This window comes from Aegilops tauschii, chromosome 2 (assembly GCF_002575655.3).
Source record: "Aegilops tauschii subsp. strangulata cultivar AL8/78 chromosome 2, Aet v6.0, whole genome shotgun sequence".
NCBI classification, from domain to species: Eukaryota; Viridiplantae; Streptophyta; class Magnoliopsida; order Poales; family Poaceae; genus Aegilops; species Aegilops tauschii.
The window spans coordinates 652,417,312-652,474,463 of record NC_053036.3 but is presented as its reverse complement, the minus strand read 5'-3'; the positions used below and the strand labels follow the sequence as shown (position 1 = coordinate 652,474,463).

At 49.0% G+C, this 57,152-nt stretch overlaps 5 protein-coding genes across 14 annotated transcripts; 3 read left to right on the top strand and 2 right to left on the bottom strand.

The window, feature by feature from the left end:
- Window positions 1-19,954: 19,954 nt before the first annotated feature.
- On the top strand, window positions 19,955-23,004 carry LOC109750552 (uncharacterized). 4 transcript variants are annotated; one of them, XM_020309513.4, is made up of 5 exons: window positions 19,955-20,195; window positions 20,305-20,354; window positions 20,831-21,776; window positions 22,406-22,480; window positions 22,585-23,004. In XM_020309513.4, the coding sequence occupies exons 3-5, from the start codon at window positions 20,892-20,894 to the stop codon at window positions 22,699-22,701; spliced, it is 1,077 nt and encodes a 358-aa protein (XP_020165102.1). In that variant the 5' UTR covers window positions 19,955-20,195; window positions 20,305-20,354; window positions 20,831-20,891; the 3' UTR covers window positions 22,702-23,004. The 4 variants fall into 4 exon arrangements, with proteins under 4 accessions (XP_020165102.1, XP_040256188.1, XP_073365516.1 ...); XM_040400254.3 differs by having other exon boundaries at window positions 22,406-22,484; XM_073509415.1 differs by lacking the exon at window positions 20,305-20,354 and having other exon boundaries at window positions 19,962-20,195.
- An 805-nt stretch (window positions 23,005-23,809) lies between these two features.
- On the top strand, window positions 23,810-27,054 carry LOC109750553 (uncharacterized). 7 transcript variants are annotated; one of them, XM_045233515.2, is made up of 5 exons: window positions 23,831-24,036; window positions 24,116-24,192; window positions 24,537-25,489; window positions 26,439-26,543; window positions 26,656-27,054. In XM_045233515.2, exons 3-5 carry the CDS (start codon window positions 24,566-24,568, stop codon window positions 26,770-26,772), a joined length of 1,146 nt encoding a protein of 381 aa, XP_045089450.1. In that variant the 5' UTR covers window positions 23,831-24,036; window positions 24,116-24,192; window positions 24,537-24,565; the 3' UTR covers window positions 26,773-27,054. The 7 variants fall into 7 exon arrangements, with proteins under 7 accessions (XP_020165103.1, XP_073365517.1, XP_045089450.1 ...); XM_040400257.3 differs by having other exon boundaries at window positions 24,116-24,196; XM_040400255.3 differs by having other exon boundaries at window positions 24,116-24,196; window positions 24,298-25,489.
- On the bottom strand, window positions 26,954-28,028 carry LOC109750563 (uncharacterized). Its single transcript, XM_040400259.3, has 3 exons — window positions 27,931-28,028; window positions 27,727-27,827; window positions 26,954-27,627 (listed from the first exon to the last, which is right to left on the bottom strand). The coding sequence occupies exons 1-3, from the start codon at window positions 28,026-28,028 to the stop codon at window positions 27,113-27,115; spliced, it is 714 nt and encodes a 237-aa protein (XP_040256193.1). The 3' UTR covers window positions 26,954-27,112.
- A 347-nt stretch (window positions 28,029-28,375) lies between these two features.
- Window positions 28,376-29,363, top strand: LOC120973938 (uncharacterized). The gene has a single exon (XM_040400260.3). It carries the CDS (start codon window positions 28,376-28,378, stop codon window positions 29,048-29,050), a length of 675 nt encoding a protein of 224 aa, XP_040256194.1. The 3' UTR covers window positions 29,051-29,363.
- A 2,227-nt stretch (window positions 29,364-31,590) lies between these two features.
- On the bottom strand, window positions 31,591-33,742 carry LOC109750561 (uncharacterized). Its single transcript, XM_020309522.2, has 3 exons — window positions 33,118-33,742; window positions 32,386-32,615; window positions 31,591-32,250 (listed from the first exon to the last, which is right to left on the bottom strand). The coding sequence occupies exons 1-3, from the start codon at window positions 33,740-33,742 to the stop codon at window positions 31,636-31,638; spliced, it is 1,470 nt and encodes a 489-aa protein (XP_020165111.1). The 3' UTR covers window positions 31,591-31,635.
- Window positions 33,743-57,152: the final 23,410 nt, after the last annotated feature.

The window sequence follows — 57,152 nt, the reverse complement described above, 5'->3', positions numbered from 1 at the left end:
AAACTGTGGAGTTGGGATGACCGAGGCGGGCATGCCAAAGATCGACACTAGCGGCGAGGGAGGCTGGACGGGTGGTGGTGGTGCCGGAAGGATGCACCGGGTAAAGTTCGTCCGGGCTGTCACATCGGTGGAGTACCATCCGTGTACCGGCGTCCTTCACAAAAAAGCCAATATCGTCAGATTCAACAATAATAGGATTCTCACGAGCAAGGCGACGAACAGAGACAAGGTTGGTAACTAAGTCGGGAGAGACGAGTACATTAGACATATTAATGGGAGTAGAAGTGGAAGGGAACGACATATGACCGACATGTGTAATGGGTAGAGAGGAACCGTTACCAACGGTGATTCGAGTGGGAGTATGGACGGGAGTGGAGGAAGTGAGGTTACCGGGATGAGCAGTCATGTGAGTGGTGGCGCCGAGTCCATGTACCAGTCACCTCCGCCACCGTAGTTACTCGGTGACGGAGCCGAGTGCAGAGCGGCGAGGGGGGTCGGGTCCCACGGCGGCGGCATCTGGGGAGGGTAAAACCCTCCGTAGGCCATAGGCGGGCGCGGCGCCGTAGCCGCTGTAGGGGGCGGCGTTCTGTGCTGTGAAGAGCGCCTGGTGGATCACCGGACGAGGCCCAAGGATGCACGGAGCGGGAGCCCGAGGGACCAACATCGAGTACGCGTGGACGACGCCCGTCCACGGGTTGGTGCCGTAAGTCCACGGTGGGGTGGCCTGCTGCTGCTGCTGACGAGGCCCCCCCCCCATGCGCCTGTTGCTGCTGCTTGCGACCGCCCCCGCGGCGGTTTCCGCGGTGCCCACCACCCGGCGACTGCTGCTGGGGGGCAGCGGGAGGTGCGGGTGGTAGGGAAAAAAATCCCGGGGGCGCGGGGCCGGCGGCTGATGGCGCGGCGCGGGCGGGGCGGCCGATGGTGGGGCGCCACGGGAGGTGCCGGCGGCGAGGGCATGATGTTGCACGCGCTTCTTGACCCCCTTCATCTGGCGCTCCTCCAACCGCAAGTACGCCACAAACTTGGGGAAGGAGGGCTCCGGCATCAAGGTGAGGTTGGAGGCAGCGTTGTCAAAGTCCTCGTTGAGGCCGGCGGTGAGCGTGCTGAGGACGAGGTCGTCATCAACCTTGGCGCCGATGTCACGGAGTTCATCCGCCAACGTCTTCAGGCGGCGACAGTAGTCATCGATGGACTGTTCATCCTGGTGACAGTCAAAAAATTCCTGCTGCAAAAAAACGCGGCGTTGAAGCTTGTTGTCGATGAAGAGGCCGTTGAGCTTGACCCACATGGCGCGGGCGTCATCGCCATCGCTCACGACCGTGTGAAACAGGTCCTTGGAGATGGTGGTAAAGAACCACCGGATGAGCGTGGCGTCGATCGCGGTCCACTCGGAGTCGTCTACCATGGCACGGGAGTCGACGGTGCCGTCAACGTGATCCACGAGGTTGTTCTCGCGGAAGAGCAGCGAAAAGTATGTCTTCCACGCGAAGTACATGGAGTCGGTGGCATCAAGGACGACGGGACGCGTTCGTGGATGTTGATGTCGCGGATTTCAGCAGGGTCCGGCCGGGCGAAGGGGTTGAAGATGGATGAGGTGTTGGACGACATGGTGGCTAGGGTTGGGGAAGGGTGCGGCGCGGCAGGGAGAGCCGCGCGGCGGGAGGGCGGTGCGGCGGGGGAGGAAGGGCGCGGCAGGGAGGGGAGGCATGCATGGGGAAGAGGGGAGCAGCGGCGGTGTGGGGCGGCGGCGGCTGCAGATGGCGGCGGCGGCTAGGTTAGGCAAAAGCGGGAGAGGGTCGATTTGCAATATATACCATGTAAAGAATGATGTGGTGTATGGATATCTCATTGATCGTGCATATATATATATATATATATATATATATATATATATATATATATATATATATATATATATATATATATATATATATATATATATATATATATATATATACAAGGGATGCGACCGGTGTCTTGTCTCCTAAGATACATGTACATACAGAGAGAGACAGACACTACAGGTGCGACATACAAAACTCAGACCTACGTACATGTACACATGTTCAACACCAACATCTAAAAGGACGTGTAAGATTTGATGGAAGCGTTCCTACTCCTCGTAAGGAGCCGCGTGGTGTATATTTATGTGCGACAGAAAAAGCCCCTGTTCGTGGCGTACAAGGCAAGGCTGATCGCTAGGATACAGCTCGTACAGAAAAGAGAGAACGAGATAGTTACGAGAGGGAATAGAGATAGGAGACAGTTGAGATTACAATAGGTTTAAACCGTATCATCTAACACCCTCCCTTAATCTCAACTATCCTACATTCAAATTTCTCTTGAATTCTTCAAATGGCTTGACTGGCAAAGCTTTAGTGAAACCGTCTGCCACTTGATCCTTGAAAGGAATAAACCGTATGTCGAGCTTCTTCTCTACAACTCTTTCTCTCACAAAGTGAAAATCAATTTTAATATATTTGGTTCTTCCATGAAAGACTGGATTAGTAGAAAGATAGGTTGCTCCCAAATAAGCAAGATGCACGATGTTGTTTAATTCCTAACTCATGAAGTAATGACTCCAACCAAATAATTTCAGCAGTAGCATTTGCTAAAGATTTGTACTCAGCTTCTGTACTTGACCTTGATACTGTAGCCTGTTTTCTGGCACTCCAGGAAATGAGATTAGATCCAAATAATACTGCAAAACCTCCAGTTGATTTTCTGTCATCACTACATCCTGCCCAGTCAGCATCAGAAAAAGCACTAACAAGAGTAGAACTGGAGTGTCTAAACTGAAGACCCAAACTTACAGTATACTTTATGTATCTCACAATCCTTTTAACAGATGTCCAGTGTGCAGTAGTAGGTGCATGTAAATACTGACAAACCTTGTTAACAGCAAAGGATATATCTGGTCTTGTCAATGCCAAATATTGCAAAGCTCCCACAGTACTCCTGTATCTTGTGCTTTCTTCTTCCTTAAGGGGTTCACCTTCAAATGCTGAAAGTTTCTCTGAAGAAGATAATGGTGTGGGTGATGGCTTACAATCCTTCATCCCCATCCGAGTTAGAAGTTCAGTAGCATATTTTTCCTGATTAAGTACTATGCCATCTTGAATCTTCTTAACTTCAATACATAGGAAGAAGTGTAGATCACCAAGATCCTTGAGAGCAAATTCTGAACTCAGATCACATAGAAGAGCATTAATGGCACTTTGTGAAGAACTTGCAACAATAATATCATCAACATATATCAACACAAATATAACTATGGTTGCCTTGTTATAAATAAAAAGTGAGGTATCAGCCTTGGATGCAACAAAACCAAGGTGCCTCAACTGAGAGCTCAATCTTGAGTACCACGCCCTTGGTGCTTGTTTCAGACCATAAAGAGCTTTGTCAAGCTTGCAAACATAGTGGGGTGTTTTCTTATTCTCATACCCAGGTGGTTGTCTCATGTAAACCTCCTCTTCCAGAATACCATGCAAAAACGCATTCTGAACATCTAGCTGCCTCAAACTCCATCCTCTGGACACAGCAATAGCTAGCACAAGTCTGATAGTTGCAGCTTTAACAATAGAACTAGAAGTATCTTCATAATCTAGACCATAACGTTGTTTAAAACCTTTTGCAACTAAACGTGCTTTATATCTATCAATTGAGCCGTCTGCCTTCTTCTTGATCCTGTAAACCCACTTACAGTCAATGATATTTTTACCTCTCTGTTCTGGTACAAGATGCCAAGTCTTGTTCCTCATGAGTGCAGAGTATTCTTCATCCATTGCATTTTTCCACTTTGGATCTCCAAGTGCAATCTCTAAATTTGTTGGTTCTCCTGCAATACACAACATGCCATACTGTATAGTACCATCAGTTCGAATTTTTGGGTTTCTTATACCTCTCTGTAGCCGGGTTGTAACACGTGAAACGACAGCTGGTTGTGGTTGAACAGGACGTATATTCTGCTGCACAGGAGTTGGTGTGGAAGATCTGACCATAGAAGATCCTGAGGAAGAATCTGACCCGCTTTGCACATCGAATCCAGATCCGAAGCTGGTAGCCTGTGGTGTGGCCAAACTTGCCGCCGCTTCAGCGCTGGTTGCCGCAGAAGATCCAGCGCCCTCCTCTGTATGCGCCTGCATGTGGCGTGTGGAGCGTAGAAAACCGGGTTTTGTCGCTTGCGCATGCCCGCGCATGGGACCCGGAGCCAGCCCCGCAGCTGATGATGTGGCGCTCGTTCGCTGGATGAACCGGCGCCTGACCAGTGCGCCTCCCTGAGCGGATCCCCTCGCACGATCCGAGGAATCCTGACGCACAGGAGTTCCAGGTGACATCGGATCCTCCTCGTGTCCAGCGCCCACATCTTCTTCCTCCTCATGAAATATAGCACCGTTTTCAGCTAAATTTTCATCATTTTGTGCACCGTTTTCCTCTGCGTTTTCTCCATGATCCTGCATAGGTAAAGAAACAGTACCGGCACTGGTAGAATTATCATTTTGGTCAGTACAATTGTCGCCCCCATGATCAAAATCTCGTAGAATGGATGGAAGAAGAAGGATTTCTTTCCTAAGAAGAGCTCCGGCATTAGGATGAAGAGATGCAAAGGGAAAAACAGACTCATCAAATACGACATCACGAGAGATGTAGACCCTACCAGTAGAGATGTCTAGACATTTGACTCCCTTGTGAATTGGGCTATACCCAAGAAAAGCACATTGCTTTGAACGGAAAGCAAGTTTGCGTGTATTGTAGGGTCTAAGGTTGGGCCAGCATGCACAACCAAACACACGGAGAGATTTGTAATCTGGAGTAATGCCATAAAGTCGTGTGATGGGTGTTTCAAACTTGATGACTTTACTTGGGAGCAAGTTTATGAGATATGTAGCGGTCAAGAATGCTTCATCCCAAAATTTGAGCGGCATGGATGCATTAGCTAGTAGGGCTAGCCCTACCTCAACAACATGGCGATGTTTTCTTTCTGCAGAACCATTCTGTTGGTGAGTATGAGGACATGAAACATGATGCGAGATGCCAAGTTGCTGAAAGAAAGAATTGAGTTTCTTGTATTCACCACCCCAGTCAGTTTGCATGGCAATGATCTTAGTGTTTAATTGTCTTTCAACAAGATTTTGAAAATTCTTGAAAACTTGAAACACTTCAGATTGTTTCTTAAGAAGATAGATCCAAGTAAATTTGCTATAGTCATCAATAAAACTTACATAATATAAGTGTCTACCAACTGAAACAGGAGCTGGCCCCCAAACATCTGAGAATACAAGTTGTAAGGGTGCAGTAGAGATACTGGTAGAAATAGGATATGGTAGCTGATGACTTTTAGCTTGCTGACATGGATCACAAACTGACTCAATGCTAGACTCATGGGGAAGCTTATTTTTGCTAAGAACTAGTTTAACAATAACTGATGAAGGATGACCTAATCGAGTATGCCACTTTGCAGAAGACGGCTTGATGGCGACAAAAGCTTGCTTATTTGACGATGACGACGACGATGATGATATAAGTGGGTGGAGACCTCCCACACACTTGCCCCTAAGAAGGATTCTCCTCGTGTCCAAGTCCTTAACCAAAAAGAAGTAAGGATAAATTTCAATGAGAACACGATTATCAAGAGTAAACCTATGAACAGAGACAAGATTTTTTGAAGTTTCAGGAACATAAAGAACCCTATTTAGATGCAAATTTTTCATGGGAGTTTTGACAACTGAACGACCAACATGAGTAATTTTCATACCAGAACCGCTTGCGGTGTGAATTTGATCCGGTCCATGGTACTTGTCCCTGATGGTTAGCTTGTCCAACTCTCCCATGATATGATTTGTTGCTCCGGTATCCGCATACCAATTGGTGTCGATGCCATAGCTGTTGGTGACAGCATTTGCTTCTTTTTCCTCATAATCATCGTCCTCATAGCGATCCCAACATGCACGAGCACCTCCTGCATGAAACTTGTAACAGATTTGGCACTCGGGGTAATCCCGAGTTGGTTGTTGACGTTGCTGCTGTTGTGGACGTCCTCGATAGCTTCTGCCACTGTTGGTGCCGGAACCAGAAGGAGTGGGAGGACGCCTTCCTCTGCCACACCCCCTGTTGCCTCGGCCACGGCCTCTGTTGCTGCGCCCACGACCCCTGTATGCCAAATTCGCTGAAGAGTTGAAGCCGGCGCCTTCTGTTCCATCACCCAACATCTCCACCCTTTGGTCAAAGGCGGAAATTTGGGCAAAGAGCTCGTCAACTGTGATGGTCGTCTTGACAGCGCCGATGGCAGCCACCACGGGATCGTAGTCGCGATCGAGACCTGCGAGTACATAGTCCACCATCTCGGGGTCTGAAACAGGACGCCCTGCTGCTGCAAGTTCATCCCCGAGATTCTTCATCTTGGCGATGAAGGCGGAGCTCGACATCGTGCCCTTCTTTGTGGTGGTGATGGCGATCCGCAGATTTGTGATGCGAGACTGTGACTGCGATGCAAAGATTGTGGTAATTGCAGTCCATAGATCATAAGTATTTTCCTTACTAATAACCTGAGCAAGGATCTCTTTTGAAAGAGAATTCAGCAGATGGCTGAGAACTTGTTGATCCTTCTGCAGCCATGGCGCATACAGTGGGTTTGGCACCGTAGCCATGGTCTTGTCCGACTGCTGCTGCTCCACCGTGGCTGGGGGCGCGGCGTCGGTTCCATCTAGGAGCCCTGTGACCTACGCTCCTCGCAGGCCGGGCATCGCTTGGGCTTTCCATAGGAGATAGTTCTCCTTTGTCAACTTCTCGGCTGGTGGAGGACCAAGGTTGAGGACGACCGTAGTCGAGGAAGCCATGGCGATGGAGAGGTTTTCGGTGGCTAGATTGGGAAAGATTTGATGAAAGCGTTCCTACTCCTCGTAAGGAGCCGCGTGGTGTATATTTATGTGCGATAGGAAAAGCCCCTGCTCGTGGCGTACAAGGCAAGGCTGATCGCTAGGATACAGCTAGTACAGAGAAGAGAGAACGAGATAGTTACGAGAGGAAATAGAGATAGGAGACAGTTGAGATTACAATAAGTTTAAACCGTATCATCTAACAGGACGGTGCTGAAATTTCGAGTAAGTGCAATACGGCTATCAGTATATGAACTTACCTCTGATTGCTTTACACGGAATGTAAATCTTGTAGCACCTGCTTTCTCAAATGTTGACAGATAATCCAAAGACTAGAACCATGGAGGAAATAGAGATGAACTGAATCTTTCCTTTGAAGACTCCCATCAAAACATTTGTAAGAATAGTAGAATATGAAAACTGAGATGTATCCTTTTCGCTATTCCCTCACATTCAGCAAAATGAAAATCTGCTGGCAGCAGTAAACAACAACAGCGTAGCCAGCTGGAGTGACATAAAGAGGGGCACCCAAAATCGAATGGTGAGGATGAGGATCTTATGGTTTGGTGGTGGAATAAAAGAGTAGTAAAACTAAAATGCATCTGCTGGTCGAGTAGGTTGGAAATAGAGGAGGTCAGATTTTTACATTGTGGTTCTAGATGCTGTAGCCATCCCGTGCATCAGCTGGTCGAGGGCTTCCCATGGGCGGTGGGCCCTTAAGCATTATCTACATAAAAAAGTGCCGAGCAGTGCTATACGAACGATAGCTTTTCACCTGATTTTTGAACGACGGATCAAAACATTCATTAGATTGAATCATTTCACAAATCAGCACCGTTCAAAGTAGGCATCGTCCAGAATTCATACCTGCACTGTCATGTGCGGAGCATTTTCGAAAATCAGGTACACCTCCTTCACCACCATTTGCACCAATGGCTCGCGCCCGCATTCCCATTTGTTGTTGCCGAAAGTGCAACTACTCACAGGATCACACACACACACATGCAAACACGGACAGAGATTGCCGAAAGCCGCCTCCGATAGCTTCCACGCGGATCGGGGCACCACTCTCTGCGGACGATCAACGGCGTCATCTATGCCTCTGTATTTTGTCTGAGACTTTTTTTTTAGCCGGCTCGTCCGATAGATGTCGAGAGGGTGGAGTCCCAGCTTGTCGGCGAAGCCATCTTCCCTTTCCAGGAACTTGAGCGCCATGGAGTTTATCCAAGCCGCCCTCTGCATGCATGTATCATCATTGATATTGATAAACGTACGACGTGTCTCTATGAAATCTACAGTGTCACAATGATACTATACGTATACCGGAAATGTGCCGGTCTCCGCGGCGACGATCTTCTCGAGCAGCCTGAGGGGTAGCTGGTTCTCGACCAGGAGCATGTCGCGCTGGACGAACGGCTTGATGTGCTGAATGCCATGTCTGCTGAAGATGGGGTCGCCGTGCGCGTAGTCCCCGATGGGAATGGAGTCCTTCTTCCCTATGGTGGCGGCGCCCCTCATCACCTCAAGTAGGAAGCAGCCGTCCGTGATCATCATCTTGAGGAACTTGCCCATATTATTCTCCTCACCCCGCCACTCGTCGCCCAGGTCCATGTAGGCGTCCTGCAGCTCGTCGGCCACCTCCTCAGCGGCAGCGACTGTTGGCCAATAAGCCAAGGGTGGTCTTGCAGCTGTCACGGCCAAGGAGATGGCGGACGGCCCTCAGCTTGTGCTCCTCAGCTCCTCGTCGGTCGTGGTGGTGGAATGGGCCGAGAGACACTGTTTGCGGCTTGTACAGGCTGTTGGCCCTGCCATTAATATGCCGGTAAAAAAGAGAGCAGCGACGACGTACGTACGGTGCATGCGGGTGATGTGGCGTCCATACCTGCCATCGATCTTGAAGCGCAATGGGACGCGGAAGATGCTGTGCTTGGGCCATTTCTCCGCCTTCACCGGCAGCTCAATGTCCTCGAGCTTCTTCTCCATGTCCACCACCCACGACATGATGCAATGCAACCAAGTGGAGTAACTTGTTTGATTTGCGCTTCTGAATTCTTGTACAAATGCATGTTTAAAGGACGGTGTTACTTGCCTTATCCGCTAGGTTAAGCACGAGATGCGAATGTACTTAATTAAACTACCATGTGCTTAACTTGAGGCCGGGCTGGCAGAGGTATTTAGGTCAGTGTGCTTTGCAGAAAGCATTGGCCGGAAGAATATTTTCTATTACCGTCAATTCAGGCTTTACCAAAAGGAAATAGTAGGACGATGCTGGCTTTAGCTACTGTATAGTAAGTACATATATAGTCACATATCCCCTTGTAAACACCAGACCGTGAGTTGCTCAATAAAGCAAACAAGGCTCGACACGAGCCTTTCAGAAGATCGATCCCCATGTGTTACCTCGGGCAGGCTGGCCCTCGTGTGCGTACCTCAAGTACCAGTCGATCAACGTTTCGATCAAACTAGTTGGGGATCCGAGCACCTATGTGACAGGTGCTGAATTTTTCTTCTGGTTTCAGTCACTTTTTCCCCTGGCCGTTGGATTTGCATCCAAAGACTGAAACTAGCATTGTTGGTTTGATTCAGAGTTTCTTTTGATTCTACTGATACACTATGCATGGCTCCAGTGCAGCAGCATATACTACTAATGAACACTAGTACCACTAGTAGAAAAGGGGGCTTTTGTCCCGGTTGGTAATGGCCTTTAGTCCCGGTTTTTGAACCGGGACTAAAGGGTCGTTACTAATGCCTCCCCCCTTTAGACTAAAGGAAATTCTATGATTTTTTTTTCGAAATTTTTTTTTTGCGAATTTTTTTTTGATTTTCAAATTTCTGAATTATTTTAACCTCTAATCTCTAATCACCACCCCTCATCACTGCTCAATTTATCCTCTAATCTCTAATCACCCCTCATCATTCCAAATCATCTAACTTCCCGGACGGTCACCCATCCTCTCACTACTCCAGCCTAAGCACGCTTAACTTCCGGGTTCTATTCTCCCTCGTTTCCAAGTCTGCACTTGTTGTTTTCCTGACAATAGTAAGATGTCAATTCTATTAACCCTCAGGAATTTAGCTTGACCATGAAGTGACACATTTCACTGTTTGAGTTTGAAACTATTGTTTTAAAAAACAATAATTATTTAGTAACACTAATATTTCTGGAATAATTAGTTTGACCACTGTTTGACCACTGTTTGACCACAGTTTGACCAGATTTGACCAAAATTCAAAAAAACTGAAATAATTATTTAGTAACACTAATATTCTAGAATAATTAGTTTGACCAATGTTTGACCACAATTTGAATTTTTTTGAATTTTTTTGCCTCTCCAGATCTTAAAAGCCTCGTATCTTTTTTTCTGTTAGGTTTTTGAGGATTTTGAAAATGTTTAACGGGGTTCCCCCAGTTAAATTCGGATGTAACTTTTCGAGTAGATGATTTTTCATATAAAAAACTTTTTCATCCGAGTTCGTATGCAAAAGTTATGCCCATTTTAAGAAATTCCAGAGAGATTTTGCAAATAAAGTCGAAATTCATATTTGTTAATTTTCCCAACAACTAGACCACATATCACATGGGAAACTTATTTTATTTTATTTTTTTGACATTTACATCATTTTCTTTTGTTTTTTCTAAAACTGAAAAGGCGGTCGGGGGGGGGGGGGGGGGTAGAGTTTGATGGGCCCTTTAGTACCGGTTCGTGCCATGAACCGGTACTAATGCCTCAAAGCCCATTAGTACCGGTTGGTGGCACCAACCGGGACTAAAGGACTAACCTTTAGTCCCGGTTGGTGCCACCAACCGGTACTAATGGGCATCGCACCCTTTAGTCCCGGTTCGTGGCACCAACCGGGACTAAAGGGCCCAGGTGAACCGGGACTAATGCCTTAGCCGCACGAACCGGGACCAATGCTCACATTAGTCCCGGTTCGTGACTGAACCGGGACTAATGTGAATATTGCCCTGTGACGAAAGCCCTGTTTTGTACTAGTGTACTATGCATTATCCAGTTCAGTGTCTAGAACTCGTTCTGCATGCACATACACACACTATAGATGTAAATCACACTATAACCATCACCATGTATATAATTCTTCTTTGACAAGTATATTTCGCTTGCACACATATACACTGAACTTTTGTAACAAATCTATTCTTCGCAAAAAAAGGGAGAAGAAAAGAGGGAAATGAAACGACGGTTCTAGGCTTTATTATTTTTAGCAACTGTTATGTTGTTTTAATAGAATCCCACAATAAATTTGGTCATATCAGATTTCGAAAATATTCTTATACCATGGGCTTTAAGGTGTGGAATTGAGATCAATAGAACAACCTAGTTAAACAAAACTCGTTGCACATCAAAGTATTCCATGAAAATTAAAACATCATAGACATCTCAACAAAAATGTGCATTCAAATTAGTGAACTGAACAAGCTGGAAATGAACAAAGACTAAAAAAAGGAAGACAAATTTCAGTCCAGAAATGAAGAAAGGACAATCGCAAAACCTAGATCTAGAAGAGAAAAATGTGACTGAATATATTGTTGTCCTAACAAATTTTCAATAACCCGGCCGATCAAAGTCTCAAACAGAAAGAAGGCTAGGTTGTTGCATCGGCAACCAAAATGATGGGCTCTAGATCCAATATGCCAGTAGAAAAGGCAATAACGTAAGATCCCCTGATTTTATTTATTTATTTATCATGTCATGAAGGATTAAGCTAAAAACTTATCTTGTGGTTCATCATATTTGTTTCCATAATAATTTTGATTTAAGTAGATTAATTGCAAAAATTAACTTTATTTGAAGTTACATATAATTAAGCAGTACCACACGATAGCAGCATCAAACCATTGCCACATGCATGTATATATGAAAATGTTCAACGGCCAAAAAATCTACTAAGCAACAAAAAAACAAGAGTTATTTCTCGCTTGTTTCGATAAGACAGTTACGCCCTTTCAAAGGTGACTCAGAGCCTATGAAAGAAAGTCTAATGGTGAAAAACATCAACTAAGCAACAATAAACATAAATAAAAAATTGTTATTCTATTATATAATAAATTAAGGTCATTGGTATTACCCTAAAAGAAGAAACAGAATAAAAAATTAAAATAAATTAGGTCAAAAACATGGATTTCATAGAACTTGCATTCTTCCACATTATGCAAGGACAGGCATAAAGTAGTGTAACTTTATCATTTCGTCAAGGATCAAACAAACGAATATCTTGTGCTTCAATTTTTTTTTAAAATACTAATCATGATTTAGTTAGACTAATTACAAAAAAGTTATTCCAATTTGAGTTCTTAATACAAATTAAGTAGTGTCAGATGACTGCAAGATCAGGCCATTGTCACATTTACAAATAGATGAGAAAATCCAATGACCACGAATCAACAAAGCATCAATAAAAAAGACATATATTAAAACAGAAAAACAGAAACAGAAACTTAAACAAACAAATATTATTCTAAGGTGGAATGAAAATTGTTTTCGATGCACATGAAAATGTATAAATGTGAAACAAAAGTAGAACATCTTAATCAAGTGTATGAAAATTTTTAATCATGTGTACGGAAAATGCTTTTCATGGACACGAAAATGTACAAAAGTGAAATAAAGAAAAGTGGAACATGTTAATCAATTGTACGGAAAATGTTAATCATGCGTACAAAAATGTTTATACATTATAAAAAAATTGTGCAAATAAAAATAAATGTTAATCATGTTCAAAAACAACTGTATGGAGAATGATTCATGTGTGCAAAAAATGGTAATCATGTGTACCAAAATTGTTTTTCATCCACAGAAAAAATGTACATGTTAATAAGTTTTAATGAAAAATGTCAATCATGTGCAAGAAAAATGTTTATACATTGTAACACAATGTTTTTGAAATAAAAAAATGTAATCATGTTCAAAAACATTTGTACATAAAATGATTCATTTATGTGAAAAAAGTTAATCATGTGATGAAAAATGTGTTTCATGCACACACAAAATACAGAAAAGTGAAACAAAGAAAAGTAGAGCATGTTAATCATTTGTATGGGAAAATGTTAATTATTTGGATGAAAATATTTTTTGGTAGCAAATGTTTGTGTAAATCTAAAAAACTGTTAATCATATTTGAAAGTATACAAATATTTTTGAAAAATGTTACCGTGTATTAGAATAGAACATACAAAGTATGTATTCTTTTAAATGTAGTTTATGTTTTTGAAACATTCCTAACATGTATCAGAAAAATGGTTTATGTGTGCTCTAAAGATGTACATTATATACCGACAAAAAGGAGACATGAGTTCAAAAAGAAACCGATAAAACAACAAAGCAAAGCAAAAAAACTAAGAAACCAAGGAAACCGGGAAAAAAAAGCAAAACACAAAAACCAGAAAAGAAATAGAAAGGCGAAGAAACAGATTCCTTCTGTTGAAAAAAAACAGCAGAGAAACAAAAGAGAAAACCAAGTCTCTCAACAAAAAAACAAAAAAGAAGCAGAAGGAAAGCTGAATAAAAGCAAGAAGAAACAAAGAAACTAAAAGAAAAGCGAAAAAGGAAAGAAGACCAAAAAAAGCAAAAGGAAAACCAATGAAAAACCAAAGGAAAACAAACTGAAGAAAATGGTAGGGCGAACCAATCGAGCCAGCGTGGGAGCGAACGCGTAAAAACGGGCCGGCCTGGGACTGTAACCCCGATGTCTCGCTTAGAGCATCTCCAGCCGTTGCGCCTTCTCAGGAGACATTTTTTCAGCCTCCTAGGGTTGCGCCGGCGATAATTTTGCAGTGGGATCGAAATATTCTCCATCCGTTGCACCCCCCGTCCCGCCCGCACCGCGCCTCCGCCGCGCCGTCCAGGCCACGGCCGCGCCCTTCTTGACCGCCCGCGCCAATGGAAAGATCACCATGGCGTCCTACACCGTCTACCGCTCCTTCCCGACGACGGCGTCGCTGAGGCACCGCGCGAGGACGATGGCGTCCTCCAGCGCGATGCACGCGCCCTGCGCCCTGCGTCGGGGTACTTGGCGTGCCCCCGCGTGGCCCTGCACCGCGAGTCGGACAGCTTCGCGAGCCGTCGTCGTCCCACCCACGGTCGTGTCGCACCCGCCCGCCTGCTCGCCGCGCACGCGCGCGCCCTGCAGCTCGTCTCGCTGCACGTCCGCCTCGGCGCCGACGGCCACGCCCGCAGCCGACCGGGAAGTCGCGGGCACCGGCGTTGGAGGAGGGCGGCGGAGGTTCTCGTCCTGCTCCGTCCCGGTGCCGACGACGGGAACGCAACGTGCGTTCGGCCACGGGGTGTCGTCCTCGACACGTGCGCTCGGGCAGGTAGAGGCGGCTTTGTCGACAACACCACCACCACGCCAGCCAGGGCGAGGGGCAGCGCGGGTGGTCCTTGCGAGCGTCTCCTCGTCGTCAGCCTCCGGCAGCTCCTCGCCCAGTTCGCGGCCCGTTCGTCCAGCTGTGCGGGCGGCGAGGAGGCGTGGCGACGATGCGCGAGGGAGCCCGGCGAGTCGTCGATGCCGTGGCAAGGCAGGACCTCGCCTGCGCGACCGCTTCCTCCCTCGACGCCGGTGGCCGGGGATGCCGTCCGTGGAGGTCGGGAACGGCGGCGTCGACGAGGACTGGACGCGCCACGGCGGCCGACAGGGCGAGCTGGAGAGGAGGCACGCGCCGCGGCGGCCGACAGGGCGAGCTGGAGAGGTGGCACGCGCGGCGACGGCCGACAGGGCGAGCTGGAGAGGAGGCACGCGCGACGATGGGAGGAGGAAAAGGTGGGGAGAGAGAGAGACGAAAAGGTGGGAAGAGAGAGAGACGTAAAGGTGGGGGAGAGAGGAGATATGTCACTGCAGGTGGGGCAGCGCCTGCAAAATGGCGAAATTAGCCCCCCCCCCCCCCCCAGGTTCTTGGGTTTGGGTTGGGGCTGCCGGCGCCGATTTTTGCTTCATCTGGTGAAAACGTGCTTGGAGGGTTTTCTGGGGGGCCGGCTGGAGATGCTCTTAACCCCTTGCTGAAGGGAGCCTCTGGTTCGGCCGGCCCACCCGCACGGGAAACACCAGCCTATTTTCTGTTTTGTTTTATTTTCATGTTTTTTGTTTTTGTTTATTGCTTTTATTTTAATTTTGTTTATGCTTTAATATACTATATATATAGGAAAAAACACTCTTTAAAAAATATTTGAAAAATGTTGAACATATGTATAAGAATGTAGAATGAAAAAAATGAAAAAGAAACACAATAAATCAAAGCAAAAGCTAAATGAAAAAAAAAACAAATGAAAACCCCTGAAGAAGAAAAAAAAATGAATACAAAGAAAATGGAGAAAACCCGGCTTGACTCGCTTCAAGTGCGTCTCGCCGCGCCTAGATATCACGTCCTGGACCTCACCATAGTGGCTAGCAACGCGAGGGACATTTCTGAAGACATCTCTTTCGTCTGGTTGAATGCAAGAAATAGTGGTCGCAGACCTAATATATCTTAGTACGAATAATACATACAGTTAGCGGGCCAACGCAGCAGGGCACGTGCGTAGTGACGGTGGACCTCGTGTCGGGGCCAGCGATTTCGTGTGTGGCTTCAACGTGTATATATAAACTCACATGAGACGTACGGAAGGAACGGTCTTTGCATAACACTAACAAGCCAGGAAGTGACAAGTCTAGCTTTAGATCCCACGCGTGCTGGCCATGTTATTAGTAGCATCAAGGTTGTTGCACGTGGAGGTCATGTTAGTAGCATCTACAACCACCGCAAGTACCAAATTTTGGTCAATGACACAAAATTGCTTCTACACAATCGGGATGCATCTAAACCGAATACTTAGATCCATAGTAGCTCGTGCAACGTCGTACGCACCTAAACGCATGTTATCGGACTACAAAATTTGACATGCTCTACAAATTGCAAACCAAACGATGACCTGATGTGCCCTTACCTTTCCCTTTCCCGTCGTCCTTGCGGCACTAGCGGTCCAAGACGCAGGAGGGATCGAGGCGGATCTGCTCACTGTTGGAGTTGTCCGATCCGTCACCGTCCTCCTCTTTGTCCTACATGGGAGGCAGTCCAGCCATGGCGCGGACCGCCCGGCTTTGGTACCTTGACCGCCCTCCTCCACCGCTTCTCGGCTATGTGCGCACATAGGGGTTCCTTCAACGCCGCCTCACGGGCTGTTGAAGCCTCCTCCGCGTCGCGAGCTGCCGTGGCCGCCTGCACCGCGAGGATGGTAGCCGCCTCCGCTTGAAGCCACGCCCAAAGCCTCGCGCGGCGGCCACACCGCACCTCCTTTTCAGGTCCGCAGTTGGTCATGGAGGCGCAAAATGGCCTCTGTTTAGGCGCCCCACGCCGCGGGGACTAGGTGCCACCTAAAAGGTTCCAGTGACATGGCAGGGTTGCGCCAAGCGTTCGTCGTGATAGCTGTCGGTGACGCACTGCGAGATTCGCGGGCCCTTGATCCGACCGCCAGTTGGGCAACAATTCCCCTCGGCTCGCGGAAAACAGTGGGAGGGCGCACTCCTCCTGGGAGCGTCGGAGAGTAGCGCGGGCGGCCATATGCTCCAGAGGGCTGCAAGGGATGAGCTCCTAGTCCTTTGATCCAGATATGTTGGAGTCGGATCCAGCGCCGCCATGGAGAACACCGGAGCTGGCCGGAGAGGAGCTTGTAGTATGGGAGGCGAGGGGAGTGGAGTGGAATGCGGCCAGGGTTTCGGCCGAAGTGCGGATAGGGTTCATTTTATGTGGGTCGGGTGGGCCAGAGTCGATCGGTTCCGACATGGCGGACGTGTCTGGGCATGTCGGGGAGTCGCCTTACCCGCCGCAGATTTGGGCTGGATACGGGGAGCGCCAGTCAGTCCAAGCGTTTGGGCCGGCTATGGGTAGACTGATTGGGTGGCATTTTTCAGTCCGGGCATTTGGGGCGGCTTTGGGACTCCGATTGTAGATGCTCCGAGCTAGCAGATTTGTACATAGAAGTGCAATCTTATTTTGTGTTGCCTTTGACAATAAGAGGGGAAAGGGTATCATCATCTACATCCATACTACTATAACCGGTGTTACACCCATATCCGAAGAAAACTCTTTGTACGATTGACCCGATAAAGGTGAAAAGGAATAGGCGACGGTGTCTAGCAAATACCGAGAGACCAGAGGAATTCGAGGACGCAAATACGAAGGAGTGTTGACGTCAGGCTATGAAAGAAGAGTTGAGGTCGATCCATGGCAAGAAAGTATGAGAGCTCGTGGATCTTCCCAACAATCAAAAAGCCATGGAGCTCAAGTGGGTATTCAAGATCAAGAAAGATGCCAAAGAATGTGTGAAGCACAAAGCGAGGCTAGTAGCCCAAGGATACGTGCAAGAGAAAGGTATTGACTTCAAACAAGTGTTCGTTCCCATTGGAAGGATGGAATTGGTGAGATTACTCATAGCTCTCGCGGCTCACGAATCATCGAAGATACATCATATGGCACACCTATGACTTGATAATTTACGTACAAATACTATGATAATTTTAAGCTAGGAAAAAAAGTTGATGAAAATATACCATTGATAACTACTGTGTAAATAGCATGGTAAATTACATACCACAGAGTTGATAACTCGAGCACAAACACCATGGTACTTTTGACCTGGGAAAAAAAGTTGCAGGCCCGGGCAGAGGGGTGTGCAACTGGTGCAGCTGCACAGCCCCCCCCCCCCCCCCCCCACACAGCTCGGAGGGCCCCCGAATTTCGTCCTTAGGTATAGGCCCATCAATCCAACTGTTGAGTTGGACCTGGACAAGGTGTTTATTCCTCAGACGGGCCTGCTCTGTTGGGTGTAACCATGTAAGTGGCTGCATTCAAGCCCATGTTGGTGTTGTGTCCTGCGAGTGGACGGCGAATGAATCCAGCGCCCCAACGCCTCTTCGTATGTTCCCCAATCAACACACGATCTTCTTCATCCGCACAAAAATAGGCTATGGCGGCCGTCGATAGTGGTGGAGACAGGGGGACGAGCAGGGGCCCTGGCCCCCCTAACATAATTCACTTAAGCCTAATATGCATGTTAAGAGGTGATAAATTGCTGCTAAAATGATGAACTTTGATGCATTGGCCCTCCCCAACCAGGCTTAACTACACTTGCCCTCCTCATTGAGTTTTCCTGGCTCCGCCACTGGCCGTCGATCGACGTTGCCCTGCCGAAGCCATCGTTTCGTAGTCACCCGTTCCGTCCAATTCGTCGAAGCTCGGTTCGGGCCGACCTTCCAACCCGCATGGACCACCGGTGAGAGTATGTCATGGGGGCACCACCGACGCTACCAAGCCACCTTCTTGTTTGCTGTAGACTCGGAACTGTTTTTCTTTTATAAAATCAAACTGAACTCTTTTTCTATAAAATCAAATTGTGTTCGGTTCATCTCTCACAAAGAAGATGCTATGTTTTGTTAAGCGACATCTTATATAAAGATTTATATACATTAAGCGACAAAGAAGACTATATTTTTGCAATGAGATAGGCCCTATTTTAGAGTTTGGCACAGGGCCCCTGATTTTGCCGGCCCGTCCCTGAAAAGTTGTTGTAAACATACCCATATAACTTCCATGTAAATAGCATGGTAATATACTAACATTACACGTGATAACTTACACACAAACACCATGATAATTTTTGACCGAAGAAGAAAAGTTGTTGAAATATATGCATAACATACTCACAATAAATTATGTGTAAATAGCACGGTAATATATGCATAACAAAGCCGATAAATCAAACATAAATACCATGATAACCTTGCCCCCGAGGGGCGGTGGGGTGTTGTTTGAAAATATACCCCGAACAATTTTGATGTAAATAGCATGACACTATACACACCGCATACGTGATAACTCACGCAAAAACACCGAGGTAACTTTGACCTGGGGTGGGTGGGGGGGAGGTGAGGAAGTTGTTTGAAAAGATACGCCCTCCCGATAATTTTCATATAAATAACATGATAATATACACATCGTAGACTTGATAACTCACGTACAAACACCGCGGTAACTTTTGACCCGGTGTGGAGGGGGGAGGGGAGGAAGTTGTTTGAAAACATACCCGCCCCCTCCCAATAACTCCCGTGTAAATAACACGGTAATATACGCACAGTAGACTTGATAACTCATATATAAACACCGTGGTAACTTTAACCCCATCGGGAGGAAGTTGTTTGAAAACATAACCTCGATATCTTATATGTAAAGTGGTAATATATGGCTCGCAGGCGTGGTAACCTCGATATCATATGTGTAAAACCCCATTAATCCAATCAAAACATGCCACTTCATAACCGGCGGCTGCCTTCAGAAGAAAGTATCCTGCACCTATTTTCCCAAAGGTAGATAAGCAAGAAGGAGATATCACGCGTCAGCCTTGTTCGGCGGCTGTCTGCCCTTCATGGAGGAGCCACTCCGCCTCTTGTTGCGCGGTGCGGAGGGCCGCCTTGGTCGTTGTTGACGGCGACAGACTTGCCCTTGCCTGCAGTCTGGATTTTTGGGTGGATCAGGGCAGTCAGAAGCGGGCGTGGCAGCAGTCCGGACGCTCGCAGCCCCTCCCCCACCCCCACCACACACATTTTGTCTCCGGTTTGCGGGAAAAAATGCGTCTGTACTGTCGAGCGGACCAATACATGACTGCGTTGGTGGCAGAGCAGAACACGTCGGAACCAGGTGATCCGGATGTTTGCGGGCGGTTCGAAGGTCGGCGTTGGACATGCCCTACTATTGTAACCTTGCTCCGATTTTATTTAACGAAATTGCATACACTGATTTCAAATCAAGAAAAATCTTGTGCACCTAAAAAAAGGAAAAGAGAAAATCTTGTGCATAATATCTGCTAGTACTAGTACAGTATTATTTATGCCGGAGATTTTTTTAGCGCGTGAAAATGGGCATCACCGTGGTGGACTAGGGAGGAGCAGGAAATAGACTGGTCTGGACGGGACCGGAGCAAGCTGGCTGGAAGCGGGGCCCACATCGCCGGCGGCCCCACCAAACAGCGAGCGAGCCAGCCAGCAGGCGACCACTGACTCTTCCGTCTTCCTCTTCCTCCCGTCACCTCACCTCACCTCACCACCAATTAATTACTGTAAGATTAAACAACGCCGGAGGGAGCGGAGAGGGGAAACAAAACAAAAGCCTTGCCTTGCTCCTCCTCCGGGCGGGCGATTCGGCTCCGGCGCCGCAAGGTGCTTCGCTTCGCTTCTCGCCTTGCTCCGATCCTTGGCCTGCCCGCCTCCCCGGGCCGTCGCCGTCGTCCCTCTGCGGCTCCACCAGGGTCCGCTGCTCGGCTCCAAGCAAGCTAGGTAATAAAGGATCCCCCTTTCCTACCTTCCGTTCGCTCCCCTGCTGCCTGTTGGTCGCCGGCCGTCTCACCGGATTTCTCTTCTAATCCCTTGTCCGGTGCTGCCGCAGGCGCCATTCCTGGGCTCCGCCTCTCGATTTCCCCACCTACGCCGGACCAGGTACCTCCTCCCCTCCCATCCCCCAGATTTATCTGTTTACAGCCTCTCTGCCCTGACCTGACCACTAGTCCGGAGTAATATCCATCCCTTTGTTGCTTATCTAGCCCGGATCCCATCAATTTTGCTTCACTTGTGCTGGCTGCACTACACGCCGGTGATTTGTACATCTACTACTAGTTACTACTAATCCTGTGCTCTCAACCAATTATTCATCCATCATTTGGTTTGGTTGCCCACTGCTCCCTCCTCTAGCCGCAGATTTGCTTATACTGGTCACTACCAAGTACTAATCCTGTGCTCTCATCTTAGCTCCACCCGTTATCCATCCATCATTTGGGTGGGTTGCCCACTCATCCCTGACTGAATCATTTTACCTTACTTACTGACAAGGATCTTGCTTGAGTTTCTTTCTCTCATTAACTAACTATCTCTAGTCTGTACTAGCACAATGCTTATTTAGTTTCCATTTTTTACAGGTCAATTGCTATATCAGCCACACTTTTAAGCGTTGAAGGTCACCACTAGCCCATTGGCTCGATGGGCGTCGAGGAGCAACATGTGCAGCAACCAGACAGTGGGGGAAAGCCTGATGCCGTCAAGCCACCAACTCCGGTACACGGTCATAAACCAAGCAACCCCCGTATATCAACCTGCAGCGCCGACAAGGACGACGGCCTCTCTCTTTGCCGGGTGTGCCACTGCGTGGAGCCTGATCTGAGAGGCGAGTCTGCTCTGGGTTTCCTAGGCATTGTACCGCCTTCGCCAGACCCCTCGGTCGACAAGGACCCAAGCAATGACACCACCAAAACTTCCACCAGCAAGGATGCTCCCAAGTTTCTCGAGTTCATAAGCCCCGAGGGGGAGATCTTCAAGTGCGCCACCGACATCGAATCAGGCCATTTGCAGCGGCAAGACGACGTCGTGAACCTCGGATGCTCTTGCAAGAACGAGCTCGCCCTCGCGCACTACGCGTGCGCGCTCAAGTGGTTCATCAGCCACGGGTCCACCGTGTGCGAGATTTGCGGAAATGTCGCTACAAACGTGAGGCCCGAGGATTTCAACATGGTGCTCGCCTCCTTGAAGGACTACGAAGCTCTGAGGGAAAGGACGTCTACCGGGGATCTCTCCTACTTGCACTACAGGGCGGACGCGTTCGTCGATCCGGTCGCCCTTGCCGCAGTACGGAGACAGCGGCTTTGTGAGATATCATCATGGTTCAACCCTCACAATACACATTTCGTGTTTTCTCAGAGGCACAATGAAGAAGTGCCAGTTAGCCCAAGTAATAATTCTGTAGACTATAGTGTTACGGCTGCGAGGGCAGCACATGCGAGGCGGAAGTTTGGGAGTAGTGGAGCATTTGTTGCTATCGCTCTGGGTTTTGTTCTTCTTGCATGGTTTGTTGCTCCACATGTTGGCAAGGTAATTAATCTACCCCTCAAAGCTTCATTCTTATTTCTGTGCATGCTGTAGCATTACAAAGATAAAACTTGGTGTCACTCTTCTGGACGCGATCATTGGAAGTTCTTCTATTTCTTTTTTCCACAAGTGCAGAACTGCAGATAGACATACCTTATATTTGTGTCCAAGTAGTTTTAAGTCTTGTGGTTCCTATCAACTTCATCTTCTGAATGTGGTGTGCATCTCAAAATTATCAGTGCCCACTGCTATTGTGCACTAATGCATACTTGTGTATGTAACGATAGGCCTCTTATGTTTTTTCTTTTCTTTTCACAAAACAGAGCAGTAGAGTAACGGCCAGTGACATGTCAGAAGTTAATTTGTGCTGTATCTTCTTTATTAAAGAGTTGTGTGAGAAGGCACTAAACTGTTTGTAGATCTAAGCTTAGCTAGTCTGAACTCTGAAGCACAAAACTTAGATGCAGCCCACGACTCTAGGTTTTAAGCTCATCATGTTTGTGACCTCAAATGTTTCCATTTCTCTGTTATCGTGTATGGTGTTATCTGCTTGCGTAAACAACATTCATGTGGATCGAAATATTGACCAGAAGTGTGACGCTTTTCCTCTTCTTTTTGGAATTTCTGTGCAGAGAGCGGCTGCAATCATTCTTCATATGCTTCTGGGAGGCCTCTGCTCACTGACTATAATAATCTCACTAAGATTTGTTAGTAAGCTATGATTCTCAAACATACTTAATTGTTCAGATGATACTTGCTCTTCCAGTTTCCGCAATGGTGTGTAATTTGCGCCATCCTGGTACATTTGCAGGTCTTCCCGAGGATCCAGTTTGGGTCGATCCGATGCTGGGCGATCCTGTTCGTGTCCTGGTTCCTCGTGTTTGGAGTGTGGGCCTCTCGAACCCGCACCGCCCGCCGCGCGTCATGATGATATCGAGTGTGCCCTCAGTCAGTCGTCGTCAGGAATTAGGACCGCGTCGCAAGAGTAGCGTCCACGAGAGCGTTAGGTACCGCACCCCTGTCTATATTCGCCGCGAGCTATACCATGGACGTACTATTTTTTCTTTAGCTGGAGTATGTGAGATGTACAACATGTTTGGGCAAGAAAACAAGGGGAGTTATGTTACTGAGTGTTGTGGTTTCAGACATAGCTGGAGTAGTACTGGTCTGGTCAGTGTTGCAAAACAATACAGTAATGTGTGTATATATTTAGCTTTTTCTTGATTGAAAACCTCCATAGCCTTGGCTCTTTCTTCACCAGAATAAGTGATCCGAATGAAGCTGGGCCTTTTATATGGTCTAAGGGGCTGTTTGGTTTCCCTGGGATGGGATCTGCCTGTGGTCTGTTTTGGTTTGTGTCCTGACGGTTTCAACGCTGGCCTGGCTTGGAGAACATCAGAACACCATTAGCCAAACAGCCCCTCCTTCTCTACCATGACGAATCAATTGATTTTTTGTAGGCATCCCTCTTTCCTATGTCCTTTCCGCCTTTGCCCTTTCAAAAGTGGTGGTGGGACGAGACGTTCCTGCCTCTGGCGACTTTGTAAAATCTCAAGATGATATGCCGGCCTAGCCTCTTAGAGGTGTTCATAGGGGTAGGATGTGCGTTTATATGGATGAGTGTACGCGTGTGTATATGAACGAGCGTTTGCGTCTGTAAAAAAAAGAAAGTCAAAGGAACAACCGTGATTTATTTTACATCAAAACTATCGAAGATCAACTGTTGAAGATGCTGTCAGCATGTTGGTCACATGGGAACAATCATGCTACGCAACCAAACACATACGTACACAGGTATGAGAATCAAGAAAAATCTTGAGCACAGTCCGTCCGGAAAGAAATATAAAAATAAAAAGCCTTTGGATCACTAGGACTATTATCTATGCTGGAGATTTTAACGCCTTCCGAAAAAAAACACGAAGCGTGAAAATCGGCATCACCGTCGTGGACTGTAGTCAAGCTGGAAGCGGGGCCCACATCGCCGCCAGATTCCGGCGGCCCCACCAAACAGCCATCGACTGTCGGGTGACTGACTCTTCTCCCCATCCGTCTTCCTCTTCCTCCTCTCACCTCGCCACCGATTAAAATTATAAAAACAACGCCGGAGGGAGAGGGGAAAGAGGGCCTCCGGGAGAGGAGATTCCGCAAGCTCCGGCGCCGCAACAAGCTGCTTCGCTTCGCCCCGCTCCGGCGGCCCCCCGGCCCCCTCGCCGCCGCCGCGCCACCAGGGCCAGGGTTTCCTGCTCGGCTCCCAGCAAGCCAGGTACTAAAGGATCCGCCTTTCCTTTCCTCTCCTTCCGTTGGCTCCCCTGCTGCCGTCTCACCGGGTTTCCCTTCCCCAGTTCCCCTTCCCCGGCGCCATTACCCTTCCCCTTGGGCTCCGCTGCCGGATCCAACTCCTCAACCACCACAGGACAGCGTAGGTACCCCAGATTTACCGCCTCTGCCCTGTCCGCTCGTCTAGTGTTTCTTCTTGCTTATCTAATCTAAGCCGGATCCCAACTAATTTTGCGCCCTCCGTCAGGAGTAGACTGCAACACACGCCGGTGAATGAGGCTACACTAGACTATACCGCATCCCCTCGTTGCTTGCTGCTGATGCACCATTTCATCTGGGGGACTGAATAATTTCACCTCAGTCACTCACAAACAACTTGCATCCCTTTCTCTCATCAATCATCAATTAGCCATCTGTCTCTAGTCTCTGCTAGCAAGCACACTACTTGGTTATTACTCAACTGTTTTTTGTTCTCTTTCCTTTCAGGTTCTAAAGGTGGTCGATCCGTTGGCGCAATGGGCGTCGAGGAGGAGCAAGACGTGCAGCAACCGGACGCCGGCGCCGGAAAGCCTGATGCCGCCAAGCCACCGCCTTTGGAAAACAATCAGCAAAAACCAAGCGACCCCCGCACGTCGACCTGCAGCACTGACAAGGACGACGGCCTCGCTCTCTGCCGGGTGTGCCACTGCGTGGAGCCTGACCTCAGAGGCGAGTCCGCTCTGGGTTTCCTAGGCATCGTGCCGCCTTCCCCTGATCCATCCTGCCTGAAGACCGACAAGGACCCGGGCAACGGCACCACCAAGACTTCCATCAGCAAGGATAGCGCCAATGCTCCAACATTTCTCGAGTTCATAAGCCCCGAGGGGGAGATCTTCAAGTGCGCCACCGACATCGAATCGGGCCCTTTGCACCCGCAAGACGACATCGTGACCCTAGGATGCTCCTGCAAGAACGAGCTCGCGCTCGCGCACTACGCGTGCGCGCTCAAGTGGTTCATCAGCCACGGGTCGACCGTGTGCGAGATATGCAGTGATATCGCCACCAACGTGCGGCCCGAGGATTTCAACACGGTGCTCGCATCACTCAAGGACTACGAAGCTCTGAGGGAAAGGACGTCCACCGGGGACCTCTCCTACTTGCACTACAGGGCGGAGGCGTCCGTCGACCCGGCTGCCCTTGCCGCGGTACGGAGGCAGCGGCTCTGCGAGATATCGTCATGGTTCAACCCTCACAATGCACATTTCGTGTTTTCTCAGAGTCAGAGGCACAGCAACAACGAAGAGGTGCCAGTTAGCCCGAGTAATAACTCTGCAGACTATAGTGTTTCGGCTTGGGGGCCAGCACACGGGGGGCCGAGTGTCGGGAGTACCGGAGCTTTCGTTGCTATCGCCCTAGCTTTTGTTATTCTTGCATGGTTTGTTGCTCCACATGTTGGCAAGGTAATTAATCTACCCCTCAAAGCTTCATTCTTGTTTCTGTGTATGCTGTGGCACTCTTCTTCTGGACAGGAGTATGTCCATTCAAATTTCTTCATAGTTTTGTTCACAAGAGCAGATAGACAAACCTTATATACGTATATTTGTGCCCAACGGAATTACATACAATCATTTGAGATGACATTCTAGCTGCACATCCTTTCCAAGGAACCTGATGATATTGCTAGAGGCATAGAGCAGCTTTTATAATCTTGTCTTGTGGTCCCTATCGAATTTATCTTCTGAATGTTGTGTGCGTCTTAAAATTATCAGTGGACATTGCTGCTATGCACCAACTCATACCTTGTCATGTAATGATAGACAAACCTTACATGTGTGTTCAAAGAATTACATACATACAATTATTTGGGATGTTTACATTCAGCTGCCCATCCATTCTAAGTTGAACTGATGGCATTTCTAGAGACATAGGCAGCTGTTTTAATCTTGCACTTCCCCCCAACTTTTTCTTCTGAATGTGGTGCGCATCTTAAAATAAATAAATAAACCAGTGCCCACTGCTATTGTGCACCAACGCATACCTTTGTATGTAATAATAGGCCTCTTGCATTTTTTTTCCCTCCTCAAGACAGAGTATTACAGTAACGGCTAGTGATACGTCAGAAGTTAAGATAGTCTGAACTCTGAAGTTGTGTCAGTAGTGTAGGGCACTGAATTGTTTGTAGATCTAAGCTAAGATAGTCTGAACTCTGAAGCACAACACTTAGATGCAGTCAGCCATGAGTATATATTCTCAGGATGTAAGCTCATCATGTTTGTGACTGCAAATGTTTTCATTTCTCTGTATTGTGTATGGTATGATCTGCATGTATAAACCATACTCATTATTGTATTCAAAATATTTGACCATAATAATCTTTGTATTGATTTTTTTTTTCAAATTTATGTGCAGAGAGCGGCTGCGATCATCCTTCACATGCTTCTTGGAGGCCTATGCTCGTTGACTATAATAATCTCGCTGAGATTTGTAAGTAAACTAGGATGCTTAACACATATGGTTTGTTCTGAACTTTTTACTGCTAGCACTTACTCAGATGATAGTTGGTGGTGGTGGTGGCACTGTTTCTGCCTACTATGTTGTAATTCCCATCGTCCTTTTACATGTGCAGGTCTTCCCGAGAATCCAGTTTGGGTCGATGCGATACTGGGGGATCCTGTTCGTGTCCTGGTTCCTCGTGTTTGGAGTGTGGGCGTCGCGAACCCGCACCATCCGCCGCAATTCATGATTACATCGAGTGTGCCCTCAGTCAGCCGTCGTGAGGATTTAGGACCGCGGCGTCGCAAAGGGTAGCGTCCACAGCAGCGTTAGGTATTGCTGCCCTCCTTGTCTATATCCGCCGCTATATCATGGGTGCGTTTTTGTAGCTGAGTTATGTTGAGGTGTAAATGTTGGGCCGAGAAAACAAGTAAGAAGTTATGGTGATCTGCTACTCGTTTGAGATGCAGATGGATGACTGCTAGTTGTTCAGCATTGTGGATATGGGAAATGATATATGTATTTTTCCTGAGAGGCCATCCATCCAGGAAGCCTTGGTTGGGCATCTTCAAGAGTAATCCTGCCCCTTTCTATGCTCTGCTGTTTCTTATCTTGCCACTGGCCTTGCGCGCGAACCGCGAGGTGTGGGTCACCTTGATGCCATGGTCACTCCCATCATGCCTGTGGTTCACCCTGGGCTCCTTCCCCTCCTTGATGCTGATGTCGGAGTGACGGCTGGCGCCGACGGTGACCCGGTGGTTCCTGGGCCTCAGGGACCTCTCCAGATAGACCCTCCTCCTTGACATTGACGATCTTTCAGACTCGCCGTGCCTATGCCAAGTGGTGGTGGTGGTGTCCTCTGGGGAGTCGCTGTCGCTCTGGCTGAAGTGCCCTTGTTCAATGTCGTTGTCATGGCGTGGGCGCCTTCTTCTCGGTCGCCTCTGCCGTTGGCGCTTGATGCTCCTCATCTTGTTGCAGAGGCGCGCGCACCCGTGCTTGCAGGCGGAGGAGGAGCAGGAGAGGCAGGAGCAGAGGATCTTGGAGATGACATGGCAGACGCAGCGGCATATGCCCAGCTTGCAGACGACGTAGAAGAAGAGCAGCACTGCATCCATGTGTACATGTGATACTCCTACTATGTAATGTAAGCAGCAGAGATTTGTGTGTGTCTCTGTTGTTGTGGCACCACTCTTGCTTTGCTTACCAAGGTAGAGGAGGAAGAGCGTGGCGGCGGTCTTGGCGAGGCTGGCGACGCAGAAGTTGTCGACGTAGCAGAAGACGTCCCACATCGGGCCGCAGGCCGTGCTGCCATGCCATGGCCGGCGAGGAGAGGAGAGGTTGGCGGTCAGTAGAAGAAGGGGAAACTCAATGAATGAATGAATGAATGAATGTAGAAGTAGGTAATGACCTGCATGCCTTGCCGGAGAGGAAGTCGATGGGCTTGGAGAGGAGGTCGGCGAGGACCTTGGTGAAGCCCGACACCAGCGACTCCAACACGTTCCCCATTTGCTGCCTGATTCTTCTTCTTCTTCTTCTTCTTCTTCAGTCCGTCCCTGGCATCCGCATCCACGCCGCCGACCAATCTGGACCTGGAGTCCTGGACTGGAGGATGCGCGTGTGTGGTTTTGCTGCCGGCCGGAGTTGTGTCTCGCCGGAGAGGGAGAGAGAGAGGGCGCTAACCGCACCACGTCCTCTGTCTTGCCTTTTTTTTTCTTCTTCTTCTCAAAACAGAGCCGAGCAGAGCAGTTTTGAACCGCACCGCATTCTAAGTTAAGTTTGTAACCGACGCGCCTGTCCCGATTCGTATCCCCAATCCGCCGCCTGACCGAGCGCCAGGAAGGATCCGACCGACCATGGCCTCCAAGACCGAGTGCGAGTGCGAGTGCGAGTGCGGCGGCGACATCTCCGCCTCCCAGGAGGACGCCCTCGCCGCCTCCCCATTCCTCGGCGCCGCCCCTCTCGATCTGTCCCAGCAGCAGCGGGAGGAGGAGGAGGTGGAGGACATGGTCACCATGTGTACCCTCCCCTCCACGCCTTCCCGTTCGCCGTCGCCCGCGCCTCCCCCAGACCCCTTCCTGGGCGCCGACGACAACGACGAGGAGGTCTTGTCCGATCTCCCCCAGCAGCAGCAGCAGCAGGAGGAGGAGGAGGACGCCGTCACCATGTGCACCCTCCCCTCCACCCCTTCCCCCACCAGGTCGCCGTCGCCACCGCCTCCTTCCCCGCAACCTCGCCGGAAGCCGAGGGTGTGCGTCAGGAAGGTCAGGGTCAGGGGCGCCAAGATCCGCACCCCGACACCCAGCCCCGACCTACCGCCGGCAGTGGAGCCACAGCCACAGCCAGCCCAACCGACAGCGCCGGAGCAAGCAGAGCAGCAGCCCCATGCGGATGCGGATCCCCTCTACAGGGCGGTGCAAATGGTGGGCGCCCTCACCGACGCCACCGCCACAGCCAGGAGCAGCAGCAGCAGCAATGAGAATGCCGTCGAGGACTTGCTCGCGCTCGCCCGCCGTCGCGGCCTCCTCTAGCCACCCACCAGCCAGGAGGAGCAATGAGGATGGATGCCGCCAGGTCAGTCAGTCAGGTACACAACAATGGAGATGGATGCACTGACAAGAAGGAACACCTGCTGGTGCTTGGCCATGGCATTCAGTCAGTCATGCCTAGGATTAGATTGGATTAGATTAGATTACAGCAACTCAGACGCTCTCTTGTCTTCCATGTCTGTTTTCTTCCTAAAATCCAGTGCCTGGCTGATGCTCCATGTAATGTACTCTCTCTCCGTCCCATAATGTAACATGTTGTTTCACACTACTTCTTCAGACAAATGCTACTTCTTCAGCAGCAAATGCTTTTTTTTTTTGCAGGCAATAATGGGAGCGGTATATTCGACCTCGATTGTCGCATATGTCCAGTTTCCGTCGCCCCATTTGCCGTTTCCCCTATCTCTCGCGCGAGTTGGCGGGAGTGACATTTCAACTCCTTTCTTCTCGGTCGAATCAACACTGCCTCGACTAGGAAAAGGCCCGTGCAATACGCGAACCCCGCGTAGCCTCCCTGGCGGCTCGGGGGAGAAAACCCTAGCCGCAGCAGCTTTCTCCCCCCTCCTCTTCTCGTCCTGCCGCCGCTGGAGTGCGCATCTGAGCGAAGCTCGGGATGGCCCAAGGAAGGTGGCGGCAGGGCAGTTCAGGGCGCGGGCGTGAGGCGCTTGGCCGCCGCGATGTGCCTCCAGATCTTCGCGTCGGCACGGCGCGACGGAGGCATGGAGCTGCGGGCGGCAGTGCCGTGGAAAGGACCTTGCGCGGCGGCCCGAAGGGCCTGGTGGTCGCGATGCGTGCATCGATGTCGTTTGGGTGCCGGCGTCCTGCCGGTGTCCTAGATCTGGGTCCTCCCTGATCGGTGGCGCGGGGCTGGCATCCAGGTGGGCGCTCGGCCAGGGTGCCCCTTGGTGGTGGTGGCGCGGTCGGGGTGCTGGCGGCTGGGTGCACGGGCGCCGGCCTGCATGGAGGGGCCGTCGGCGCTGCTGCTTCTAAATGGCGCGGTGCTGGCGGCAGGAGGTCTGGCGGCTGGCGTGGCACGCGGAGGTGGTTTGTCAGATGGGATGGCCGGTCCTTGGCTTTGGATGGTTGAGGCTGCCGGTGAAAATCGTACTTCGGCTGTGGCCGGAGTCATCGACAGCGGCGCCTTCAGACGTCGTATTCTTGTTGGAGGCTTTGATGTGCAGTCCTCATCCTCCTTTCCATCACGCTCCGGGGGAAACCCTAGATCTGGTCTTCTGGATCGGACAGTGATGAAGCTTAGAGCTCCCTCTTGAGGGCATTGTCTTGGAGTTGGATCTGGCCAGAGGGACCCGTGGCTCGTGGGTGGAGCGGATGCACGTCGGCCGTCGAGGTTGGGTAGCTTGAGCACCCTTCACATGCGAGGAGCGCCAAATGTGCCATGTTGGTTGTTTCTCGTGGGATCAGAGCGGCATATGTCCGCCTCCTTTCGGGCATGTAGTTTCTCTCCGGTGTTGACGAGGTTGATGAATATGCTCATGGCAGACTTGTTGTCTGCCTTTCCGGCGTCTTGTATGTATTGTGGTACTTTAGGCCTAGGTTGCTAGGTGTGGCTTGCCGTTGTTTAGGTTTTCGTCTGGTTTCCCTCTATAAACCAAGCAGTACGGGTCCTTGTACCGTCTTCTTCCTACAATGAATATAACAGCTCTCCTGTTATCGTTAAAAAAAAAAACTCCTTTCTCCCCGCCGCCGCGCCATGATGGCATTGACCACCCGTAGCCACCGCTCATTGGTTTTCATGCCTCACTGAACCCATTGATGCTGTCTCAACCTTCCGCGTCTCCCACTGGCAACTTCCCCGCCACCGCGCCAATCCCTTCCACCGCCGGGGTGAAACAGAATGACAAGGCAACCACGTCCTCCATGGAGTAAGGACCCTTCCGACCATGGGCGCCACGCTCCCTTCCGCGCACGGTGGTACCATCTCGGGTGCTGGCTCGAGGACGGGTGCTTCCTCCAACCCCTCCTGCAGACGGGCGAAATCAAGCCAAGGGGCCGAGGAAGGGCAAGGCAACGACGGCTCGAGGACGGGCGCCCCCTCCACCCAATCTGGCGGCCCATGTACCCCGCGGTCCCTTCAACTCCACCGGCATCGACAACATGTTCGATCAAATGCGAGAGAGGTAAAATTTCTTGATAAAAAATATGACGTCCGATTGGTAGTGAAATACAATTTTATCTATAATCTTGGTCAAACATACATAAGACTTGCACAAAGAGGGGGTACTTGTCAATTTTATGTCTGAAAATAATAGATGTCATTTCACAAAACATACACCATAATAGAAAAGAGATTTCCACACCCACCCTTGCCAAAAGAGGCTGACATATAACGATTTTGCATAGTAATAATAGTAGTAAAATAGAAGAAAAACAATCGATCGGATCAGATAGAATAACAGTCTGATGACTCAGACCATAACGATTCACAACATACAAGTTGTACTCAGCACCAAGATGAGTAGATAATTATATGACTAACATATGCTAGACTAGACGATACACAACAGTTAGTTTGAAATCTTACATAGCCATCTTACTACATGGCTACGCAATCAACTGAGGAAGAGGTCCGCCTTTTCATTGACAAGCAAGGACCAGGCTACGGCAACCTCCACTGTGGCATCCCCAACTGAACACTCACGCATGCTTATTTGGCAGTGTTGAACATCGAAGTCAATGTGAGCCTTTCGAGCAATCCAGTGACGAGACTTCCCATATGCTTCGATGGCCACTCTCAGCGTTCCATGTGATTCCACTGAAATCACTTTCCTCGAGAGATGAAGGTAGTCATCTGATCCTATAGGCATTCCTTTACCACAGTGGTCAAGCAACACAATTTGCCTGTAAGTGGTACGAATATCCTCTGTTGCAGCCAAGGGAGACCACGAGCAGACAACTCGACATCCACATTTGAAAGGCCAGCGTCCTTTTGTCACGCGCACACCCAAGATAGTAGCCTGGAGCGATCTATCGAGCTGCTGAATGTTGAACTCTGCGACACAACGGTCACTGGAGAGCGAGAAAGTGGTACCATCTTCAACACGGTGGTCAAGAGTGATCGACACGCTATATTTGTCCACCCCCTCAACTCTGAGTGCAACTTCAAAGTCAACAGGGTCCATAGCAACAATCGCACGAGACGGACCAGTCAAGCATAAAGAACAATCCTGCAAGCATCATGTCATCATTATACTAAAAAAAATTTGTAATGGCTTCCTACAAAAATGCTTAATCGTAATGGACTACAAATGTAGGAACAAGAAACAAAGGAAAATGACGAGAAAACTGAACAGAGTACATACTTCTTGGGTGAGTTCTTGGTACTTAGACCTTGATCGAGAGAAGAGAATGTTGCGGTTGCGATCCACGGTGTCTCGAGCAGCGACCGTGCCGTACACTCTGAGTGGCCAGTTGAAGTCTTTCGGAACCGTTATTTTGATGGAGTAGACCTGCAAGGTGCTAGCGGCGACGGCAGCTGGGGATGGGATGACACCGGGTGTGTAGTGTGTAAAGTACATAGGGCTCAATGTGGCTGCAGCACCAAAGACAAGTGTTTACTATCATCAGGATTCTAATATGAATAAGTAAATAAAGTAAGCAAATTAAACATTTCTGCCATTCCATTTACTTACACAAGGAGAAACGAAGTTAGGCAAGAAGCATGCATGCATGTTTACTTGTACAGTAGAAAGGAAATTGGTTGAGTTATTATTGTTTGCTGAATCGTTGTCGCCACTCTATAAATATCGCGGTCTCAAATAAATGATAGAGATTGCGAGCATGGTCAGGTAAATCAGTGGAGTATCTTCTTGAGTTTACCTTTATTGTTTTGTTGTGTTTCTGTTAGGAAGTGGAAGTTTGTGGTCCCAGGAAGTTGTTCAGATTTTAGGATTGAGCATGTGTGTTAGTGATCTGCTAAAATAAATTTCTAGAGACGTATGTATATAGATGAAGAAAAGGTGTAGTAAGGCGAGCAACATGTATGTATGTATGTATGTATGTATGTATGTATGTATGTATGTATGTTGACTTACTTGTATCTCCGAAGCCACCGCACCTTCCGTCCTTGCTTCCCCATGAATTTTCCCAGAATCTGCGTTCATAGGCCAAGTCTATCCGCTCGGATTCCATCCTCTTTTTGAGGTACTCCATTGAGGATTTATCCAGGTGCGCCTGCTCCTCCTCCTCCTCCTCCTTCACGAGCTCGTCGAACGTCATCCCAACCTCCTCGGGATACTCCTCCTGCGCATCCTCTTCTTGTGCAACAACTAGCCGCGCCAGCTCCTTCTCGTAATGCTCAGGAAACTCATAGTACTTGTTGAAAATATTTAGAAATCCCGTGGAAAGATCCTGCTCCTCCTCCTCCTCCACAAGCCGCGGGTTGCGCTCCTGGTCCTGCTGATCAATGGGGAATTCCTTGCGGATGACCTTGTCTAACCTGGACGTTGTGCAACAGAGCTCCCTGGCCTGGTAGGAGCAGACGGAGGGAGCGTATCGGTGGCCGTTGGATGTTTTCAGGGAATGTAACATGGATAGCATCCGATGGCCCAAGTTCTCCATGTCTTGCAAGATGAAGTCGTCGCCCCTGGCAGCAGCGCTGGAGGTCGGTTTGATTTTGGATGAGTAGTCCATTATCTTGTCCGTTTGGACGGCGGCCATGTCCTCGGATCTTCTCCACGATGGTGTTTCAGATCTTTCCCCACGTTGTGCTACAAAACTATGGTCTACGTACCTGGCTGTGTATGTATATATACTACATACATATCCGGCAACTCAATCCTACTCCGACTATGGAACATAGACCTACACGCGCGTACGTATATATACTGGGACAAGTACTACTTCAAGCCGGAAGCAACCTGATGAGCTAGCAAAACTAATTTATCATGGACTCTTGACACTTTCCTAACCATGCATGTACTACTTTTTTTTTTTTTTGCGGGGAATGCATGTACTACTTGACGGAAGCAACCTGATCAGCTAGCCATCCGCCGTCATCGAGTTTTAATCTACTTCCTCCGTTCCTAATTATAAGCCTTTCTAAAGATTCCAATATGAACTACATACGGATGTATATAGACATATCTTAGAATGTAGGTTCACTCACTTTGCTCCGTATGTAGTCCACAATGAAATCTTTAAAAAGACTTATATTTAAGAACGAAGGGAGTACAAGGCAACATACCTGGTCGAGCACGTCCACGAGAAGTGACTCCAACATACACATCGACTTCTCCGGCATCGACACTTCGCCGCCGCTGCGAGGGATGCCTTCATACGACACATCATTGTCGACACGTCACTATAATGCCAACGCCTATACTTCATCACCAAGGTCTTCAGCAACGATTTCGACAACACACCGCCGCTGCTGCCCTGTCCACAAGACGGACATCTCCAGCGTCCTTTGACAGTATAACGACAAGACGTACGCGATCTCGACGGTGGCATCGACCACATCATCTACAACGGCATGACAACATTGTCCGCCTCAGCTACGACGGCATGACTGCATCGACACGGCGTAACTTTAGTGATGGCCCCTTTCACGGCCAACCGGTCTCGGCAAAACCGATGTGTGCCCCCGATGGGTGTCTGAGGGAGTCCTGGATTAGGGGGCGTCCGAGCTATGTGACATGGGCCGGACTGGTGGGCCGTGAAGATACAAGATAGAAGGCTTCCTTCCGTGTCTGGATGGGACTCTCCTTGGCATGGAAGGCAAGCTTGGCGTTCGGATATGAAGAATCCCTTTTCTGTAAACCAACCTGTATAACCCTAGCTCCCTCCGGTGTCTATATAAACCGGAGGGTTTAGTCCATAGAAGGCATCATAATCCTATAGGCTAGACATCTAGGGTTTAGCCATTACGATCTCAAGGTAGATCAACTCTTGTAACCCTTATACTCATCAAAGTCAATCAAGCAGGAAGTAGGGTATTACCTCCATTAAGAGGGCCCGAACCTGGGTAAACATCGTGTCCCTGTCTCCTGTTACCTTCGATCCTAAAGCGCACAGTTCGGAACCCCCTACCCGAGATCTGCCGGTTTTGACACCGACATTGGTGCTTTCATTGAGAGTTCCTCTGTGCCGTCGATAGAAGGTTCGATGGCTCCATCGACCATCCATACCAACGCTGCCTTGAGGGAGACCTTTCTCCCCGGATAGATTTTCGTATTCGGCGGCTTCGCACTGCGCGCCAACTCGATCGGCCACCTTGAGCATATCGATAGCTACGCCCCTGGTCATCAGATCAATTTCGGGAACTTAAACTACGCCGCTGATATCCGAGGAGACTTGATCTTCGAAGGGTTCGCGGCCCCGACCGCCGCTCTGGCTTCAGATCCAGAGCCGATCACCGGATCCGAAGACGGGAGTTTAGAGCCCGCCGGACTCCCCGCAGTTACGGAACTTACCATCGGAGGTCTGGAGGGGACGGCGTCATCGGCTGACCCGAAGACGAACCGAGCTCCCCTTGCTGCTAAACTGCCGGACTCTTCCTCGGACCCAAAATCCGAACTCCCAAGGTCTGCATCGAGCAGGCGTGGCCAGGAGGCTCTCACTCCGGTCAGCCCCGCGGACTCTCGCTTCTCGATCCGAACCTCGCTCTTAAACAAGGCTTCAGACTTAATGCGATCCCTCGCCATCACAGAAGAATCGCCGCCAAATTACGCCCAGCCCGGACTAGGGGCTGAGAGCGAGGAATTTTACTTCCCACCCACCACCCACTTCATAGCCACTGTCGAAGATTTAACCGACATGCTCGACTATGCCTCCGAAGACATCGACGATGCCAGAGGCGAGCAAGGCCAAAACCCACCGTTCATTGGACGCTGGACGGCCACCTCCACACATAATGTATATATGGTGGACACACCCAAAGAGGACGATGGCGATGGCGAAAAGGACCAGGTTGAAGACAAACCCGCGGACGCACCTCCGAAGCGCCGACGTCAGCGGCGCTGCTCAAAGTCACGTCGCGACAGAGACAGTAATAAAGACACCGGAGATAATAACACTCCGGAGAATGCCGAAGACCCTGAAGCCCCTGTCAAACTAACATCCGAACATGATGATTGGGAGGATGGGCAAGTTAACCCCGAAGACCATGCCGGGAATGAGGACTCGGAAGACAGTAACTACCTACCGATCTCCGAAGAGGATGTGAGCCTCAGTGACGAGGATTTCATCGTGTCGGAAGAACCCCTCGAACAAGAGCGCTTTAAGCGCCGGCTAATCGCCACTGCAAGAAGCCTGAAAAAGAAGCAGCAGCAGCTTCAAGCTGATCAGGATTTACTCAATGACAGATGGACTAACGTCCTAGTAGCCGAGGAATACGGCCTTGAACGCCCAACAAAGAGTTACCTGAAGCGCAAGCTACTACCACAATTTGACAATGAAGCCCTGGAGCCCATACCGCCAATGCGTGATGCGGTTGACAGACCGGACCGACCACCACGTGGCCAGAACAGAGCGGCAACTCAAGCCGAACACCAACCTGCACCACCTCGCCGTAGAGGCAGAGAAACAGCAGCTCCAGAATACACCTACGACCTATGACAGGACCTGGACAATAGAGCCGGTCAGACCAGATCAATCTACGGATCAAGGGGGCGTGCCCCAGCACGAGAGGACGGCCATCAGGCCTGGCGCGACAAGCACAACCTCACCCGGGCAGAAAATCGCATACGGACGTCATCCGAATTGCGTCGAGACGTTGCCCGATACAGAGGCGCCGTGCACCCCCTATGCTTCACCGATGAGGTAATGGAGCACCAGTTCCCGGAAGGGTTTAAACCCATAAACATTGAATCATACGATGGTACGACGGATCCCGCAGTCTGGATTGAAGATTTTCTTCTCCACATTCACATGGCTCGCGGCGACGATCTACATGCCATCAAATATCTCCCCCTAAAACTTAAGGGACTAGCACGACACTGGCTAAACAGCCTTCCAGAAAACTCCATCGGCAGCTGGGAAGATTTGGAAGACGCCTTTCGGGATAACTTCCAAGGTACCTATGTACGGACCCCAGACACCGATGACCTCAGCCACATAGTCCAGCAACCCGGAGAGTCAGCCAGGAAACTCTGGACCAGGTTCTTGATTAAAAAGAACCAAATTGTAGACTGTCCGGACGCCGAAGCCCTCGCGGCCTTTAAACACAGCGTCCGCGACGAGTGGCTCACCAGACATCTCGGCCAAGAAAAGCCGAAGTCCATGGCAGCCCTTACCGCACTCATGACCCGCTTTTGCGTGGGAGAAGGCAGCTGGCTAGCCCGTAGAAGCAATAGCACCAGCGGCCCCGGCACCTCCGAAGCCAGGGACGGCAATGGCAGGCCTCGACGCAACAAGCACAAGCGCCGAATCAATAATGACGGTACCGGAGATATGGCGGTCAACGCCGGATACAGTGGCCCTAAACCCGGCCACCGAAAGAAGCCGTTCAAAGGAAACAAAGATGGTCCATCCAGTTTGGACAGAATACTCGATCGGCCTTGCCAGATTCATGGCACCCCCGATAAGCCTCCCAATCATACCAATAGAAACTGTTGGGTTTTTAAACAGGCCGGCAAACTCAACGCCGAACACAAGGGGAAAGGGCCGCCCAGCGAGGACGACGATGAAGAGCCCCGTCAACCGAGCATAGGGGGACAGAAGAAATTTCCCCCAAGGTAAAACCATAAATATGATATATGTCACACATATCCCTAAGAGGGAGCGCAAGCGCGCATTACGGAACGTCGACGCCATAGAGCCGGTCGCCCCAAAATTCAACCCATGGTCGGCTTGCCCGATCACCTTCAATCGAAAGGACCACCCAACCAGTATCCGTCATGGAGGTTCGGCAGCTCTAGTCCTCGACCCAATCATCGACGGATTTCACCTCACGCGAGTCCTCATGGACGGCGGCAGCAGTCTGAACCTACTTTACCAAGACACTGTCCGCAAAATGGGCATTGATCCGTCAAGAATCAAGCCCACTAAAACTACCTTTAAAGGAGTAATACCTGGTGTAGAGGCCCGCTGCACAGGCTCAATAACATTAGAAGTCGTCTTTGGTTCGCCAGACAACTTCCAAAAAAGCGAAGACTTGATCTTCGATATCGTCCCCTTCCGCAGTGGCTATCATGCACTGCTCGGACGGACTGCTTTCACCCGTTTTAACGCGATACCACACTACGCCTATCTAAAGGTCAAAATGCCCGGTCCATGTGGCGTCATTACAATCAACGGAAACATGTAACGCTCCCTCCGCACTGAGGAGCATACCGCGGCCATCGCGGCCGAAGTACAAGGTGGCCCTGTCAAGCCGCACACCTCATCGGCTATTAAGCCGCCGGACTTTATCACACAAGGCCAGTCAATTCCGCATGCTGATAGCTCGGCAGTTCCAGAGCTGGATTAGCGGTTTTCCCTCCGTTGATCGCCATGTACATCCACGAAATTCGTACCGCGCGTGCATAATTATGCACTCAAAATACCTTGGGCATCTGCGGAGGCATAATACGGACATGCCTCTAGTACGGTTCGACCCTATATGGCCTTCCCTTTGTTTTTTAGTTATTTCTTCTCTTTTACCACAGGTGAATCAAAACCTATTCATCCTACGGACTTGCAAGGACTCTTTCCAAGCCCGGTTTCGTACAAATAGTTGAAGACCATTCCTCTCAAGGAACCTTTCTCTCTAAGGCGAAAGCGGCGCAGACGTGCGGCAGGAGGTCCAAGGGATTTTGTAGACCAAAACTTTACTCAAGAACCTGCTTAGAGCCTTTCCCCTTAGTCTTAGACCCACGACATGTAAAATGGCCTTGGTGATTATGGTATCCTCTGTAAGATTACGTTTTGACTTATCAATCAGATTCCAGTGAGCACAATTCTTATTCGGTATCGCCTTTATTTATAGACTGTATTCCGTCTCTTCGGTTGTCTCACGCACACACCTCGGCACAAATTGCCAGGGGCTCTATATGGTAACATATGCGTTGCCAATCAAAAGCCCGAACAACTTTATAGCACAATTCGGCGTCCCGAGCTTGGCATTATATGCACCGGCTCCGAATCATGTCTTTGGTCAATAGTTGGGTTGCCCGGCTCCTGTGTTTGCTGCCTTACGTTCCGTCTGATCGACTAAGGTAGTAAAGGAAGAACTACTGCGATTGTGTTTCTGGTTCGTCCGGTTAAGCATCTCAGTAGAGAAATCCGAAAAATGACTGTCATGATGCGGCGAGAGCTGGTCAGCCACTCGGCGACTTTTTAAAAATCTTTAGCGATTTTTTTCGTATTACACGAAGGACTGTTTTCCGGTCACATATGTAACGCACGCGCATCCGGATAACCGCGTACATACCAGGGGCTAACTCGTAGACCCATCATCAAACTCCTATGGCTAAGTGAGAGTGGTAAAGCCTCATAGTCCGATTGCCTGGTTCGCCGCACTGACACCTCCTTTACGGACCAAGACGTTGGGTCAAGTGTGATCAATGTGCTATTCTGAACACCCCCGTAGTATCTACGTGGGGGTTGAAGCCGACGACTGGAAAACTCTCAGGAATACAACAACGGCCGCACAGGAGGATAGAATTTTCAGCTAAAAACACAAATATACTGCAAGGCCTTAGTACATAATAAAAACGTCCAGACAATTCAGGTACATTCATTAGAACATAATGTCCTTTGAGCACTGACCCTCTATCAAGCGGGCGCCCTCTAGGACATCGTCTAAGTAGCGCTCCGGCGTGCGGTGGTCCTTGCCTCCGGGCGGGCCCTTAACTGCAACATCGGTGACCTTGATCTTCGCCCAGTACATCTTGACGCGGGCGAAGGCCATCCGTGCACCTTCTATACACACTGACCGCTTGACTGCGTCGATTTGCGGCACTGCATCAACAGGTCGCTGCACCAGGCCGAAATAGCTACTCGGAATGGGTTCGGCTGGCCATAGCCGAACTATGGCGTCCTTCATGGCCGCTCCAGACATCTTATGCAGCTCGGCCCACTGCGCCATTTGGTCGTTCAGCTGCGTCGGGCGCTCCTGCGCCGCAAACTGTGACCAAAACAACTTCTCCGTCGCATGTCCCTCCCGAGCTTGGAAGAATTGCGCGGCGTCGGCGGCACTCTTCGGAAGATCCGCAAAAGCGTCTGGAGAACTCCACAGTAGATTAAGCAAGGCATATCTCTGATCACCAAACTTAGTCTGTAAAAGAAAGGGCTTACCAGCCGCTATCTGTCCGGACTGCCAGACCTCTTCGCGAGCCGCTCTGGATTCGGACCGCGCATCTTTGGCCTCCTGAAGGGCTTTGTCGAGTTCGGTCACCTTGGCTTTATTCTCCTTCTCGAGGGACTCGCACTTGCGGGCGACGTCCTTGAGCTCTTGCTCTACGATGGATATCCGCACCTTGAACTGGCGCCAGGTGGCCTGTTCGGCCTTCAAATCTGCAGCCTCTTTATCAGCGGCCGCATTGCTCACCCCGACCTGCTGCTTGGCCCGGGCAAGTTCACCCCTGAGGGTCTCGACCTCGGCAGCGCCATCTGCAATTATGCAAATAATAGCGTCTAAGTTTAAACTTAGTGTTCGCACATTCATATAGGCATAAAAAGAGATGTTCGAAGCATACCTTGCGCTTCATCGATCCGCTTGTTAATGAGGACAATGTCCTCATCGGCCAGTTTTAGTTTCTGCTTTAGTTTGGAAACCTCCGCAGCCTGGGCGGTCGCCGCTAACAGTGAAGCCTGTTTTTCCAACCAAATACATACGTTACTTCCCGCAGATATCTATAGATCCTCTGTTCGCCCTTTTTCATGGGACGACCAGAGTCTCAGGGGCTACTATCTATATACAGGCGTATGGTTCATATGGAAAGCGGCTAAAGACATTACGTCACATACCTCGAAGCCTGTTAGAAGGCTTGCGAAGGCTTCATTCAGCCCGCTTTTGGCGGACCGAATCTTCTCAACCACCGTACCCATCAAGGTACGATGCTCCTCCAAGACAGACGTGCTTTGCAGTACGTCCATCAGGATGTCCGGCGCCTCCGAATTCAGGGAGGTCACCGTAGTATTAGGCCCCCCCCCCCGTGAAGGGAGCCGCTCACCCGACTCCGGATCCGTCTCCGGGGTGGTATTTGGATGGGGGCAGAACAGCCCAGGGCCCCCATCGTTGGTCTTCACGGGGGCCACACCTCTTGTGCCCTCGACGGCCGAGGTATTCCCCTCTAGTGCAATGTTGATGGTTCCCTGTACCTCTCGGCGATCCGGAGAAGGCCTCTGGGATGACACCTCGACGTCATCCGCCCTAGGGGCGAGGAAGCTTGTGGAGGTGTCTCACTTTCCATCATCTTCGGCGGTAGATCCCCCGATGACGATGATACTTGAGGGAGATCACGGGCCGGGCTGCAACACGTAATTTAATGTTATTCCCGCAGTTCAAAAGGAACTAGATGTGTATAGAACATCCTTAGTTGCTTACGATTCGGCAAGGGGCTTGACCTTGGGGCGGTGTTTTGGGACGGCCTCGGCTTCCGAACCCGAGCCATCTGACAGGGCTATCTATCCCCTCTTGGGCACCTCCACCTCCAGGTCTTCGGAGGCCTCCCTCTGCCTCCTCTGGGGAGGAGGGTTATCACTTCCTTCCTCCTCTTTGTCTTCGTCTTCGGAGGAGGGAGCCTCGGTCCCCCCCGGACTTAGCGTCCGATGTACCTTTAGGGTGAAGGCCACCTTCAGCCTTCCTATTCTTGTTCTTCTTGTCCTTCTTCGCTAGCGCTTGGTACGGCGTCGGGACCGGCATCTTCATTAATAGAGGATCAGCTGGGTTTTCGGGAAGAGGAGCCGAACACCTGATTCGCTCCGCCTTCTTTATCCAACCCTGATTAAAGGATGTAATTCTTAGTGCATCACCTTAGATTAATAGACTAAGCTATGTTCAGAAATTGAGCACTTACTGGGGTGTCCGGATGGTTGCAGTCGAGGCCGATGTCCTCAGATGTATTCGGCCATGACTTTTGAGTCTTGAAGAGCAGTTTCCAGATCCCTTTGTGTGTTGTGCCAAAGAATTGCTGCAGGGTCCGCGGCCCTTCCGGATTGAACTCCCACATATGGAGAGACCGTCGCTGGCACGAAAGGGTTCGGCAGACGAGCATCACGTGGATCACGTTAGTAAGTTTGGTGTCTTTTTCAATGATGCTTTTGATGCGCTTTTGCAACATTAGCACCTCATCGGACGATCTCCAGTCCAGATCCTTATTGATCCACGATGCGAGTGCAGTGGGGGGCCAGATCTGAAGGCAGGAGCGGCCGCCCATTTGGTGCCACGGGGTTCGTTGATGTAAAACCACTCCTACTGCCATACCTTGACGGTTTCCATGAAGGCTCCTTTTGGCCAGGTAACGTTGCCAAGCTTGCTCACCATAGCGCTGCCACACTACGCGTGCTCCCCGTCGACCACCTTTGGCTTCACATTGAATGTCTTGAGCCATAGGCCGAAGTGTGGGGGGATACGGAGAAAAGCCTCACACATGATGATAAACGCCGAGATATGGAGGAAAGAGTTCGGAGCTAGATCGTGAAAATCTAGCCCGTAATAGAAGATAAGACCGCGAACAAAGGGGTGGAGAGCAAACCCCAACCCGCGGAGGAAGTGAGGGATAAACACGACCCTCTCACCGGGCTTAGGTCTGGGGATGACCTACCCTTTGGCAGGGAGCCTGTGTGGGATTTCCGCAGTCAGGTACCTCGCCTCCCAGAGCCCTGCGATGTCCTCCTCGGTGATAGAGGAGGCCACCTAGTTGCCTTGAGAGCCGGACCCGGACATGGCTGGGGTGCTTGGTGGCAATGGAAGAAGTCGAGACTTGGGCGCTGGAGCTCAGGGATGGAAAGGCTGAGGAAGAAGAAGGCGTGGGGGAGAAAGATGGGTCCTTATCTCTTTATAAAGGCAATGAATATCAAGCGCCTCCTCACAAGCCTTAAAACTCGCCTATTCCTGAGGGGTCGTGCAAACGACACGGTTGGATTATCCAAACCCGTATTGATGAGAATCCCGCAATAAGGGGACATGATCTCTGCTTGGACAAGACGTGTCAATCTTGGCCGTGCCTCGAAATGCGAAGTGAGAGGCTAAAAACGGTTCAAAATAATAATAAGGCCAAGCATAACGTCTCGGCGGAAAAAAGCTGTTAATAGACATGACTTATTTTTAAGTATTTTGCGTTTGTGGCTTAGGGTTGTAACTGATAAACGGAGCCGGATATAGCTCTCATGTTGGAAGGCTACTTTGGGAATATTCGGAGGAGGAACCCGCCTTGCAATGCCGAAGACAATCTGTGTGCCGGACACATCGTCATTGAAGCCTGGTTCAGGGGCTACTGAGGGAGTTCTGGATTAGGGGGTCCCCGAGCATCCGAGCTATGTGACGTGGGCCGGACTGGTGGGCCGTGAAGATACAAGATAGAAGGATTCCTCCCGTGTCCGGATGGGACTCTCCTTGGCGTGGAAGGCAAGCTTGGCGTTCGGATATGAAGATTCCCTTTTCTGTAAACCGACCCTGTATAACCCTAGCCCCCTCCGGTGTCGATATAAACCGGAGGGTTTAGTCCATAGAAGGCATCATAATCCTACAGGCTAGACATCTAGGGTTTGGCCATTACGATCTCGAGGTAGATCAACTCTTGTAACCCCTATACTCATCAAAGTCAATCAAGTAGGAAGTAGGGTATTACCTCCATTAAGAGGGCCTGAACCTGGGTAAACATTGTGTCCCTGTCTCCTGTTACCTTCGATCCTAAGACGCACAGTTCGGGACCCCCTATCCGAGATCTGCCGGTTTTGACACCGACAGTGTCCTTCGGTGCTGAAAAACCGGTGGACTCATCGCTGATGACACCCTCTAACATATGCAAGGTGCGTCACTGTAGCTTTGTCATCTACAACATAGCGCAATTTTTTTACGCCTTCGGCTTTGTGCGGCTTCATTATCCATGACAACTACACCGTCGACCATGACTACTACATGATCTGATAGGCTAGTTAAGGCGTCGATGCGCTCAGGTGGCGCAATACGGTGCGAAGGCTATAGTGCTACAACGATTTGGTCTGTCGGGGCTCTACGCCTGGATTTGGCTTACTTAGTGCACCGGCTTGCCTTGGCCGGCCATTGCACATGGACGTGGTTGCAAATTATGGACAAAGGCTTGACATAGAGGGATGGTTATGCATTGGCGGTGGTCACATCACATGTAGTTACTGGCATTACAGAAAAGTGGTGGCGACAACACTTCAGTGACTTTGATGGTGGTGCTACCCAACACCCAGTCTCGAGTTCCAGAGTGAAAGCCTAGGTCCGACCCGAGCTGGTTATACCTGACAATGGCAATATTTTTTTACGTCGTTACCTTGTTGAAGGCATTGCTCGGATATGCTTGGATTGATTGTTCAGGGTGAAAATCTAGATTCTAACCTTGGTGGTTGAATTAGGTAACGACGATGCTTGAGTGTCGCTCCCGCTGTTGAAGAATCTTGTCGTCCTTGTGGTGTCATGAGATGGTTGTGGTCATTGCTGCAGTTTGTTGATCGCATATCTGACCACTTTAGGGTTTTCTCTTTTTTTTTCTCGCCCACGCATAACTTTGGTCTTATATGGCTTTGCTTGTTGTCGGCGTGTTTTCGTGTGTGTTGGTGTTGGTTGTGTGCATCTTAACTATGCAGATTCTGTTGGGGAACGCAGTATTTCAAAAAATTTACCTACGATCACGCAAGATATATCTAGGAGATGCATAGCAACGAGCGGGGAGAGTGTGTCCACGTACCCTCATAGACCAAAAGCGGAAGCGTTTAGTAACGCGGTTGATGTAGTCGAACGTCTTCACGATCCAACCGATCCAAGTACCGAACGTATGGCACCTCCGTGTTCAACACATGTTCAGCTCGATGACGTCCCTCGAGCTCTTGATCCAGTTGAGGCCGACGGAGAGTTCCGTCAGCACGATGGTGTGGTGACGGTGATGATGAAGTTACCGGCGCAGGGCTTCGCCTAAGCACTACAACAATATGACCGAGGTGTGTAACTGTGGAGAGGGGCGCCGCACACGCCTAGGAACAATTAATGTGTGTTCTAGGGGTGCCCTCCCCACGTATATATAAAGGAGGGAGAGGGAGGGAGGCAGCCTAGGGTGCGCCCAAGTAAGAGGAATTCTACTTGGGCCCCTAGTCCAATTCGGCCCCCCTACCGTATTTGGACAAGGGGGAAAGGAAGGAGGGGGGAGGGGAAGGAATTAGGAGTCCTACTTCATACTTTCCTTTTCCTCCTCTCCTTTTCCTTTCTCCCCACGTGGCTGGCCCTATAGGGGGCACACCAGCCCCTTGTGGGCTGGTGTGTTCCCTTACTTGGCCCATTAAGCCCATATCTTTGCCGGGGGTTGCCCGGAACCCCTTCCGGTGACCCGGTATCACCCGGAACACTTCCGGGGTCCAAATACCATCGTCCTATATATGAATCTTTACCTCTCGACCATTTTGAGACTCCTTGTCATGTCCATGATCTCATCCGGGACTCCGAACAAACTTCGGTCATCAAATCACATAACTCATAATACAAATCGTCATCGAATGCTAAGCGTGCGGACCCTACGGGTTCGAGAACTATGTAGATAGGACTGAGACACATCTCCGGTCAATAACCAATAGCGGAACCTGGATGCTCATATTGGCTCCTATATATTCTATGAAGATCTTTATCGGTCAAACCGCATAACAACATACATCATTCCCTTTGTCATCGGTATGTTACTTGCCCGAGATTCGATCGTCGGTATCATCATACCTAGTTCAATCTCGTTACCGGCAAGTCTCTTCATTCGTTCTGTAATGCATCATCCCGCAACTAACTCATTAGTCATATTGCTTGCAAGGCTTATAGTGATGTGCATTACCGAGAGGGCTTGTGATACCTCCCCGATACTTGGAGTGACAAATCCTAATCTCGATCTATGGCAACCCAACAAACACCTTCGGAGACACCTGTAGAACATCTTTATAATCACCCAGTTACGTTGTGATGTTTGATAGCACACAAGGTGTTACTCCGGTGTTCGGGAGTTGCATAATCTCATAGTCAGAGGAACATGTATAAGTCATGAAGAAAGCAATAGCAATAAAATTCAACGATCATAATGCTAAGCTAATGGATAGGTCTTGTCCATCACATCATTCTCTAATGATGTGATCCCGTTCATAAAATGACAACACATGTCTATGGTCAGGAAACATAACCATCTTTGATTAACGAGCTAGTCAAGTAGAGGCATACTAGGGACACTCTGTTTTGTCTATGTATTCACACATGTACTAAGTTTCTGGTTAATACAATTCTAGCATGAATAATAAACATTTATCATGATATAAAGAAATATAAATAACAACTTTATTATTGCCTCTAGGGCATATTTCCTTATGTCTCCCACTTGCACTAGAGTTAATAATCTAGTTCACATCGCCATGTGATTTAACACCAATAGTTCACATTACCATGTGATTAGTTCACATCGCCATGTGACTAATACCCAAAGGGTTTTACTAGAGTCAATAATCTAGTTCAAATCGCTATGTGATTAACACCCAAAGAGTACTAAGGTGTGATCATGTTTTTCTTATGAGAGAAGCTTAGTCAATGGGTCTGTCACATTCAGAGTCGTATGTATTTTGCAAATTTTCTATGTCTACAATGCTCTGCATGGAGCTATTCTAGCTAATTGCTCCCACTTTCAATATGTATCCAGATTGAGACTCAGAGCCATCCGGATCGGTGTAAAAGCTTGCATCAGCGCAACTCTTTACGACGAACTCTTTATCACCTCCATAACCGAGAAATATCTCCTTAGTCTTCTAAGGATAATTTTGACCGTTGTCAAGTGACCCACTCCTGGATCACTATTGTACCCTCTTGCCAAACTCATGGTGAGGTTCACAATAGGTCTGGTACACAGCATAACATACTTCATAGAACCTATGACTAAGGCATAGGGAATGAATTTTCATTCTCTTTCCATTTTCTGCTGTGGTAGGGTTTTGAGTCTTTACTCAACTTCACACCTTGCAACACAGGCAAGAACTCCTTCTTTGACTGTTCCATTTTAACTACTTCAAAATCTTGTCAAGGTATGTACTCATTGAAAAGAAAAACTTATCAAGCGTCTTGTTCTATCTCTATAGATCTTGATGCTCAATATGTAAGAAGCTTCACCGAGGTCTTTCTTTGAAAAACTCCTTTCAAACACTCCTTTATGCTTTCCAGAAAAATTCTACATTATTTTCGATCAACAATATGTCATTCACATATACTTATGAGAAATGTTGTAGTACTCCCACTCACTTTCTTATAAATACAGGCTTCACCGCAAGTCTATATAAAACCATATGCTTTGATCACCTTATCAAAGCGTATATTCCAACTCCAAGATGCTTGCACCAGTCCATAGATGGATCGCTGGAGCTTGCATACTTTGTTAGCACCTTTAGGATTGACAAAACCTTCTTGTTGCATCATATACAACTCTGCTTTAAGAAATCCATTAAGGAATGTAGTTTTTGACATCCATTTGCCAGATTTCATGAAATGTGGCAATTGCTAACATGATTCAGACAGACTTTAAGCATCGATACGAGTAAGAAAATCTCATCATAGTCAACATCTTGAACTTGCCAAAAACCCTTTTCGACAAGTCGAGCTTTGTATAGTAACACTACTATCAGCGTCCGTCTTCCTCTTCAAGATCCATTTTATTCTCTATGGCTTTCCGATCATCGGGCAAGTCAACCAAAGTCCACACTTTGTTCTCATACATGGATCCCATCTTAGATTTCATGGCCTCAAGCCATTTCACGGAATCTGGGCTCATCATCGCTTCCTCGGAGTTCCTAGGTTCGTCATGGTCAAGTAACATGACTTCCAGAACAGGATTACCGTACCACTCTGGTGCAGATCTTACTCTGTTTGACCTACGAGGTTCGGAAGTAACTTGATGTGAAGTTTCATGATCATCATCATTAGCTTCCTCACTAATTGGTGTAGGCATCACCGGAACTGATTTCTGTGATTAACTACTTTCCAACTCGAGAGAAGGTACAATTATCTCATCAAGTTCTACTTTCCTCCCACTCACTTCTTTGAGAGAAACTCCTTCTCTAGAAAGGATCAATTCTAAGCAACGAATATCTTGCCTTCGGATCTCACTACAGGAAACAGCTAATTTGCCGTCAGTGGACATCTTTGTCGTCAACTTTTTGTCGGGGCAGACGGCAAAGAGTAGTTTTGCCGTCAGCTGCAGACGGCAAAAAATGACTAACGGCAAAACATATTTTGCCGTCTGCATTTTTTATTACAGACGGCAAATTAGTCTTTGTCGTCTGTTTTTTATTACAGACGGCAAATCTCATACTTTGCCGTCTATAAAATAAAATACAGACATCAAAGTCTTTGCCGTCTGCGTTTTTTATTACAGATGGCAAAGTATGAGATTTGCTGTCTGTAGTAAAAAAGTAGACAACAAAGACATACTTTGCTGTCTGTATAAAAAACGCAGACGGCAAACAAGAAGCACACCACGCGGATGGATCGCGCGGATGGATGACGTGGCGGTGCCTCCATACCCACGCAGCGCCACCCATCCTGACCCACCCACTAACCCAAGCTCACAGGCCCACCCACCCACCAACGCACGCCCCCAATACACCCATCCACGCACACCACACAACAACTCACACCACGAAACGCAAAACACACATGCATGGCTGGCGCGGGCGGTGAGCAGGGAGCCAGGGAAGCCGCGTGGGCGGGGAGCAGGGAGGCCGCGTGGGCGGCGAGCATGGCGGACGCGGCGACGAGCATGGCAGACGCGGCGACGAGCATGGCGGACGGGCAGGCGGCGAGCATGGCGCGCGGCGGCGGCTCACTCCACCGTCGTCTGCTCAGTGCAGGCGCGCGGCGGCTTCTTCCCTCGGGCGCGCGGCAGCCTCTTCCCTCGAGCGCGCGGTGGCCTCTTCCCTCGAGCATGGCGCGTGACGGCCACTACAGAGGAGCTCCTCCCTCCGGCGTCGGCTGCCCGAAGCTGCACTGGCGCGCGGCGGTGCTCCTCTCTCTCTCTCTCTCTCCAGGAACCAGCGAGCACGGCCGGGCGGCGGTGCGGATACCAGGGTCGGGCGAGCGGCGCCGGCGAGCGTGGCTGTCCGGTGGCGCGGCGAGTAGGGTCGGGCAAGCGGCGCGGTGAGCAGGGCGAGATGCCGGCAGTGGTGTCCCTATGGTATTGTCTCCGGCGAGAAGAAGGACGGCCGGCGGTGAACTTCCTGTTGCTGCGATGGAGGACTTGATTGCTTTTCTTTTTAGTTTCTAGGGGTCCGTGTGTAAATTTTTCGGACAGCTGTGTAACTTGTCTGTAACTCCACCGACGATGAATGCAAGACAACACGGCCGTGCTGAGTCCAAAATCTCCCTGAGCACGTTTTGGTTTGTTGTTCCTGTGTCCTGCGAGATGCTCTGCTCGGACGTTACTTTAAAAAAAATAAAAAACAATCTTTGACGGCAAAGCATAAGTTTTGACTTACGGCAAAGAGCATGTTTTTTTGCCGTCTGTTATTTTGGTGGTAGACGGCAAAATCTTTGCCGTCATCTCGACAAAAGGCTGACGGCAAAGTATTCTTTGCCGATTTATCTTTGCCGTCTGAGTTTGCCGTCTGCTTTCTGACGGCAAAATCTTTGCCGTCTGGATTTGGGTCTTTGCCATCTGTGATCCCCAGACGGCAAATTACCTGTTTCCTGTAGTGTCTGTGATAGAAGGTGTACCCAACAGTCTTCTTTGGGTATCTTATGAAGACACATTTCTCCGATTTGGGTTTGAGCTTATCAGGTTGAAACTTTTTCACATAAGCATCGCAGCCCCAAACATTAAGAAACGACAATTTGGGTTTCTTGCCAAACCACAGTTCATATGATGTCGTCTCAATGGATTTAGATGGTGCCCTATTTAACGTGAATGCAACTGTCTCTAATGCATAACCCCAAAACGATAGTGATAAATCGGTAAGAGACATCATAGATCGCACCATATCTAATAAAGTGCGGTTATGACATTCAGACACACCATTATACTGTGGTGTTCCAGGTGACGTGAGTTGCGAAACTATTCCGCATTGTTTCAAATGAAGACCAAACTCGTAACTCAAATATTCACCTTCATGATCAGATCGTAGAAACTTTATTTTTTTGTTATGATGATTTTCCACTTCACTCTGAAATTCTTTGAACTTTTCAAATGTTTCAGACTTATGTTTCATCAAGTAGATATAACCATATCTGCTCAAGTCATCTGTGTAGGTCAGAAAATAACGATACCCGCCGCGAGCATCAACACTCATCGGACCGCATACATCAGTATGTATTATTTCCAATAAGTCAGTTGCTCGCTCCATTATTCCAGAGAACGGAGTCTTAGTCATCTTGCCCATGAGGCATGGTTTGCAAGCATCAAGTGATTCATAATCAAGTGATTCCAAAAGTCCATCAGCATGGAGTTTCTTCATGCGCTTTATACCAATATGACCTAAACGGTAGTGCCACATATAAGTTGCGCTATCATTATTAACTTTGCAACTATTGGCTTCAATATTATGAATATGTGTATCACTACGATCGAGATTCAATAAACCATTTATATTGAATGTATGACCATAGAAGGTTTTATTCATGTAAATAGAACAACAATTATTCTTTGACTTAAATGAATAACCATATTGCAATAAACATGATCCAATCATATTCATGCTCAACGCAAACACCAACTAACATTTATTTTAGGTTCAACACTAATCCTGAATGTAAAGGGAGTGTGCGATGGTGATCTTATCAACCTTGGAATCACTTCCAGCACACATAGTCACCTTGCCCTCAACTAGTCTTTGTTCATTTTGTAACTCCTATTTCGAGTTACTAATCATAGCAACTGAACCAGTATCAAATACCCAGGGGCTACTATGAAAACTAGTAAAGTACACATCAATAACATGTATATCAAATATACTTTTATTCACTTTGCCATCCTTCTTATCCGCCAAGTATTTGGGGTAGTTCCGCTTCCAGTGACCATTCCCTTTGGACTAGAAGCACTCAGTTCCAGGGTTAGGTCTAGCTTTGGGCTTTTTCACGGGAGTGGCAACTTGCTTGCCATTCTTCTTGAAGTTCCCTTTCTTTTCCTTGCCCTTTTACTTGAAACTAGTGGTCTTGTCAACCATCAACACTTGATGCTTTTTCTTGATTTCTACCTTCGCCGTTTCAGCATCGCGAAGAGCTTGGGAATTGTTTCCGTTATCCCTTGCATATTATAATTCACCACGAAGTTCTAGTAACTCGGTGATAGTGACTAGAGAATTCTGTCAATCACTATCTTATTTGGAAGATTAACTCCCATTTGATTCAAGTGATTGTAGTACCCAGACATTCTGAGCACATGCTCACTAGCTGAGCTATTCTCCTCCATCTTGTAGGCAAAGTAGTTGTCAGAGGTCTCATACCTCTTAACACGGGCATGAGTCTGAAATATCATTTTCAGCTCTTGGAACATCTCATATGCTCCATGGCATTCAAAACATTTTTGAAGTCCTGGTTCTAAGCCGTAAGCATGGTGCACTAAACTATCAAGTACTCATCATACCGAGCTTGTCAAATGTTCATAACGTCTGCATCTGCTCCTGCAATCTGTCACCTAGCGGTGCATCAAGGACATAATTCTTCTGTGCAGCAATGAGGATAATCCTTAGATCACGGATCCAGTCCGCATCATTGCTACTATAATCTTTCAACTTAGTTTTCTCTAGAACATATCAAAAATAAAATAGGGGAGCTATACGCGAGCTATTGATCTACAACATAGGTATGCAAATACTATCAGGACTAAGTTCATGATAAATTTAAGTTCAATTAATCATATTACTTAAGATCACGTGATAGTTTAGTGCACCATGATAGACATCCCTCTAGTCATCTAAATGATCACGTGATCCATATCAACTAAACCATGTCCGATCATCATGTAAGATGGAGTAGCTTACAATGGTGAACGTCACTATGTTGATCATATCTACTATATGATTCACGTTCGACCTTTCGGTCTCAGTGTTCCGAGGCCATATCTGCATATGCTAGGCTCGTCAAGTTTAACCCGAGTATTCTGCGTGTGCAAAACTGGCTTGCACCCGTTGTATGTGAATGTAGAGCTTATCACACCCGATCATCACGTGGTGTCTCGGCACAACGAACTGTAGCAACGGTGCATACTCAGGGAGAACACTTATACCTTGAAATTTAGTGAGGGGTCATCTTATAATGCTACCGCCGTACTAAGCAAAATAAGATGCATAAAAGATAAACATCACATGCAATCAAAATATGTGACATGATATGGCCATCATCATCTTGTGCCTTTGATCTCCATCTCCAAAGCACCGTCATGATATCCATCGTCACCGGCTTGACACCTTGATCTCCATCGTAGCATCGTTGTCGTCTCGCCAACTATTGCTTCTACGACTATCGCTACCGCTTAGTGATAAAGTAAAGCAATTACATGGTGATTGCATTTCATACAATAAAGCGACAACCATAAGGCTCCTGCCAGTTGCCGATAACGGTTACAAAACATGATCATATCATACAACAATTTATATCTCATCACGTCTTGACCATATCACATCACAACATGCCCTGCAAAAACAAGTTAGACGTCCTCTACTTTGTTGTTGCAAGTTTTACGTGGCTGCTACGGGCTTCTAGCAAGAACCATTCTTACCTACGCATCAAAACCACAATGATTTTTCGTCAAGTGTGCTGTTTTAACCTACAAGAAGGACCGGGCATAGTCAAACTCGATTCAACTAAAGTTGGAGAAACTGGCGCCCGCTAGCCACCTGTGTGCGAAGCACGTCGGTAGAACCAGTCTCATGAACGCGGTCAAGTAAAGTCGGTCCGGGCCGCTTCACCCAACAATACCGCCGAACCAAAGTAAGACGTTGCTGGTAAGCAGTATGACTATTATTGCCCACAACTCTTTGTGTTCTACTCGTGCATAAAACATCTACGCATAGACCTGGCTCGGATTCCACTGTTGGGGAACGCAGTATTTCAAAAAATTTACCTACGATCACGCAAGATCTATCTAGGAGATGCATAGCAACGAGCGGGGAGAGTGTGTCCATGTACCCTCGTAGACTGAAAGCGGAAGCGTTTAGTAACACAGTTGATGTAGTCGAACGTCTTCACAATCCAACCGATCCAAGTACCGAACGTATGGCACCTCCGTGTTCAGCACACATTCAGCTCGATGACGTCCCTCGAGCTCTTGATCCAGTTGAGGCCGAGGGAGAGTTCCGTCAGCACGACGGCGTGGCGACGGTGATGATGAAGTTACCGGCGCAGGGCTTCGCCTAAGCACTACGACGATATGACCGAGGTGTGTAACTGTGGAGGGGGGCGCCGCACACGGCTAGGAACAATTGATGTGTGTTCTAGGGGTGCCCTCCCCACTTATATAAAGGAGGGAGAGGGAGGGAGGCAGCCTAGGGCGCGCCCAAGTAGGAGGAATCCTACTTGGGCCCCTAGTCCAATTCGCCCCCCTACATTTGGACAAGGGGGAAAGGAAGGAGGGGGGAGGGGAAGGAATTAGGACTCCTAATTCATACTTTCCTTTTCCTCCTCTCCTTTTCCTTTCTCCCCACGTGGCTGGCCCTATAGGGGGCGCACCAGCCCCTCGTGGGCTGGTGTGTTCCCTTACTTGGCCCATTAAGCCCATATCTTTGCCGGGGGTTGCCCGGAACCCCTTCCGGTGACCCGGTATCACCCGGAACACTTCCGGTGTCCAAATACCATCGTTCTATAGAATCTTTACCTCTCGACCATTTCGAGACTCCTCGTCATGTCCGTGATCTCATCCGGGACTCCGAACAAACTTCGGTCATCAAATCACATAACTCATAATACAAATCGTCATCGAACGTTAAGCGTGCGGACCCTACGGGTTCGAGAACTATGTAGACATGACCGAGACACATCTCCGGTCAATAACCAATAGCGGAACCTGGATGCTCATATTGGCTCCTATATATTCTACGAAGATCTTTATCAGTCAAACCGCATAACAACATACATCATTCCCTTTGTCATCGGTATGTTACTTGCCCGAGATTCGATCGTCGGTATCATCATACCTAGTTCAATCTCATTACCGGCAAGTCTATTTACTCGTTCCGTAATGCATCATCCCGCAACTAACTCATTAGTCACATTGCTTGCAAGGCTTATAATGATGTGCATTACCGAGAGGGCCCAGAGATACCTCTCCGATACTTGGAGTGACAAATCCTAATATCGATCTATGCCAACCCAACAAACACCTTCGAAGACACCTATATAACATCTTTGTAATCACCCAGTTACATTGTGACGTTTGATAGCACACAAGTTGTTCCTCCGGTATTTGGGAGTTGCATAATCTCACAGTCAGAGGAACGTGTATAAGTCATGAAGAAAGCAATAGCAATAAAACTCAACGGTCATAATGCTAAGCTAACGGATGGGTCTTGTTGGGGATATAGTTATGGAGTTAATCCGTCCAAGAGGGGGCCGGGTTATATTCATGGCGACTCATAAAGACAAAGCCCAGGAAGGAATTTAAGATGGCGTTTCATGAGGATAACTTATGAAGAGCCCAAAGCCCAAAGGCGGCTTAAGGCCCGTAGGTGCAAACTGCCATAAATGTATAACTTGTACGATAAGGCAATTGTAGTTAAGTCATCGGGCCGGACACGTTTATGAGCCGGCCGGGACTCTGTAAGCCACCGGGCGTCAACCTAAGTATATAAAGGGACGACCCGGCGGCGAGTTAGGGGCAAGAAAGAAGAGATCAAAAGCTAGGTCAAGCGTATTCGCTCCCTGGTAATCGAGACATAAGTAATTTCACCTCAACTAGATTAGGCCTTTACCTTCACCGCAAGGGGCCGAACCAGTATAAACTTCATGTGTCCTTTGTCCTGTTTTAACCCCTTTAAGCTAATCTCGTTGTGATGGCTCAACGACTAAGTCCTTGCACTAGGACATCTGCCATGACAATCCCACGACAGTTGGCGCCCACCGTGTGGCTATCGCACGATGGTTTCAAGTTCTTAGAGGGCAACTTCGAAGGGATCAAGGGATACGCTTTGGGCCGGATTACCAAGAGTCATCGCGGCAAGCTCTACATCGACGACGCAGGCTGGGGCCCCGAGGCCGGCTCAGTTGAGTACGGGTACCGGGTCCCCTTTGGCGGAATCCACGTCTTCATCGGCAAGATCGGCGAGCTGGGCCCTGAGCCGGACATCTGCACCAACGTCATTGAGACGGCTCAGCGTGCAAGACCTGCCCGAGTTCAGCCCGCCATGAATCGTACCTTCGTGGGATTCATCCATGGAGCAGGATCTAAGGACATATCGGTATCTGGTGATGAGACGGTTGTCTACTCTGACGGCGAGTCGTCCACCGGTGGGACCGAGTCATTGTATCAACTGCAAGACGGCCGACTTGGGGGCTGTTCCGATGGCGACAGTATTCTGGACCCCTTTGAGCCGCCGAACCGGGTTGCGATCTTTATGGCTGGTACGCAGCCAGCACTCGTCGACTGCAGCAGAGATGATTTCTGGGTCAGCAGCGGCAGCGGCTGCCGGGGCAGGAGGCCCTGTGCACTTGCCGGCTCAGATCTTAACTAACTTGCTGGATAAGCTGATAGCATTGTTAACAGCAGTGGTTAACCCGACAGATCAGGATTAGCATAATGCGGCAGTCGCAAAGTTGCGAGATTAGATAGCGCAGGCCAAGGAGGAGCTGAATGCAGAAAACACTAGGATGGCCGAGGAGCGGGCTGCTTTGGATGCTCAGGCACATCGGATTCAGTCAGAGTCCTTCCGGCTCATGCTGAATCAGAACGCTTCAAACAAAGTCATGAGTAGGAGGCATCAGACTCGCCTGCCTCCGGTTTACGAGGCAAGAAATATCTTTAACACGCCCGGAGCAGGGACCAGTAACCAGCCAGTGATAAACCGGGTTGAAATGCCTAGGACGGGAGCGCCGGCTCAGCCGCGCATGACGGACCCGCCTCGTCAGAACAATATCCCACCGCGGCACGTTCCGACGCCACCGGGTCATTATTCTAACCCCTTGGATAACATGATCGCTGCAGCATCACGATTGGCGACTCTCCCAGTTGAGGGCGAGTCTCCAACGGTAGTTGAAACACGAAGGGCTAGGGAGCTTCTTCAGATGACACTGGTTCAGCAGCAGGCTTATTCTTATAGTCATGAAAGGATTCATTAACCCCTCGCCCAAGCCGGAGTTATAGCAGACATATCGAGGAACTAGCCGTATCAAGCAGCGGGCGGAACCGTAACCCGCCCCGTCGACATAACCCGGCAGGTGGTGGGGTTAATGCCCAGAACGTAGTGGATCAAGGAAGAGCGCGTCGGGAGGCTGAACTGGCGACTCAGTACGCGGCTTGTCAACCTTCCCCGGTTCGTCTGACAACTTCGGTGGAGATAGGTGTGACTTTCAGGACTTTGGGTGTGCCGTGTCTGGCACCGGCTCTGCGTAATGTACGTTTACCCAATGATTTTAAGGGTCCCCGTAAGGTGCCCACTACACTGCCGACTTACCCCCTGAAACATGGGTCGAGAGTTATGAGATGGCAATGGAACTGCTGGATGTTGACGATGCTGCATGTGCGAAGTACTTCACCATGATGTTGGAAGGGACAGCTCGTACTTGGTTGAAAGGGTTGCCAGCCAACTCCATTGGGTCATGGGCCGAGTTAAAAGCCCGGTTTATCCAGAATTTTAAAGATACATGCAAGCAACCCATGTCAATTGTGGATTTAGCCTCCTGTGTCCAAGAAGAAGGTGAGTCGACAACCCATTGGGTGCGCCGGGTCTCGACAATCCTGCACTCGTCGGATCGCATCAATGCCGATTCAACAGTCTTAATGTTGGAGAACAATTGTCGTTTCACGACCCT

Bases quoted from the DNA above. Each gene is read 5' to 3' on its own strand.
- LOC109750552 (XM_040400254.3), top strand. From the start codon at position 20,892: ATGGGCGTCGAGGAGCAACATGTGCAGCAACCAGACAGTGGGGGAAAG. The intron at 21,777-22,405 runs GTAATTAATCTA...ATTTCTGTGCAG, and splicing joins TTGCTCCACATGTTGGCAAG to AGAGCGGCTGCAATCATTCT. The intron at 22,485-22,584 runs GTAAGCTATGAT...GTACATTTGCAG, and splicing joins AATCTCACTAAGATTTGTTA to GTCTTCCCGAGGATCCAGTT.
- LOC109750553 (XM_020309514.4), top strand. From the start codon at position 24,566: ATGGGCGTCGAGGAGGAGCAAGACGTGCAGCAACCGGACGCCGGCGCC. The intron at 25,490-26,438 runs GTAATTAATCTA...ATTTATGTGCAG, and splicing joins TTGCTCCACATGTTGGCAAG to AGAGCGGCTGCGATCATCCT. The intron at 26,544-26,655 runs GTTTGTTCTGAA...TTACATGTGCAG, and splicing joins TAGGATGCTTAACACATATG to GTCTTCCCGAGAATCCAGTT.
- LOC109750563 (XM_040400259.3), bottom strand. From the start codon at position 28,028: ATGGGGAACGTGTTGGAGTCGCTGGTGTCGGGCTTCACCAAGGTCCTC. The intron at 27,828-27,930 runs GTCATTACCTAC...ATGGCATGGCAG, and splicing joins CTCTCCGGCAAGGCATGCAG to CACGGCCTGCGGCCCGATGT. The intron at 27,628-27,726 runs GTAAGCAAAGCA...ACATGGATGCAG, and splicing joins GCTCTTCCTCCTCTACCTTG to TGCTGCTCTTCTTCTACGTC.
- LOC120973938 (XM_040400260.3), top strand. From the start codon at position 28,376: ATGGCCTCCAAGACCGAGTGCGAGTGCGAGTGCGAGTGCGGCGGCGAC.
- LOC109750561 (XM_020309522.2), bottom strand. From the start codon at position 33,742: ATGGCCGCCGTCCAAACGGACAAGATAATGGACTACTCATCCAAAATC. The intron at 32,616-33,117 runs GTAAGTCAACAT...TTGGTGCTGCAG, and splicing joins CGGTGGCTTCGGAGATACAA to CCACATTGAGCCCTATGTAC. The intron at 32,251-32,385 runs GTATGTACTCTG...TGATGCTTGCAG, and splicing joins ACCAAGAACTCACCCAAGAA to GATTGTTCTTTATGCTTGAC.